The sequence below is a fragment of the Cannabis sativa genome, chromosome 6 (assembly GCF_029168945.1).
Source record: "Cannabis sativa cultivar Pink pepper isolate KNU-18-1 chromosome 6, ASM2916894v1, whole genome shotgun sequence".
Taxonomy (NCBI): Eukaryota; Viridiplantae; Streptophyta; class Magnoliopsida; order Rosales; family Cannabaceae; genus Cannabis; species Cannabis sativa.
The window spans coordinates 11,168,852-11,240,940 of NC_083606.1; the positions used below are offsets into that span (position 1 = coordinate 11,168,852).

Sequence of the window (72,089 nt, forward strand, 5' to 3'; positions counted from 1 at the left end):
CCAAGAATTCCAATCATCAAAATTCGGGGCCACCTATAGCCAGTCCATCTTTGCACCTGTTGGATCACCAACTGAGAAAAAGAGCATTTAAAAAAGAGATGCTCATGATCCTCCTCATCAATACCACAAACTCAGCAAAACAAGCTCTCGAAATCTATGCTAATCTGATCCAAGTGGTCTCTAGTAAGCAACTTAGTATTAATCACTTGCCAGAAAATGAATTTATGTTTGGGAATACTCATCTTATTCCAAACATAATGATGATACTTAACTTGTTTAAGAGGCAAAGAATTCCTATATAACAAACCCACTTTGAAATTACCTTTCACCATAGCTTGCTCAATATCATCTTTGGAGAAAGTATCTCTATGCCGACACAATTTTTGCCAATACCAACTAATATCTCCTTTCAATTGATAACTCCAAAAGTCTTAGCCTTTTAAATAAGTAGTATTTATCTATTTGACCCAAAAGGAGTCTTGCTTGAAACTTATTGCCCATAAGTACTTGGCAATCATGGCTTTGTTCCAAATAGTTTCTTCCCCAAAGCCTAAACCCACATAGACTTGGGTAAAAAATCCTAGCCCCAAGAAATCAGATGCAACTTGCTTCTCCCATTATCATGACCCCAAAGAAACGACATACACATCTTGTCCACCTCTTTAACAATATTGTTAGAGAGCATAAAAATACTCATCCAGTAATTCCAAAGACCAACTAAAATAGAGTTGATGAGTTGAGATCTACTTGCATAAGAGAGGCGTCGGCTTGTCCAAGTGTACAATCTCAGCTGAATCTTTTTTAGAATAATACTACAATCTTCTGCTCTCTATTTTGTTGGTCTCATTAGTATTCCAAGGTACTTAAGAGGGTAATGTCCTTCTTCAAATTGAAGGATTTGCAACAACTCTTCCTTTTCCTCCTGAGAAATACCTCCAAAATAAACGTGAGACTTGTTTTTATCAGCCCCGAGCCCTGTACTATTGTAAAACTTTTTAAACACTTCTTTTATACAATGGACCAACCCTTTGTGACATTATAAGATCATTCACAAAGCAAAGATTGACAATCTTTAGACTTCTACGCATTAGATGTAATCTAAAGTAGTGTTTGTCTTTAATTCTGAATTGAAGAAGCCGAGTGAAATACTCCATAACCATCACAAAGAGATGAGGGGATATAGGATCTCTCTGTCTTAATCCTTTTGCCCTTCAGAAATCACCTTGAAACCTACCATTCATCATCAAAGTGTAAGAAGTTCTATTGAGACAAACCATAATCCAATGAATAAAACAAGTTAGGGAATTTCAAAAAATTCAACAATCTCTCCAAAAAGTACAAATCAACAGTGTCATAAGCCTTGCTTCGATCAATCTTTATCGGACATCTCGGAGAGGTGTTCTTCCTGTTGTAATTCTTGATAAGGTCTTGAAAAATGAGAATGTTGTGAGCAAGAGACCTATTCTTCACAAACACGCCTTGATTCTGACTTATAAGCAATGGGAGGACCTCCGCAAGCTTGGTGCAAATTAGCTAAAAAATATATTTATACAACGTATTACTACAGGCAATAGGCCTATAATCAATAGCCTGAGAAGGCATATCAATTTTAAACACAAGAGTAACTGTGGTTTCATTGTAACCAATAGGTAGTTTTCCAGTTGCAAAGAATTGAAGAATTGCATCCGACTCTTCCGTACCAATTTCATGTGACATACTCTTGAGAAAATCTGAACCATAACCATTGGAGTCAGGGCTATAATTATTATTATTATAGACTAAGTTAATTTTCTCATTTTTGGGCTAGAAATAATAATAATAATAATAATAACTCTATCTTATAATATATTATTATTATGTATTACAGATTGAGTATAAATATTATTTAACGCAAAGATGTTAATAATATAACCCTCCAAATTTATTAACAATGTCAAATTCAATACAACCTAAGATATTATTTAAATGAATATTATACATAAGAAAATAAATGTGAAACTTCTTCACAAAGAACCTCCTACCTCCTTTTACAAGGAAGAGGTGGACATGTGTTGTGTAGTAGGTAGGCAAGTGTTAGTTGGAGAGCTCCATTAATAAATATCAAAATTTCAAAACTAAATAAACAGCAATGGTGTCATCATATATATACATACTAATGATTCCATCAATATTATTCTTAGCAAAGCATGGAACGAAATGAATCACGGCAAATGCAATGGTCTGAAATACGAGATTCCCCTTTGGGCGAGGGTTTTATGGAGTGCGAAGGGGACCACTGAAATCTCTTATTTTTTTTCTCTGAAATGGCTCTACTGTTGTTGTTGTTGACTCTGCTGAGTCGAGCCGCCTGAGCCCCTGACCTCACCAGCAGCAGCTGATTCATGTCAGGTGGGCTGGGCTGAGCTACTGGACTGGACTGGGCTGAGCTGGGCCCACACACTCCTGTCCATCTACGGAACCTGATTCCCTGATCATTTGGCGCGCCACTCGGGGAATGTGGTCCCATGAAATCTACGTACGCCACGTGTCTTATGTACGGCCTTCTCTATCCTTATTGTGCGGCGCTCCTCCTTCTCCTCACTCCTCACTCATTCTCTATTTTGGATTCTTCTTCTTGTTTTTACACATAAATGTTAAAACACTCCATAATGTTTAGTTTGTTGGATGTAATCATAACAATAATGTAACGAAATATAACAATAGTAATGCCAATTTTTATTTGATTTGTTATTGGAATAATAATAATAATAATAATGTAATGAATTAAGTGATAAATTTACTTTAATTTTTATATATTTATATTAATAAAAAGTATTTGAGTTATTTTAATCTTACTTTATTTAGTTATGTAATACTCTTTACCTAACTTTTCTTTAACTACATGAGCCTCTAGTTCAAGTGGCTATAAGAATGTGTGTTGGTATAGATCTTGAGTTCGAGTTCCAAATTATTTATTGTTATAATATATAAATGTTTAAATTAAAAAAAAAATAATTAAATTTTCTTATATAATGTAATCATTATTACAATATAATTATTACATCACTTTTACAAGAAAAATAAATATTATAATAGGTAATTAATTATTAAATCAAAATTAATATTATATAATATATTACACCTTTAATTATAAATATCTTATAACTAATTAAAATACAAAACTATCATTTTTATGCACTTTATTCCTAATTTTTTTCCGGCTCTATATAAGTCCACAAATACTAAGCACCATAAATAATACCTAATAGTAATCTTCTTTTATAAAAGATAAAAATAAATTCACAAAAGTATTATCTAACACTACCATAAAATGCATATTATTATAAATTATTAATTTAATTAAATATTAAATTTTGTGTATGTTAAGAAAAAAGAAAGTTAAGCAAAAAAATAAAAAAAATACCACTCAACTTTTATTTTGATTTACATTTTGTTTTCTTTCATTTATAATAGAGATGTGCAGCAATAATAGCAGGTAGGTATTATCTGATCATTACTTCACTTTTTAAACTTCTTTTTGTTAGATTTCTGTCAAAATCAATCCACATAGCTAATGCTTAAATTGACAAATTAATTGTTATTATTTTGTGTTGAGGTGAATTTGACTAAGCCTATGTTTTATTATAAAACACAAAAAACCTATTGTGACAAATTTATAGTTGGTGCAAAATTTGACATAAAGTATACCGACTATATTTTTTTAACACTAAATCATCTTTTGACTTTGTTGTCATTCTTACATATGATATTAAAATTTAGAATCCTTTGTGCCTTGCCAATCTCAGTAGACAAACTTAATTTTTTTTTTTTATATATATATATATATATAAATGTTCAACCAATTATATTTTTTTTTTAATTTATCAAATAAATAATAAAAAAATTGAACAAACATACTTTTCTTATTTTTTTTTTTTAAAATACATTTAGGCATAGTAAACATATAAGTTTAAAATTCTAAATTTGATGTGAAGTTCAGATTATTTGCTATTCTTTTTCTTTCTTTCCTATTTTAATAGGATGAGATTCATTGACAATATCCTTATCTTATTAATTATGACCGTGAAAATACATGAATATGGATGAATATAATGTTTATATTTATTACAATACAATAAAATTGGAGACAGATTAAGATTAGAGCTACCAAAAGTCTTACTTGGACTTACATTTAAGGCATGACAAGTCTCAATCTATTAGAAAAGGAAAAAACCCCACATACCCTTGATATTTATACAAAATCCCGATGAATAATATAGCATAGCATAGATACATTATTGTAAATGATTTCAAAAAAAAAAAAAAACATTATTGTAATTTATTTAATTTATGGTTTTTTTTTTAACTGTTTAAATTTATGGATTGAAACTTTATAGAATCCATATTTCTTTTATAATAATTAGTATTTTTTGCATAATAAATAAAGACTGCTAGGACTAGACTAGGAGTTTGCATACTATTATGTTTCAATTTTTTAAACTTGTTTGTTATTATTATTTGTTTATTAGTAAACTCAACGTTGTTTATTAGTAAACTCAACGACTAATTTTTGAGTTGTTTGCTAATATTTTTATTTTTTAATTTTTAATCATAAAAATAAAATTGGTATTATATTTTTTAAAAACAAAAATGCATTTTGTAATCATTTTTTTAATTTTAAAGACAGAAAATAAAAGTGTGTTTTGTAAAATTTATTTTTTAATATTTTTTTATTTTATTTAAGTCGGGTCTGAATCCGGAGCGGGTCCGGATTCGGGTTGGGTGCTTGGTTTTGCACCAGGGTCAAGGCCGAGTTTGAGTCTGGGTTCGAGTTTGGTCGGAGTTCAAAATATTGATTAAAAAAACTATTTGAAAAATAATGAAAGTGACTTTTGTTTATTTTTTTTTTAAAAAAAAATTTTGATTTTCAATTAAAACATTAAAAAGTCAAAACATGTTTATATAACACGTTTTTAAAAAACATTTTTATTTTTTTAATTTTAAAAACAAAAAGCTAATTAAAAAGTGTTACTAAACGACACATTTATTAATGAAGTATCAACTACCATCATATATTTGGCGATGCATCAACATTAAAAAAATTGTGAAATTTTAGTATATAATAGATTTTATATTATTTCAACTACAATACCTAAAATTATATTAGGGATTAGATTTTATTTATATGAAATAGAATATTAATTTCATCATATTATAACACATGTAATATATACACTAGTAGCAAAAAAAAAAAGTTTATGTTGTCAACAATACCCTTGTAGAACCACATCATTAATGATGATATATATATATATATATACTAGCAAAAAGTACGTGCGAGGCACGTATACTAAATTTTATGTTAGTTTTTTTTTTCTATATTATTTAAAAGTGATACAATTAAAAATTAAAGAAAAAATATTATTAGTTATTAGGTGAGATTATTATTACGTGTATCTAAATAATATACTTTATAATTTGGATATAGTGCGTGGAATCCGTAGTCCATTGGATGCTTGGCAACATCTTCAGGGTCGATTCTAGCAGTGTTCTGAATTTGTAAAATGAATATTAAGAGTATGAATAAATATACAACTCCTAAAGTCATAACCCCAAAGTATAACAGAAATGGTTCTGAGAGGTAAAACTGAATATTTTAAATGGAATGCCACCGGTAAGTACCTTTATTATAAAAACTAAGCTCGTTAAAAATGTGACCAGGAGAAAACAAAATATTCTCAATGGAAAAATGTTATAATTACCACTGTATGAGAAGGAAAATATGGTGCCTAAGTGTTTCTTCACACCAGTAGGACCACCTCCTCCATGTGAAATACAAAATGTTTTATGAATTGAAGATTGAGATGGCAAACATCAACTCCAATCCAAATCACTGAATGAATTTCAAAATCAAAAAATAAATTAGAAATATGATAAAATAATGAATGAATGAAAAATAAAGCCAAAAAAAAAACTATTTTAAATGATTCGTCTATCTTTTTTTAACTATTTCAAATGAATTTGTTCAATGTAATTCAACCATCTAATTATAATTTGGATGATTATCAAGGAGCATTGAAGCTTGTTTCTCATGTTTTGGTATCTTAGAACTCGATATCGATCTACTGGAGCTTGCAACCCCCTTTGATGCAATATCAATAGAAACGAAGATAATTCGCACTAAACATGTAGCAATAAATTATATATACACATAGAGTTTATAGATATTCCATTAAATTAATAAACATATATAGGGTGATATCTCAAATAAAACAAGTGTACCTTAACAAAAAAAAAAAAACAAATGGGTTGTACAAGTTGTATTGATACTTGAAAATCTGATTTGTTTGGGCTCGGCTTTGTTCCAATCAAAAAAGGTAAATGAACCACATAATTAATTTCTTTCGTTCCGATTAGTTCTCTGTTTTTGTTTCCATTGAGAAGAGATTAGAATTTGACGCCTAAATCTTGATCGGAGATTCGCCATACTCTGAGGAAATCGCTTGATGTGGCTCGGAGACGGGTTTTTGGCACTCCTTGTCTGGAATGAAGATTGTTTGGTCGAAGGGTATGGGTGTTAGAATGAGAGAGAGGCAGAACGGAGCAGATATCGCCATTGGAGTCGTATGTGTAGATCTCTGAACGTTTTTGCTACTTCAAAAGCTTAGTGAATAAATGATTTAACAAAAAGGAAAAGGAAGAAGAAATAGTTGGGATTTCACCAAGAACCAGGAAAAAATAGCTAAAAATAATTAAATAATAATAAAAAAAACAATACAAATAAAAACATATTCATACCAAAATATAAAAAATTTACAGATCAAGAATGCTTTAAAAAAAACGTTATAGATTCGACTAATGTCTAAGAATGAGCAATTCAGAGAAGAGAGTCCTGATCATCATCTTTAAAAAAAATCAGAAAATGTAATTCTACATAAAGCCCTAATCTTTCCACTAAACTAAATTAGATTTGTATGAAGAAAAGGGATTAGGGTTTGATTCCGTCTAAATAAAGCCCCATCTTTCTACTAAACTAAACTACATTTGAAAATCAGAAGTAGATATTGGGATTTTAGTTTATTTTTGGTAATAAATTGGTTTCAGTTTCGATTTCCACGGGAGATCATTTTGATTTCATAGTTTAATTTGTACTTTTATTTTTTGTTTATATTTATTTTAAGAAAAAATTAAAAACTTAAGAGACGTTACGTTAGCTTAGGCATTCAAAATTGTTAAATAGTAATTGGAATAAAGTCACCCAAAAACCAAGAATTCTGTTATATAGCTACATTTTATATAAAATATATATATATAAATTAAATCAGAAACAAATTACAAACATCAGTTCAAATATTAATGAGATTTGTTTTATTTTTATTTTATTATATATAAATAATATTTTATTATTTTATAAAATATAAATAAAAAGTCACCCGTGAATTTCTCATAAATCAAGAAATTTAGTTATATAGGCACACTTTATATAGAATAGATATAAATTAAATCAGAAACAAATTACAAATATCAGTTCAAATATTAATGAGATTTGTTTTATTTTTATTTTATTATATATAAATAATATTTTATTATTTTATTAAATATAAATAAAAAGTCAACCATGAATTTCTCATAAACCAAGAAATTTAGTTATATAGGCACACTTTATATAGAATAGATATTTGTTGTTCGGCTGAAGATAAATAATTTAGAATTAGTTTGGTGCTTTGTAATCCCATTGGAGCTGCTCCTCTAAATATAAGATTGATTAAGTGAATATACAACTTACAAAATGTTAACAATAGCATTGTTAGTTAGATGAGAAGTTAATTAAGCTGTAATAAGTGAGTTGTTAATTGTTATTTAGTCAAGTTCTAAGGTTAGTTACAATTAAATTAGTTAACTAATTATTAATATGTTTTAATCTCTTCGAATCAATAATACACTTTCAATTCTCTCTTTCATTCTAGAACTAAGATAGTATTAGAGCAAAGAAAATCTTGAGCTCCTCTCTCTATTCTTTTCTTCTTCTTTTTCTTTTTTAGCAATTGTGTTTGATCTTGGCTGCTATGGCAAAAGGAAGAGAAGTTCAGACTCGTAATGCTTCGAATCAAGATAATGATTTTGACAATACCAATGATTTTTCCGCACTTGATCAAAACACTCGTTTTGATAATTATTCAAAAAGTTTGTATTATCTTTTGCACGAGGATCATCCAAAAGCAATGCTAGTTGTAAAAATTCTCACAGGAAGTGAAAACTACAGATCTTGAAAGAGATCGATGATGGTCGTCCTTTGAAAGAGTAGCTTATCAATACAACTCCTATCTGGAACAATTTTAAACTGAACACAAAGAACTTTAAAAGCTCTGAAAAATCATGAGCTGAACCTTCCAATATATAGGCAAAGGATTACAAGAAAACACTCACATATCCTGTAACAAACTCTCTAAAAACAGAGACAAGTGGAAAGAAAAAAATAACAAACTAATCCTAACAGTAAAGATAACTAACTAAACTGAAAGGTGAAAGTTCTTTATTTATCATCCCCCCTCAAGCAAAAAAGAGAGGAACACACATTGAGCTTGGCTTTGAGATACAAAAATTGATCTTTGGTGAGAGCTTTTGTTAGAATGTCTGCGGTTTGATCGATAGATGGAATATATCTGACTTCAAACTCCTTGGCTAGAATTTGATCTCTCACAAAGTGGAGATCAATTTCAATGTGTTTCGATCTAGCATGGAACACAGGGTTGGCTGCTAGTGAGGCTGCTCCTTGGCTGTCAACCCATATAATAGGAAGAGCTAGAAGATGCACCTAAAGTTCATATAAAACAGAGTGCAGCCATTTTAATTCAGCAGTTGTATTTGCCAAGGCACGAAACTCACTCTCTGTGCTAGAACGTGCAACCACTTGTTGTTTCTTTGCTGACCAAAAAATGAGGTTTCCTCCCAAATATACAGCATAGCCCCCAGTTGATCTTCGATCATCTAGATAGCTTGCCCAATCAGCATCCGAGTATGGTTATAAACATAATCTTGGAGCAGGTCTGATTAAAAGTCCTTCATGAATGGTACCTTTGAGATATCAGAACAATCTCTTGCAAGCATCCCAATGAACTGTTGTAGGAGCATGAATAAATTGACTCAATTTATTCACAATGAAGGCAACATCTGGTCTCGTCAATTTCAAGTATTGTAAAGCCCCTAATGTACTTTTGTAAAGTGTATGATCAGCAAAAGGTTCTCCATTGGTAAGAGAAAGAACATGAGATGCAGTTGTTGGACTAGGACAAGGTTTGGTACCATCCATTTTGAGCTTTGTAAGAAAATCGACAATGTATTTTGATTGTGAGAGATATATACCAGATGTTGTTCTATGAACTTCAACTCCCAACAAGTAATGTAAAGACCCCAGATCCTTGACATCAAATTCATGATTAAGTGCAGTGATGATTGCATCAATAACAACCTGGTTTGGTCTTGTAATCAGTATATCGTCCACATATACCAAAAGCACAATTAGATTCTGACCAGATCCTTTGATGAACAATGAGTTGTCAAATTTGGACAACTGAAACCCCTTGTTGTACAGAGTATTTTTTAGCTTGTGGTTCCAAGTTCTTGGAGCTTGCTTTAGGCCATAAAAAGCCTTGTTCAACTTGCACACATAATTGGGGTATTTGGGGTCAATAAATCCTAGTGGTTTAGGCATGTAGACAGTCTCTTCAAGGGTTCCATTTAGAAAGCATTAGAGACATCTAGTTGAGTAATTTGCCAGTTGAAAGAGACTACAAGAGTGAGCAAAATTCGAACAGTGGCTGGTTTAACCACAGGACTAAATGTCTCTTTGAAATCAATACCAGGAGTTTGTGAATAGCCTTTTGCAACTAACATTGACTTGTATTTGTCCAGAGATCCATCAACCTTGAGCTTGATCCTATGAACCCATTTGTTGCCTACAAAAGTCATTGATGGGTGATAAGGCACAAGTTTTCATGTGTTGTTCTTAATAAGCAGGGCCGGCCCTGGGCATAGGCGGGCTAGGCCCGCGCCTAGGGCCCACTCATTTTAAGGGCCCAAATAAAAAAATTGCGTTTTAAAATATATATATATATTTTTAATAATTTTTAAAAATACTATTTATCTTTATAGTAAGAGCCAAAATTTTTATTTTTTGCCTATAGCCCATTTCAACTCAGGGCCGGCCCTGTTAATAAGATCCATATTTTCTCTTTAAAGCATACCACTTGGGATCAGCAAGGGCTTGTTTAAGGGATGTGGGTTCTTTTGACAAGAGAGATTCAGGTAGGGGGTAAGAGGTGGCATTGTAGGCCTTTGGTTTGGGTATACCAAATTTCGATCTGATTTGCATTGAGTCAGAGTTGATGGGGTGCTGAACAGAGGGGATTGGTGCTGGTATGTGCTAAGTAAAAATGGTTTCTGTGGGTAATGATATAGGTGGAGTTTGACCCTGCTCACTTGTGGATGGGGTTGAAATAGTGCCAGTACTGGGTTGAGAGGTAGTTGCAATATGCATAGGAGGAATAGTAGCAGCTTCTGTTAAGGAAGAGACTGCTGGAACCTCAGGTATATCATGGGCCGCAACACTATTTGTTGCTAGTGTAGTAGCAGCAGCATTATCAACAGCAACATGTGTTGGTAAATTTGGTACCTCAGCAAGTGGAGTGTTAGCATTAGTATGCATTATTGGTGTAGAGAATGTAGTAGTAGGAATAGGGAGATAAGAGTTAGAAGGTACCTGAGAAGTAGATTTAATGAGTGAGCCAGGAAAGTCAACTTCATTAAATTCCACATTTCTGGTAATATAGACCATTCCATCATTATTTTCACAAAGGTATCCTTTGTGATTAAGAGAGTATACAATGAAGATACATTTGTCAGATTTAAAGTTCAACTTGTGAGCATTATAGGGTTGGAGATATGGAAAGCATGCACAACCAAATGTCTTGAGAAACTCATAATCTGGTGCTTTGTGAAGTAAACATTCAAATGGAGATATATCTCCTATTGCAGAGGATGGCATCCTGTTAATAACATATGTGGTAGTGTGAAAAGTATACCACCAATAGGATAAGTCAAGGCCAGCTTGTGCCAATAGGGTCAGACCCGTTTCAGTAATACGGTGATGCTTCCTTTAAGCACGGCCATTTTGTTCATGATCATGTGGGCAAGGGTGCTGAAAATGTACCCCATGTTGCTGCAAGAGCTTTGCCAAAGACCTATACTCACCTCCCCAATCAGATTGAACACTTTTTATGGGTAAATTGAACTGTTTTTCAGCAAGAGTTTTGAACTAAAGGAATATTGGATAAGCTTGAGACTTTAGGGTGAGTGGAAAAATCCAAGTATATCTACTAAAATCATCTAAAAAATGTATGTAATACCGATACCCTTCCTTAGAAGGTATGTGAGAGGGGTCCCATAAATCAGTATGCACCAATTCTAGGGGTTGAGATGCTCTTGTTTCATATATAGAATAGGGTAACCTATGACTCTTCCCTTTTTTACAAGCTTTACAAAATTTTAGATCTTTCAAATTCGGTGATATGTGCAATTAAGTTAATATTTTAGCAAGTGTTCTTGAAGCAGGATGTCCCAATTTAGCATGCCAGTGATTAACATTAGTCTTATTTGCAATAAGAGCCATATTAGGGACAAGAAAAGTAGATTGAAAATCATTGGCTTTATTAACAGAAGAGTCATTACAAAGAGTTATAGTTGATGATTCAGCTATGTTATTACAAGGCATTTCTTAATCTGATCTAGTATCAGTAAGAGAAGAAATAGTAGAATTAGGAGTGGAAGTGACAACATGGCATTGAAGATGAACATATGGTGTGACAAAAGACCGATGAGACAGTGTGTATAGACCATTTTAACCCTCCCCTTGAGCAAGACAGTCCATATGGCCTTGTCCTTGACAAAACAACATGGCATATATGTTGTGCTTTAAAATATTTGTGCTCCAGTACTCCAGCTCATAGAAAATATTTTTTTTCCTCCAATTAAAATCTTCCGTAACTCTTCTACGTTTCACGCTCCTAAAATCTTGATGATATCCTGGAATTTACTGTTCGAAAGCATTGACTTGTTCTAATATCTCCTCACAAGTAAATTGTCTCAAAGGATGTCTTCTTTCAACATTTCCATCAAACTGAGTGTCCCTTCTCATTGCATGATTACTTGGCAAGAATCTACCATGACCAACATAAGAGGTTTTCCCGATTACTTGAATGGAAGTTGTGTCTTCATTATAAGTAGGAAAAGCTTTATAACCTTGACCACTTCATCCAGACAAGCTACTACGAGCAGGAAAACATTCACTGTCCACAAAAGTATAACACGTATTGTAAACACCGTGTTGGTCGAACTATCTCTGGTGGGTAGTCCATTATTCTACAACTCCTATAACTCATCCACCAAAGATCTTAAAAATATATCCATGTCTTTACCTAGAGATTCTATACCAGGAATAAGGACGATTGTCATAAAAAATTATCTTTCATACATAACCAAGGTGGTAGGTTATAGTTAGCCAACACCACCAGCGACATACTGTATGCAAGACTCATGTTTCTAAATGGATTAAATCCATCAGCAACTAACCCAAATCAAACATTTCTTGGATCACTTGCAAACTTATGATGTTTTGCATCGAAGTCTTCCTAAGCAAGACCATCAACCGGGTGTCGCATCACGCCATCATCTTTTGATTTACCAGTATGATGCCATATCATGATCATTGTTGTAATCCTCGAACTATATAATCTTTTGAGTTGAGGTGTCAATGGAAAGTATCGCATCACTTTGCAAGAAACTTTTTTCCCTTTACTGTTCTCAAAAGTAACCCAATGACTACTCGTGCAAACTGGACAAGCCTCCTTAGATGCATTCTCATTGTAAAATAAGCAACAACTGCATTGACAAACATGGATAGACTCGTAAGCCAATCCTAATTTCTTCAATCTCTTATTCACCTCATAGTACGTTGATGGAATTTTATTTTCCTTTAGAAATGCAAACTTTAACAACTTCAACAATTCATCAAATATGTTGTTGGGGATTTTCCCTCTCACTTTTAGATACAATAGCTTTGCTAAAAAGTTGAGAGACGAAATCCAATCATAACCAAGATACAATTCAACTTCAATTTCCTCAAATAAGTCATCAAAATGTTGGTTTGTGGTTGGTCCCACTTATACATCTTTGGTTGTCGGAGAAACGAAGTCTTGCTGAATAGGGATCATTTCATCCTCTTCATCATCAACAACATCCTTTGGCTCCCCGTGATAAGTCTACTTCTCATATCCTTTCATAAAATCTCGATCAAATACGTATGCTCTCCCATTATCTAATTTTTCAAACTTATTATTTATACATCTCACACAAGGGCATCAAATTCTTCCATCAGAATCTTTATATTTTGACACCATCACTAAACAAGCTTGTAGACTATTCCAAAATTTAGGGGAACCACAATTTCTGATTTTAATCCAAGACTTATTAATTGCTGCCATCTACAGTGAAGGCGACAAATTAATGTTAAAAGTTTTAATGATTTGTAATATTTTATGAATTTTTTTCAATTTCTTAGTTTTGATTACTTTGAGGTCCATAGTTCAAGGTAAATCCATAACTTTAGTATATTGCAAATAAAGTGTAGGACAACTTTGTTCTAGATTTTATTTTGTTTTGACTTTATTTACAAGTATACCAAAGCTATGATATATTTGTAAGTATACCAAAGTTATGAAATATTCTTTTTAACCATTTTTTGTTAACTATATTTGTAAGATAATATGAATACTTTATGAAAGATGATCATATTATTTAATGTTTTATGTAAGACAATAATTATAAAAATTAATTATTATTTGATGATATTTTATGTAAATTATTAAATAAATAGAAAAATTATTTATTATTAATTACATTTAATTTATATTTAATTTGAAAAAAATTATGTTATCTTTTATTATTATTAAGTAAATAAATTAATCTTACAAATTTAACTAATATTATTATTTTGAATAAGTTCAAAATAATGTAAACAAATTAATTTTTCATTACTAATGTATTTTTTTTTTCTAATAATAAAAATATTGTTAATTTTTTTTTAGAAAAATAGATAAAAATTAATCTTATTTATTATATAAATTTTATTTATTATTTTAATTTTTAATATGTAAGTTAATAATTTTAAATTTATTTAAAAATAACAATTACTAGTATTATTATTTAAAATGAAATAACATTTTTTTTTAAAAAAAAGTGTTATAATTAAAAAAAAATTAAATTACATATACAAATTTAAATTATTTTTTTTATTTAACTGATAAAATAATATTTATCTTTATAAAAAAATTATATTAAATCATACTATTTTTTAATTTATTTTTCATTATTCTAAATATTTTAAAATTTTATTATGAAAAGTTTACATTATTACTTAAATTTTAACAACAAAACATTTAATTTTTAACATACAAAAAAAATGTAAATCAAATACAATCTATAAATTTATAATACACTAATAAAAAATATTCACATATTCCATTTAACTTAACAAATAATAATATAAAACATACATTTCACAAAAAAAAAATTGTGAACACCTTCTCCAAGATGCTAAAAATCTAATTTAAATCTTTTGCCCAATTTGAAATATAACAAAAACTAATATAAAAATAATATATATATACACATATGAAATAAATAAATAAATCTATATATACACAAAAATAGAACTAAAAATATAAAAAGTAATAAAACAATACACACTTAATTAATATACACAAATCACCTATCTATACACAACAAATAATTTAGATATGCACATGTATATATACACAAAAATTAATATATATATATATACACATATATATAAAAATAAATATATAAACATAGAAATTAATTTATATATGCACATATATATACATATTAATTTATATATACATATGTATATATACACATTAAAATCCCTAAAATAGAAGGAAAATTTGAATTTCTATCAATATCTTATACCCAAATTAATTCTCTAAATATATACTTATAACTATTGAAAAAAGGGAAATTTGCGGCAAAAGTCCTCAAAAAATTTAGTGTATCACAGATAAGTCCCCAAGCTCGAAAAATAGCGGTGATAGTCCTCAAGGTCATGATTTTTATTTGTCCGTTAGTCCTAATTTTAACTGAACCGTTTATTTTTTAAAAATTGACACGTGTCGAAATTTTATTGGTCCAAATTATTATTTTAATTATAAAAAATAAAAATAAATAAATAAATAAATTATTTATTTAAAAATAATTTCTTTTTTCTTTATCTATTATTTTATTTTTCTTTCTTTTCTTCTTCTTCGTCTTCTTCGTCTTCTTCTTCTTCTCACTCTGCCAGAAAACCCACCAACGCCCAGCCCTTTCTCTTGGCGTGGAGAAACCCACCAACCCCCAACCCACATGCAGACCGATTCCATCGATCCTCTCTACCATGTCTGCTTCGGTGGAATGATCTTCTCCTACCTCGTCACTCTGCCCGTAGAGCACCGCCATCTCAAGCACCAGCAGCACGCCAAGTAACACGACCATTGATTCATTCCTCAGGTTTGGGCTTTCTCTTTTTTTATTACCAATTCATTATTTGTATGTCTGAATTGGGAAGATTCCATTTTGTTTTGTTTTTTGTTCGTTTTTAGGGTTTAAGTTTTACTTTATGTGATTTGGAATTTTTTTTTTGAACTGATGAGATATTCAACTGAGGAGATTTTTCTGGGTTCATTTCAAGCTTGAAGGACCAAGAATGGCCAATGTCTGGTTTGGGTGTGGCTGTTCGACGTGAGAGAGAGAGAGAGAGAGAGGGTGGGCTCACGAGATCGGACAGGAGGGAAAACTGGGTTTTGGGACCTGTTGCGAATGAGGTCCTGCTGTTTCTCCAGTGGCTGAAGTTAGAGAGAGAGAGAGAGAGAGAGAGAGAGAGAGAGAGAGAGCCTGAGGATGGTAGAATTTAGCAAGGCGAGGCTTGCCTTGGGTGTTTATCACCATAACCGATCGTATCATCTTCTCTCTTCTCCAATCAACTTTAGGAAATTTGATTCATTTGGTTACAGTAGGCTCTTCAAAATTTGATCATGATTAAAAAAAAATTGTTTTTTATTTGTAAAAACAGAAAATTGTTTCCTTGAAAAAACTGGTTTGTTTGGCCTTTTTTTTCAAAAATATTTTTCAAAAAATAAAATTATGAAAAATAGTTTTGTGGATTATGAAATTTTGGTCTGGTACAAGTTGGTGTTACAGGTTTGTTTTTGGTAGAAAGAAACCCCAAAATAGGTGGGTGACGGCTGGAAAGTTATGAGTTTTTTAGGTATGGGATTCAATCGATTCTGGCCATGGTGGTTGTGGAGGTGCGTAGAAGGAAGAAGACGAAGGGAAAAGAGAAGAGAAAGGGTCGGGGTAATTTATGGGGATTGAAAAGAAAAAAGGAAGAAGTTGACTAAAAAAAATAAAATAAAAAATAAATAAAATAAAATAAATTTATAATTTTAAAATATTTTTTAGTTTTTATTTTATTTTAATTATTTTTAATTAAAATTATTATTTGGACCAATAAGGCTTCAACACGTGGCACTCTTGAATGAATTAACGGAGCAGTTAAATTTAGGACTAACGGACTTACAAAGGGTGCGACCTTGAGGACTATTGCCGCTATTTATCGAGCTTGGGGATTAATCTGTAACAACGTGAACTATTTGGGGACTTTTGCCGCAAATATCCCTTGAAAAAATAGGATTTCTTTTTCCTAAACCCTAAAATACCCCTCTCATTATTCTCAACCATCTCTCTCTCTTCCTCATTTCTCTCTCAAATCAAACCCAAAAATCAATCCAAGCCGAGCCATTAAAACCCAAAAATCAATCCAAACCCTCACCATTCAAACCCAACACACCACCACCCCGTCACCCCCTCACAACCGTGTACGACCTGACCCAGGCCCCTCTCCACCGCGTACGACACAAGGACCCAGCCCCCCTCACCACATCGTACGACCCGACCCAATCCCGTCACCACCGCGTACGACACAAGGACCCACAGAACCACTCCGATCGAGACCCCCACGGTACCGGCCACACACGACGAGCACAAAGACCAATTTTTTTTGGTTTTAAGGTCAGGTCCGATGGGTCCATCGGACCCCATCGGACGGGGCATCGGGCCCATCGGACCCGACCTTAAAACCCAAAAAAATTAGTATCGGGCCCATCGAACGGGGCATCGGGCTTATCAGACTCGACTTCAAAACCCCAAAAAATACCCCATCGGATGGGCATCGGACGGGCATCAGGCCCCATCGGACCCGACCCCTTAAAAGCCCAGAAAAAAAAAATCAGAGAGAAAGGGTTTGAGTTTTTGAGAGGGGTATTTTTGGGGTTTTGGAAAAGTGGTCATATATTTTCAATGTAGAAAAGTATTAGTTTAGGGAAAAAAATTAGGTATATATAAGTATAAAAATTCAAATTTTCCAAATAAAATTTGAAATACAATACAAAAAACCAAAAAATAAAAAATTAATAAAATACACACTAATTTATATACACACATGTATATATACACAATAACTTCTTTAAAAATAATATTTACATATTTCTAAAATCCCTAAAATCAAATACGAAACACAAAATAAAAAATAAAAATCAAAAATCAAAATGCTACCTACAAACGGAAGCGAACGAGACGAGTGATGTTTAGTCGAAGAAGGGTGGTCCGTGGCTGGCCACGACTGGGCTCGGAGGAATAGAATAGAGAAGAGAAGGAGTTAGAGATTTTAGAAAGGGAGGGGGGGGGGGGGGGAGGAAAGTGAAGAAGAAGTGTTGGGGGTATATATAAACTATTATTAGCGGCGGGACTTGCCGCTAGTACCTCGCCACTAATACTGAAACTAATCATACATGAATTTTTATTAAACCAAGGGTCCTTTGATATTAGTTATTTTTCTACTGGGCTTTATAAACTCACCCCTTATTTTCTCTCATTCTAGGAACTCAGTTTGATGCTAGTGAATGAGGATGGTACCGTTAAGGAAGAAAGTCGTTATTAGTTTAATCTTATTCTACTTATCAAACTTTCTTATGAAACTAATTTTGTATTTAAGCTTGAATGGAAGACTCATATGACTTAAATTAACTATGTACTAGTTAGAAATGATAAATGATGGATGTTAGATATTATTTTTGTATATTATTGACTTATTAAATCTATCTATTCAGTGACTACATAACTGTGAAGATATTATTGTTTTTTTTTTTTTTTTATATTGATGAATAGTCTTAATTTTGTTACTAATATTTTCTTATTGATATAGAAATTAATTTATTATTTTTAAATAAATATTTTGTGATATAAATTAAAAGATTATTTATAAGTATTATCTTCCTACAAGAATCAAAGTATAATTTTTCACTGCTTAAATTATAAATATTACATAGTGTTTGACTTCATAGTAATTTTAGCTTCCTAAGATACATTTATTAGTTATCTTTTTTCAACACTTGTTCAGTTAATGGTAATTACATATGGTATTGGGATCCTAAATTTAATAATTGTGTGGCTCATTTGGTTGCAAACAATGTTCTTGTTTGTAAAACTTTTGTGTTTTGAGATTTGGTTGGTGAAAATATATATATTTTTTTTTATTGTAAAACTTCTAGTAGTGATAACACTCTATTTTGAAATACAAAATATGTTTAAATGGGAAATTTGATTTTCTATGCTTAAAAAATCCTAAAATTATATCCCTAAACTTAAATGTTATACCATAGGCAATATATGATTACTTTTGCTTTATCCCCATAATGCTCCTCACATTTGAACCACATGAGTTTTTTTTTTTTTTTTTTTTTTTTTTTTTTTTTTCAGTTTGAGAGAGACGAAGAAAGAGGGGTTGGGTCCGATAGTCGGACCATGGATCCGATTGGTCGGACCCCATGGTCCGACCATCGGACCACTAGAATTTTTTTTTTTTTTCAGTTTGACAGAGACAAAGAGAGACATTTGAGACCATATACATACACACACACTACTATATATATACATCCATGGTGGAATCCGGCGGTCGAAGAGCAAGCAATCATGAGAATTCACCTCTTACTGCCTCTTCCTCTTTCACCGGAACAATGGCCTTCGCCCAATTAATCGGCTCCGCATCTATAATAGGCTCGTTGGGGTTCTCTAGTTTCGCCACGACTTGATTTTTTCTTGAAGCCTCTTCCTCACACCATCGTTCTACAAGAGTCTTGCGCTTCACCGTTTCTTCTGCTGTTACTGCTTTAACACTGCGAATTTCATCGTTGGAACCTTTCTTGACTTCATTCACAGATACCACCTGTTTCTCAAACCCAACTTCAGCAGATTCTTTCATCTGGGTTTTGAGATACTCCTCAGTAGTCATAACCTGAGTATTGGTGGCTTTCAGAAAATCATCAAACGATATTCTAGGAGTCAGAGCCTTATTATTCACCTTTTCCAAATGATCATCCTTCAAATTCTTGAAATCTCCAGAATCTTCTTTGATATTCTGGGCCGAAATCCGAAACCCTGTACTACTAATCGTCAAACTGAAAAAAAAATGAAAAAGAAAAACTCCAGTGGTCCGATGGTCGGACCATGGGGTCCGATGGGTCCGACCCATCGGACCCCATGGTCCGACCATCGGACCCAACCCCTCTCTCTTTGTCTCTGTCAAACTGAAAAAAAAAAAAAAATTCCGGTGGTCCGACCATCGGACCCAACCCCTCTTTCTTCGTCTCTCTCAAACCGAAAAAAAAAAAAAAAAAAAAACTCAAGTGGTTCAAATGTGAGGGGTATTATGAGGATAAAGCAAAAGTAGTCATATATTGCCTATGATATAACATTTAGATTTAGGGATATAATTTTAGGATTTTTTAAGTATAGAAAATCAAATTTCCCGTTTAAATATAAGGTAGTAGTTACACATAAATATTTAACATCTTGTTTAATAAAATAGTTAGTAACACAATTTAATAGCATTAAATATCTAAAAGTGTAATTACACTTAATTCTAGATTTCTCAATTACATGATTATATTTGAACTAATAAATACTTCAAATTTTATAATTACTTTAAATTAAATTCAATTTTAATTACATAGTAGAGGTTTTACATGATTATTATAGTAATTAATTATGAATTCTTAATATTTTATTTGACAATATAATTAATAATTACACATAAAAATAATAACTTTTAGTACTTAATATTACAAATGATATATTTTTTAATAATTATACAATTTAATTGAAAAAATATAATTAAAATTTCTCAATTACTTCTACAATGATGAAACAAACATACAAAAATTATGTAATTACATCCCATTCTAATTCTTTGTTGACTTTACAAAGGCAAGTATTGTTTTTCAAATGAATTTTGGTAAAAGCTCATTATCTTCTCACCTCACACTTATTATTTTTCATTAACTTACTATTATTATATTTACGTATGAAACTCTGATTGGTAAGTAAGGCACCCAATAAAATAATAATAAAAAAATATTAATAATAACCGGACCACTTAAATAACATCGTGGACTAATTCTACCACGTGTCACCATCCAAACCGTCGATTAATTCCAATTATCCTCGACTCACTTATCACTAATATTTTTAAAAAATTAGAATAGCCTTTTGAAAATAAATAAATAAATAAAATAAAATAAAATTTGTAATTTTCAATTATATAAAGGGAAAATACAATCTTCTTCTTCTTCTTCTCCTTCTCTCTCCTCTGCCTTTCTAAAGCAGGACCACTTTCATACTCCTTGAACAAACTCCATTAGAAGACCTTGACCCTTTTCTCTAAACCCTCTTCCTAAATCTGGGTCGTATTTATTTTTCTCATATTTCGATCGATATTATTATGCACAGAAATCTCCATTAAAAAAAAAATGTCGTTTCACCACCACCAACACCATAACAGTAGCAGTACTAATCTTCCTCAAGAAATGGCTTTTCACCAGAACCCTTTTTCGGACCAGCCTTCACTATCCGCCGGAGAAGATGACGTTGCCGTTGGAGTTGGTGCTCCGACGTGGCTAAACAGCTCTGTGTTCAGACAACAGAACCTTCTCCACTTACTGTCTGAATCGGAGCCCCGAAACGAAGATGTCTTAGGGGCAGCGGAAGGAAGCAAGATGAGCGATTTCATTGGCGATCAAAGAAGGAACAGGAGAGAGGAAGAGGAAGATGAGGATGAAGATGTAGAGAGTGAGGGCGCGTGGTACAAAGCCGATATATTGCGGCACCCTCTTTACGAACAGTTGCTCTCGGCACACGTGTCGTGCCTGAGGATCGCGACTCCTGTTGACCAGCTACCCAGGATCGACGAGCAGCTTTCGCAGTCGCAGCGCGTGGTGTCCAAGTACTCCGAGCTCGGGATTAGCGGTAGTGGTGGTGTTAGAGTGGTGGATGAGAAAGAGCTTGATCAATTCATGGTTTGTTTCCCCAATTAAATGAAAGAAAACAAATATATTTCTAAAATTGTGATTGTTGGTTTGTGGGTTTATTAAATTTGGGGTTTTTGAACATAAATTTGAAAACTTTCCATAGTTTTCCAACTTGGTTTTCAATTTCAATCGTTTTTCATTGTCATTTTACTTTAACTTTTTTTGTGGTCTAAGTTTTGTCAAATGTGACATCCTGATTCTCTTTTCTTTCTTTTTCATATTGTCCAAAGATTTTTCTAATTGGATTTAAAATTTTTAATTTTCAACTTCCATTTATGCTTTGAACCCAAAAAAATAAAAATAAAATTAAGGAAGATATATATGTATATATATATTTATATATTTTGTAGAGTGGATAATGGTAGCTAACTTTTTGGTTGTGATGCTAATTAGAATATAATTATGTAGAACTGTCAGAGGGAACATGTTGTCAGTTACCTTGTTGGATTCTTTGCTTATGCTTTTAAGAATCTTTTATTTTTGTTGATGCTTCCATACTTTCCCACTTGTAGTCATTCATAGATACCTTTGTTCCCATCTTGTTAGTTGGTGGAATTTGTTCTAGCATGAAATAACAACACCAAGTATTTACAGAAGTTTTGATCTTAAAAGTGTTTTTTTTTTCAAATCTTGGGGTTCATCCTTATCTTTTAACTTCAAGTCATGCTGAAAAAAAAAAGTTTTGCATGGAAGTGCATGTAGAAAAAAGAGTTTACAGATATTACCTTATGTATGCTTTTCTGTTTGTATCATAGTGGGAGATTAATATGATGTTTCATTTCAATTTACTTTTCTTGCTCATGTTTTGTGTTTTCTTTCTCATGTAGACAAATTATGTTATATTGCTCTGTTCTCTTAAAGAGCAATTGCAACAACATGTTCGAGTTCATGCTATGGAAGCTGTGATGGCTTGTTGGGAGCTTGAACAATCTCTTCAAAGCTTAACAGGTAACATCAAATCATGTCAATCCCTATAAAAACATCTTTAGCTACCAAACAAAGCAAAGAATAGTAACAATTGTTCCTCTACATCTATCTAGAAAATTACTTTTGTTACTTCTTTTTGTCTTATTTGTCCTCTATCTTTCTTTCTCAACACTTCTCTTCAGTTCACTTTTAATATTTGATTATGATTTTGCCAGTGCTGTCAAGTTGGTTCCCTTTATGAATACTGACTCTTAATGCTTGTCACGTTTTCTTAAATTCATAGAGGTTGTGATCAAGTGTGAAGCTTTCTTTAGTATCCACTATAGATTAATTTGTTCCAACTCAGTTGTAAATAAGGATATTATCCCTGTTTTCTTGTTTCTTCTTTTCTGTTTTAGTAAGAAAGCAAGATTTTCTAAGTTGGTAAACAATGCATGAACAGGCGTCTCTACCGGTGAAGGCACAGGTGCAACAATGTCAGATGACAACGAGGACCAACTAGATAACGATATCAACTTGTATGATGGAAGCCTGGATGGTCCTGATAGCATGGGATTCGGTCCTCTTGTCCCTACCGAAACTGAGAGGTCGTTAATGGAGCGTGTGAGGGAAGAACTGAAGCAGGAACTAAAACAGGTAAAGTAATTATATAGACTTGAGTTGCTATTATTGTTTAACACATTTGTTGTTTTGGCTGTTGAGCTCTTTTTTTTTTTCTGTCTCAGGGTTACAAGGAAAAGATTGTGGATATTCGAGAGGAAATTCTTCGTAAACGAAAGGCTGGAAAACTACCTGGCGGAACCACCTCTCTCTTGAAATCTTGGTGGCAATCTCATTCCAAATGGCCATACCCAACTGTAAGACATAACTTAAATCCATTCATGGCTGAAAGATCATTAATAAGCCTAGCAATTAATTATCCTAGTTTGGTTTGGGAAATGATGTTTTAGGAGGAAGACAAAGCCAAGCTGGTACAGGAAACAGGATTGCAATTGAAGCAGATAAACAATTGGTTCATAAACCAAAGGAAGAGAAACTGGCATAATAATCTCTCGCCGTCACCTTCTTCAAAGAGCAAACGAAAAAGGTTGGCTCTGATTATATAACACTTGTTTTTGTGTTTCCATTGCAAATTTTGATAGTACTGTAGGTTATCTAATTGCATATAGCTTGGGAACTAATGCCAGGTGAAGCCCAACATCTTGTATCAACAATGACTGTTCATGTAAATGGCCAATCGAGTTACAGTCACTCCCTACTTCTTAAGCTATATATACTGCTCCTTAAGTCTCTACACTTTTCCAAGTTCATGGGAAGCTAGCTTCATATAGAGATAAAGGAAGAGGTAAAACCGGTCTGCGGGATAAGATTAGAAGACTGTTCAAGAGAAGATTATAATTCAGATATAGAGAAGAAAACTCGTACAGGTGAAAGGAAGAAGATGAGTACAGCTTTGTGTTGTTGTGTACTACTAAATTCATATGAATGATATATTTAAGGTCTACTATGTTTTGTTATTGTGCATGAGAATGGTTTTGAGCCTTTTATTTCTAGTAAAATGCATTAGGTGATAATTATATTTGATCCTGTAAAAGGGTTGTTACAAATATGAAATAATTTCAATCCTGTGTTGTTGGAACTTGGGATTTTAAAATGTTTTTGTTTTGAGATAGAAAAATTAATCATTCGAATTTTCAATTGGGGAATTTTTTAAAATATTTTTTTTGTTTACATTAAATAATTTTACGGCAAAATCCAAAAATAGTAGTCTTGTCTTTTGACATGGTAATGTTGTTCTCTCTCTAGTACTGTTCTTGTTTTGTCGTCTTTTGTTTATTGAGCCCATTGGTGTTGTATGTGTTATGGCTTCCACAAGTGCTTCGCTCAAAGATGTGGAAGAACAATATGCTAATATACTGATTGAAGGAGAAGATGATGGGAATGCTGTGTATGACATATTTGATGATTCAGACCAAAGTGGTGAAGATCGGTGGTGCATTGTAGGGAAGTTTTTAACTGAGAGGGCTATTGATTTTGATGCAATGAGACATATGATGGCATCTTTGTTTCAACCAGGACGTGGTATGTATGTCAAGGAGCTCGAGCCAAATAGGTATTTGTTTCAATTCTACCATGAGATTGATCTTGAAAGGGTTATTGAAGGAAGTCCTTGGACTTTCAACCGCACTCAATTCGTTTTCAAAATACTTCAACGGGGACAAGATCCTCGTTCTGTTATTATCTCCAAATTAGATATGTGGGTTCAAGTTCATGGCTTGCAACCCGGTTTCAAAACTGAGAGAACTCTTCGCGAGTTAGGAAACTATATTGGCACGTACGTAAAGACAGACCCAAAGAACTTCCAAGGCATCTGGCGTGATTATTTGCGAGTTTGTGTTACACTCGACATCAACGTCCCATTGAAGAGGAGAAAGAAGCTTCGTCGTACTGCGGCTGAGGAGGGATTCTGGGCTACTTTCAAATATGAATATGTCCCTACCTTTTGTTTTATTTGTGGCATATTGGGTCATTCGGATAGGTTCTGTCCTCAATTGTTTGTCGTGCCCGCTGAAAAAATTGTCAAACCTTATGGGGCTGGTATGCGTGCCCAGCCACGACAACGGAATCATTTGATCGGCTCGAAATGGCTCAGAACCGGCGATGAAGACGTTGACTCCTTCCATGGTGGTGCGACTGGTCCAGGTTCATTGCCCTCAATTAACGTTGAAGATCAATCTTCACATTTAGGAGGAGTTATGACCACCAATCAAGGGATATCAACAGGTAAGTTACCTGTTATTATTTCAAATAAACATGAAGGAGTGAATATTGGTAAGTCAAATATTCAAGGTATTAATGTTGTTGCTGATCCTATTCACGTGGAAACTATTATGGAAACAAATGAGGCTTCTCCTTTGCTTGTAATTGATACTAAAAGAAGAAGGAAAAATGAAATGTGTTCTAATGGGCCGGCTGGAGTGGGCTTGGAAAATAGTGACAATATGGACATCTTAGTTGGTGAAGACGATACTGAAGAGGGCTCAAAAAATGGGCTGTTGGTGGGTACTGGTTCCCAGGCCCACCGCTCATTATGAATATTCTAAGCTGGAATTGCCGGGAGCTTGGGAACCCACGGGCTTTTCAATTCATTTCGGATCTTGTTATCCAGAAGCGGCCCAATATTGTCTTTCTTTGTGAAACTTTATGTCGGAAGAATTTGGTGGAAAAGCTTAGAGTCACTATCGGGTTTGAGGGTATGATAGCTAGTGATGCTCGCGGTCATAGTGGTGGTGTTGCGGTGTTGTGGCGGTTTAGTGATGAAGTTGTTTTGTTGGGTTACTCTTTGAATTATATTGATTTAAAGATTACCACGGCTAGAGAAGCTCCTTGGAGGTTTACGGGGTTTTATGGTGAGCCTAATCGTTCGTTTCGTGCTAGAACTTGGGATCAAATTCGTGCTTTAAAGTCTGACTCTCATTTACCATGGTGCATCATCGGTGACTTGAATAATGTAACGTCCCAAGCGGATAAAAAAGGTGGGCAGCCGTATCCACAATGGTTACTTGATGGATTTTGTAAAGTGTTGGAGGACTGTAATCTTAATGACTTGGAGCTCTCGGGTTATCCATTCACTTGGGAAAGGGGTCGTGGGTCTAATAATTGGATTGAGGTTCGCCTTGATCGTGTTCTAGCTTCCCATGATTGGTCTCAACGTTTTATCTCAGCCCAACTTTTTAATCTTGAAGTGTCAATCTCGGACCACTGTCCTATTCTTCTCCGTACTGCTGCGATCAATCTCCACCATTCGAATGCTCAGTTTCGATTTGAAAATGCATGGCTCCGTGAGCCATTGTGTCGCCAAGTAATCCTAGACAGCTGGGAAGTTTGTGCGGGGCTGACTTTAATTGAAAAAAATAAAGTATTGTGGTGAGAAATTGATGGTTTGGGGTCAAGACTATACGGGCAACTTTAAGAAGAGGATTGCTAATTGTAAAAAGGAGATCCGAAGGCTCAAATGGTGCTCTGACGAGGACTCTGTTGCTCAATATAAACAGTCTGTTGCGGCTCTTGGTGAAGTGTATACTCAGCGTGAAGTCGTTTGGCGTCAGCGGTCTAAACAACTTTGGCTTCGCGAGGGTGATCAAAATAGCAAATTCTTCCATGCAAAGGCAACTGCTCGTAAGAAAAACAACTCCATTAGCTTTCTTTTAAATAATTCAGGCGTGTGGGTTGATTGGGAAGGGGGTCTTTCAGATGTTATTGTTGATTATTTCTCTGATATATTTACTTCCACTAGCTCTAATTTTAATCATGTGGTAAGTGGTATTCGGCCGACTATTACTAATGCTCAGAATGACTCTTTGTTACAACAAGTTACACCTGAGGAGATTAGAAAAGCTTTGTTCCAAATGCACCCTGATAAGTCGCCTGGACCCGATGGAATGACACCTGGGTTTTATCAAAAGTATTGGGATGTTGTTGGTGTGGATGTTATATCTCAAGTTGTTGACTTCTTTGAGACTTGTTCTTTTCCTGCCGACTTGAATCAAACCAACATTGTTCTCATTCCTAAGAAAAAACATGTTACCACTATGAGTGATTTAAGGCCTATCTCGTTGTGTAATGTGGCTTACAAAGTTGTGTCTAAAGTGCTCGTGAATCGGCTCAAGACTGTCTTGCCTTGTGTTATTTCTGAAAATCAATCTGCTTTCATAGCGGGGCGTCTTATCTTTGACAACATTATGATTGCTTTTGAGGTTATGCATTACCTTAAACGTAAGCGTAAAGAAAAAACGGGATTTATGGCACTAAAGTTGGATTTAAGCAAAGCTTATGATCGCATCGAATGGGGTTTTTTGAAAGCTATGATGCTTCGTATGGGTTTCCACCCTCGGTGGGTTGATCTTATGATGGCAACAGTGATGAATGTGGAGTATACGGTTGTCCATGGTGGTTGGAGTATGGGCCCTATTACTCCGAGTCGCGGTATTAGACAAGGTGACCCTTTGTCACCTTACCTATTCCTTCTTTGTGCTGAAGGTTTTTCTTCTTTGATCAAGCAATTCGAAAGAAATGGCGAATTGAAGGGCTGTAAAGTATCAAATGGAGCTCCAACTATCTCACATATGCTATTCGCTGACGATAGCTACATTTACTGTCGTGCTACTGATGAAGAGGCTCAAAATGTCCTTCGTTTGCTTAACCTGTTTGAAGCTGCTTCGGGTCAAAGGGTAAACTATGCGAAATCTTCTATCTTTTTTAGTGCTAATACTCCGATGGATTTGCGAGACAGATTGTGCAACCGGTTGGGAATGGTAGCTGCTGATGAAAATAGCTTCTATCTTAGTCTTCCTTGTATTATGGGTCGGAAGAAGACAGCTATTCTTGGCTTTCTAAAGGAAAAGATGGAAAAGAGAATTCTTAGTTGGGAAGGCAAGTTCCTCTCTAAAGCTGGTCGCGAAGTTTTGCTGAAGACGGTAGCCCAAGCACTCCCAAGTTACGCTATGTCAGTATTTCTTATTCCACTTGAAACATGTGGAGCACTTGAGAAGCTCATGGCTAAGTATTGGTGGGGTAATTCCAAAAAAGCTAGAGGTATAAGCTGGATGAGTTGGGATCGCTTAAGCAAACACAAAAGTTCAGGAGGGATTGGTTTTAGGAATTTACATGACTATAACTTATCTCTTTTGGGCAAACAAGCTTGGAGATTATTAACTAATGAGCAGTCCCTTGTTGGCCGAATTTATAAGAGTAGATATTTCCCTCATGGTTCTTTCCTTACTGCTGAGATTGGCAACAATCCTAGCTTCATGTGGAGGAGTATCTATGAAACACAATCGATTGTTGCAGTTGGAGCACGGATACGCATTGGCGCTGGTTTCACTGTGCCTATTTTGCATACTCCTTGGCTACCTGATCCGACTAATCCGTGTGTATTAAGCACACATCCTGGCCTTGTGGGGACTTCGGTCAATCAACTCATGACTATTGAGAGGGATCAATGGGATGTGGAAGTACTTGATGATCTATTTCAGCAACGAGATCGTGATCTTATTAAGAATATTCCTATCAATGTTAATGAAGTGGCTGATGTATGGTATTGGCAACACGAGAATTCTGGTTTTTACTCTGTTAAGAGTTGCTACCAATGGCTGGAAGTTTTGAAAGGAAGATGGTCCGCTGATATGGAATCGAATCTTTGGCGATCTTTATGGAAACTCAAAGTACCGCCTTAGGTTATTCATTTTGCTTGGAAAGCAATAACCGGTTGTCTTCCCACCCGAACTCAACTCTACACCAAACATGTACCTGTGCAATTGGATTGTGTCTGCTGCAACGTTGAGGAGGAATCGATTTATCATGTGTTGGTTTCCTGCTCTTTTGCTAGTTCAGTTTGGAATTTGTCTTGTGTGCCTACTGGTGCTATTGTGGCATCAGATTTTGGAACCTGGGTGGAGAAAATTTTGAACAATGGCCAGACCGTGGTGTTGGAAGAGGCTCTTATGGTGTCTTGGGCTGTTTGGAAAGCAAAGAATGAGTTGCTTTGGAATAAAAATGTTACTACAGCCGTGGAAGTGATAAATTCAGCAAGAACCGTGTTGAGCCAGTGGAAAGCAGCTGCTTCCAACAGGTTCTCTCCACTCCCTGCTGTCATAAACGACACCAGCAATCTCAGCACCAATTGGACATCACCTGCAGCTGGTTTTTTGAAGGTAAACATTGATGGTGCTCTATTTTCTGCATCTAATTCTTTCGGCTTAGGGGGTCTCGCCCGTGATGCTAATGGCCATCTCATTGAAGCTTTTTGTTTGCACAAACCGGGATGTGTTCAACCCAGTTTAGTGGAGGCATTTGGTGTCAAAGAAGCTTTGAGTTGGATAAAAACGAAAGGATGGGAACATGTTATTTTGGAAACCGATTCACTTGTGGTTGTTCAAGCTCTCCAAAGTAATGTGGTCATGCAATCTTTGTTTGGATCTACTATTACATATTGTCGTAATCTTTTAAAGTCTTTGCCTTTTGTTAATGTTTGTTTTGTCAAACGATCTGCTAACAACGCCGCTCATTGCCTTGCTCGTGGCGCTTGTTTCTGGTCAGATTGTAATTTTGTTGGTAGCAATGTTCCTGATGTTATCAACAATGCTGTAATGGCCGATTTGGCTATTCTTTCTTAATGAAGTTTTCTACTTTCATTCAAAAAAAAAAATAATTTTACGGCATAAAATTTTATTTGCAAAAATGTATAGGTAAAGTTTTAAAATTACACAAATACATTTTTTTAATAAAAAATAAGAAATTAATTAAAAAATTAACAAAAAATCAAACTAATGATAACTATAAATAAATTATAAAACAACTTGAACAATTATGAATAGTTAGATTATTATTTTTGCTGAAAATATATTTTTATAAATAGAAATTCAAAGCATAAAAATGAAAAAAAAAAAGAAAATCTATATTGATGTAGTTTTGCAATTATTTTTAAATTTTTGATCCATTGTCTAATTGTTTTTTTTTTTTTTAAATTTAGGAAACAATATATTGAAAAATACTTCTTTTATTTATCAATTAATTAAATTTACCTCTAATTTATATTTAAATAAAACGTACCTCCTTCTATATTACTACATAAATAATTATATGGAGAGTATATTCACAGACTTTGAAAAAGAAAATAAAAATAAAAAAGAACAATATAAAAAGAAAAAAGATATAAAGTCTAGATTCCTCTAAAATATTTTAGGAAAGAAACATTATTATTATTATTATTATTTTGAAAGGAGCCTTCTTTAACCTCATAAACAAACAAAAATAAAAATAATTTTTCTTCTAATTTTTTATTTTGTTTAATGAGTTTCACATGTTAACCTTCTTTTTTTTTTTTTTTGAGTGTACATGTTAACCTTCTTTTTAGTTTTTGTGAGGGGAAAATTTGAGTTTAATGCTACAAAATTCAAAATTCAAAAAGTCTACGAAAAAAAATGCTACAAAATTCAAAAAGTCCCACTTTATTATCTTATGTTAATTTTATGTTATTCTTTTTGTTTGTATCTAAAATTCTCCTCCCATTTTTAACATTTATTCTCTCTTCAATTTGAAATCGCCTTCCTACCTCCACATACCCCAATGCCATTGCTTGTCGCTGCCTTCACCCACCACGAGTCTTAACAATGCCACCCCACCCTTCTCTCTCAGTTTCAAACTCTCTCCCCTCTTTCTTTTCTTCTTAGTTTCTCTCATTTATCTTATTAATCTTGGTTGAAACAACAAAAAGAAAACGTTTATTATTGTTGAGAATCATTCGAGCTTGATCAAAGCTCACAGAAACCAATTCGAGAATAAACAACCATAAACAAGATAAAACAGAGAAAAAGAAAAGTATTTCTTGTATTGAATGTTGTCTAAAGCTATTCTAAACCTTTACAAGATTGCTTCTAGATAGTTATAGGCTTGAACTGGTACACATAGTTAGTTGACAGTTAACTGACACTAACAGCTAGACAGAAGGAGGTTCACTAACAGTCATAACTGAATGCTTAAAGAAAAAGAATTAAGAGTCACTCATTTCTAACAATTCTCTACCTTTAACCATAATCCTTGAGCCTCATAATTTTATGAGTCATGAGTACTTGAAGAGTAGTCATTAGTGTCCACTAAGAGAAGCTTGAGGCAATGAATAAACTTGGTTGATGGTAGGAACTTTGTAAGCATGTCAGGATTTTCTGTTGTTGAGACTTTCTCCAATTTTACCTTTCCATCTAATAACATCTCTTATAAAGTGTAGCCTAACATCAATCAATGTGTTTTGTTCCCTCATGGAATACTTAATTTTTGCTTAAATACAATGCACTTTGGCTATCAATAAACACTGTAATGGAACTCTGGTTTATACCAAGTTCTTTTAGCCAAAGAACTTCTTTGAAGGCTCCTATACAAGCCATATATTCAACCTCAGTGGTAGACAAGGCCACTATTAATTGAAGTTAGGGCCGACCCTGAGTTGAAATGGGCTATAGGCAAAAAAAAAAAAAAAAATTGGGCCCTTACTATTGCATGGTCGAAGAAATAAGAATATATGAGTGTATGGTAAGGTGCATGTATACTATTTACAAGAGATGCCATGGATTATGATGTAATTGTATTTATTAGTATCTTAACACATCTACAATTTGAAAACCATGAAATATATGGACGATCATGACTAAATACAATTGTACTAATATTCACATAATGTTATAGTTTTGTTTAAATGTATTTCTATTATTTGAGACCATTGTTTTAAAAAATAAAATACGATTGTTAGAGAATTAAATGTAGTTGCAAGACAATGTTAAAGCATTGTGCGATAGCTTTCCACCATGAAATACCATAGTTGATTAAACAGCTGATGTGACATGGTTTTTAGGGTTGTTCTTTCTCATTCTATTCAATTATTGTGTCAAAGTATATTCCATTATTTTTTGTGCATTCCCACCTTTTGGGTGAGGTGCCATTTATTCTAGAATGTACCTTTGTTGCCCTAGTGGCTATATAAAGTTAACAAAGTATTCATAGCTCTTTGAGTTGTTATTTTCCCAAAATCTATTCCCCTTATTTTTTTCAACTTGGTATCAGAGCAATCTCGGCAGCATGGCCACCGGAGGAGATAAAACACCAGCTCATGGGTATAGATCAGCAGCTCTATCACCAACTGGTAGGCTGGTAGCAATGTTGCTAACCAAAATTTCAGAAAAGATGCTTCATCCTCGAGTGTTGTTGTTCCACAGTTTGGGAGCACATTGAATCAACCTTTTGCCCTTAAACTAGATAAGAACACTTATTCCTTGTGGAGACAAATGGTTATGGCCATTGCAAGAGTTTGAGTAGTGGATTGTCCATGACCAACTCCTCATGGGTTGGTTTTATGGATCGATGACAGAAAGTATAACTACTGAGGTCATGGGATGTTCTTCTTCAGCTGAAGTCTGGGGCGCCTTAGAGGCCTTGTTTGGTGCTCATTCCAAAGCCAAAATGGATGAGTACATATTCAAGATCCAAACAGTGAGGAAAGGACCAATGACAATGCCTGACTATCTCAAACAAAAGAGACAGTGGGCAGATGTTTTAGCTCTTATAGGGGATCCCTACCCTAGATCATTGCTAGTGTCTAATGTGCTATCATGACTTCATATTGAGTACTTGCCAATAGTTTTGCAAATTGAAGCAAGAGAGAAAACCACTTGGAAATCTCTACAGGACATTATGCTTAGCTCTGACAGCAAATTGAAAGATTGAGCATTCTCTTTAGTAATAGTAAGTTGTCCAACAACTCCTCTCCTTCTACTAATGTTGCTAATAGACATGGTTCTGATGGTAGTCATGGTCCAGGGAACTATGGGAATCGAGGCAGAGGAGGTAATAACAATGGTCATCAAAATAATCATGACAGTGGTGGCAGAAGGAGAGGTGGTAGATCTAATGGTCCCAAGCCTACTTGCTAAGTTTGTGGAAGATATGACCATTTTGCTGCCTACTGCTACAACAGATATGATGAATCTTATATGGGTACTACTCCAACTAGAAACTCTGTGGATGGAACTAAACCAAATCCAAATAATGCAGCATTTGTTGCCACACCTGAGATGCTTAAAGATGAGACATGGTATGCTGACAGTGGAGCCAACAATCACATTACCTCTGACATAAACAATATGAATTAGAAGAGTAAATACAGTGGTAAGGAGACCTTAATTGTTGGTAATGGCAACAAACTCTCCATTCATCATGTTGGTATCATGTTGGTTCAGGTTATATTTTTGCTAATGACACTGATATGTTGATTTTAAAAGAAATGTTGCATGTTCCAGAGATTACTAAGAATCTCATCATTATAATTAAATTGACAAATGATAATAATGTGATTGTGTAATTCTCATCTGGCAATTGTTGTGTGAATGACAAGCTCACAAAGAGGAAGTTGCTCCATGAGACACTTAAAGAGGGACTCTATCAGTTTGAACCAATCTGTGTCAAGTCAGATCAACACAAATCTCTTCTTTGTTCTTCTACAAAGTCCAAGTCTAGTTATTTTTCCGCTTTATCTTCAATTTCCAATCAAAATGTAACTCAGTCTAGAACTGAGAATGTGTTAAATTCAGTGTCAATCAAGAAATATTGGCATAGGAGACTAGGCCATCCATCCAATCATGTATTGAACCTTGTGTTAAATCAATTAAATGTTAGAAATTACAAAAATGAAAAGTGTCACTTCTGTGAAGCATGTCAATATGGAAAATATCATTCACTTCCCTTCAAACATAATACTAATAAGGCAAAAGGCAATCTTTTCACTCGATCTCATCCATACTGATATCTGGGGTCCAGCCTCAATAATGTCCAATACCAATTTCAGATATTACATCTCTTTCATTGATGATTTCAGCAAATATACTTGGTTGTATCCTCTGAAAGTGAAATTTGATGCTCTCACTGCCTATCTTAAGTTTAAAAAATTAATTGAAAATCAGTTTGATAGAAAAATAAAAAGGCTGCAAACTGATTGGGAAGGTGAATACTAGGCTTTCTCAAATCTTGTTATGAACATGGCATTAAGTTCACACATTCATGTCCTCATAGCTTAACTCAAAATGGCAGAGCTGAGAGAAAACAGATGCAAGTGGTGGATATGGGGCTTACCCCTCTTGCTCAGGCAAGCATACCTTTAAAATTCTGGAGTGATGCCTTTTAGACATCTTTCTACTTAATTAACATACTGTTAACTCCTGTTATAAGCAATGTGTCTCATGTCGAAACAATTTTTTCTAGAAGACCATATTACAAATTCTTAAAAACGTTTGGAGTTGCTTGTTATCCCTGTCTTAGAGCTTACCAAACTCATAAATTTAGATATCACTCTACCAAGTGTGTTAATCTTGGCTATAGAGAATACTTCAAAGGTTATAAGTGCTTGAGCAACACTGGTCGAATTTACATTTCAATAAATGTAATCTTCAATGAAATAAAATTTCTCCTCATAACTGGTTTCCTAAACATTCACCAACTTGAGAAAGATGTCAATGTTCAAGTTCCTTTTTGGTTTGCCTTTTTTAATGTCCTTCATACTGTTTCAACACCTCAACTCAGTTCAAAATTAATACTCAAACTGATTGTGGTCATATCTCACCTGTTCATGGAGCACCAATACATTCTAATCCTGTAACTTGGTCAACAGGTCAAAACACCGATCAACATGTTTTTGACCAAGAAGATGCCAATGGTGGCCTAGGGGTGTTCGTGGTGCAAGTGGTGCGAGTTGTGACCTTTTTTTGAAACCAAACCGCATATGTGGTTTTTGTAATTTCTCAAACCACAATCGTACTACGAGATCTTAAAAACCGCAAAAATCACACCACAAAAATACGGTGCGGTGCGGTACGGTTTACACTATCACCATTATCGAATTATAATAAAAATTTAAAAATCAATTTATAAAATTCTAACAATACAAAATTTTTTTATTAAAATTTTAACATTATAACATATATACTAATCATTAAATCATTATATTGAATTGTCTCTAAAAAAATAATGTAATATATACATATATTACATAAATATTTGTTCTTATATGAAAAAAGAAAAAAAAATTATATTGTAAAAATTGGTAACTTTGTAATATATTGTGTCCAGTGAACACTCTGAAGTGCAGGATGTTGAATGTGATTAAGATGATGATAATGAAGTTCAATCTCAACTACATAGTGAAGAGAAAATTGCAGGTCATTTGGCTCCTAGTCACCCTATGATAACTCGAGCTAAGACTGATATCTTCAAGCCAAAACCCTATGTTGGGAAGACTCAACCCGTCTGCCAGTATAAGGAACCAAGTTCAGTGCAAGAAGCTCTCAATCATCCTGGCTGGAGAGGTGCAATGGATGATGAAAATAAACTCTTAGTGAAAAACAAAACCTGGATCTTGGTGCCTCGATTGCCTAACATGAATATAGTTGGTAATAGATGGGTGTTTAGAATCATATGGAATGCTAATGAAACCTTTCAATGATTCAAAGCAAGATTAGTTGCCAATGGATTCAACCAAAGACTTGGAATTAACTATAGTGAAACTTTTAGTCGTGTTGTTAAAGCAGGCCTCAAGGGCCTGGTTTGACAAGCTGAAACAAACTTTAATCGTCTAAAAGTTTGTTAATTCTAAAGTTGATTCTTCTTTCTTCTTTTACAAAACTGTTACGGATGTCATGTTTGTTCTTATCTATGTAGATGATATTGTTGTAGCAGGCAACAACTCATAAAAGCTAAGGCAATTCACAAAGAAACTGAATAAAGTTTTTTCTCTAAAAGACTTAGGATCACTTAACTATTTCAATTTATTTATCTCAAGCTAAATACATAATAGAACTGCTCCAAAAAAACAAGACGACACATTTGAAGCCTTGTCCTACACCCATGACAGTGGGAAAATGCTTTCTATATCAGATGGAACACTTCTTGAAAATCCTACTGAGTACAGAGGCTTGATTAGAGGGTTGCAATATCTGACACACACCAAACATGATCTCAGTTTTATTATTAACAAGCTGAGTCAATTTCTCAAAGCCCCAAGTGATGTTCATTGATCTGCAACTAAGAGAATTCTCAAGTACCTGAAAGGTACCATCAATCATGGACTACACATCAAGTACATTGACAGACTTGTCTTAACAGGATATTCAGATGTTGATTGGGCGTGTTGCCCTGATGATAGGAAGTCAATAGTTGGTTATTGTGTATACTTTGGTGATGCTCTTGTCTGTAGAGCCCTTGCTCAAGTCTCTGTTGAACTAACCTGAATACAATCTCTACTCAAAGAATTTTACTTTCCTCTTTAACAAATCCCAGTTACCTGGTGTGACAACATGGGGGCAAGTGCCCTTGCCTCAAATCCAATTTATCATGCTAGAACAAAGTATTTAAAATGGGATGTTCATTTTGTTAAAGACAAAGTGATTGTTGAATCTCTTGACATAAGATATGTACGATCTCATGATCAAGTAACATATTGCCTCACCAAAAGTCTATCAAATTCAAGGTTTAATTTTCTTGTTGGCAAACTAAGTGTGGTTTCAACCTCACTTAATTTGAGAGGAGGTGTTAGAAAATGAAAATGTTAATGCAAGACAATGTTGTAGCATTGGGCGATAGCATTCCACCATGAAAACCAGAGTTGATTAAATAGTCTATGTAGCATGGTTGTTAGGGTTGTTCTTTCTCTTTCTATTCAGTTATTGCGTCAAAGTATATTCTATTGTTTTTGTGCTATCCCACCTTTTGGGTAAGGAGACCTTTATTCTAGAATGTACTTTTGTTATTCTAGTGGCTATATAAAGTTAATGAAGTATTCGGAGCTCTTTGAGTTACTGTTTTCCCAAAATCTATTCTCCTTATTTTATTTTCAATTTGGACTATCTAACAATCCACAATTCTACATTTTGTGCATCAGAAAAGCTTATACAGTAATTAATATCAGGGCTAATTAGTAATTTTTCCCCATGAATTTTAACATGTACTAAATCGTGTCCTCCGAACTTTTTTTGCCGTTAAAAATTCCCCCCGAACTATTGAGATTATTAAATTTAAGGACTTTTGTTTTACTGTTTCAGTGATTGTTTATGTACTAAACCATGCTCCCCAAACTTTGATATCTACCAAATCATGCGCTCAAACTTTGATATGTACTAAATCATGCCCCTTGAACTTTCATTCATGTTAGAATTTTTTTTACTAAAATTAGACAAAAGTCCTTAAATCTAACAATCTCAATAATTTAGGAGAAATTTTTCATGGCTAAAAAAGTTCAGAAAACATGATTTGGTACATGTCAAAGTTCGGGGAAAAAATTATTAATTAGCCTGACATCAATTTCTTTCACTAAAAGAAATAATTAAAATGATTTTGCTACTCTTATTCATAATTTTAAATAAAATGCAAAATCAATACATATGACAATGTGCTGATGCTTAATTTGAAATGAATGAATGCTTCCATTGTTTGCTTCTTCTTCTTTTTTTTTAACATGATGTTATCTATTTCAATCCATTCTACTACTATGGTAACACAACTAATTTTTGTATTTTAAGATATATTTGTCTACTATATATCCAAAAATAAATAAAAATAAAAATTATTAAAAACAAACAAACAAACAGATTTTTCACTCTTATATACACAAAATAAAATCTAATTTCAGTGACTATCAATCAATAAAATAAATTTCAACAAATTTTTCATTCAATTATTATTATTAACATTCACCTATGAGAGAAATCCAGAAGACGATCACCCTCTCCATTAGTTTCTTCTTCATCTTCTTCATCATCAAAGCGCGCGCCGCCATTGTCGAAATTGAGAGCATAGCTCTGAGCATCATACTGGAACCGATTCATATTCTTTTGTTTCTTATTATTACCATTACAGTAACCTCCGATCTTTCTGATAAAGTTCTTCCACTTAGGTCCAGCAACCACTTCCGAAAACTCCTTCACTTTCTTCACCTTCTTCACCAGCCATGTCTTAATCCTCGCCTCTCGCTCGTAATCTCCATCGGAACGACGTCGTCTTCTAACGAACACACCGAAACAACTGCACGCGTTTCCTTCCGATTCAAACTCTTCTTCTTCTTCCTCTCCTCTTCTTGCGCGTTGTTCGTAATTCTCGTTTGGGGGCATATTCGTAAATATCGGTTTGTCGGCCATGGGAGAGGAGTGAGAGAGCGAGAGAGAGAGTATGGAATTGGAGATTGAAATCGAAGAATTTGGATTATATATATGGAGAAGATGAAGAGATGGAAGGAAGAGTCGAAGAAAGAGAGGGTTTTGGTGTTTTGGGGATTTTGAATTGGAAATGTATTTTGAAAGAAATTTCTCACACTCTTTGTTTTGTTTTACGAGTGAGAAAAAAGTCAAATTTTTCTTGGACACGTGGCTTTGTTTGGTTGGATCAAAATTTTCTTTCAAATTATAGAAAAAAGAGTTATTGTTCAATTTGAATAAGAAATGGAGAAATTATTCTCAAAAAAAACTAAGAAAAAATAGAGAGTTCATGTATATCATTACTCTAAAAATTATAAATGTAATATTTTTTTTTTTTGGAAATCTAAAATGTATTTAAATTTAGTTTTTAAGATCCTTATAAAAATAAAATTGTGTGTAATGTTTTTTTTCAACTGGATCACATTTTGAGTATAGAATGGCCGGGTTCAAGAAAATCATAATTACATTACAATAGAAATATATGGATAAATAAATACTACAAACATATGCCATTTCAGAAAAAAAAAAAAAACAAACTACAAACATATATGTCTAACACTACATTTTACATTATTTTCATTGCTCCAAACAAAAAAACATTTTAAATTATTTATCACATGTTTACTATACAGTATTCAAAATTAAAATAAATTAATAGATAAATATAAAAAATAATCAAAATTAATATTTGTAATATATTGTTTACTAAATTTTTTAAAAATAAAATAATAGTGATTTACTATGTTTATTAAAAAAATATAATCAGAATGCTTAAATATAATCATATATATGGTAATAATTCTTATTCTTTTTTTTTTTTTTTTGATGAAATATCAACTTCATTAAATTAACATTCTGAGTACAAAACATCCAGAATAGCAACTGGAGCATTAGACACAGAAATATTACGACCAGATAAGTACCGTGACATTCTAGCAACAACATGTGCTAGACGGTTTGCTGATCGTTTAACAAAACAAATTTTTATTAAAGGCATAGAAAGCAAAAGGGAATGACAGTCTTGAGCTAGATTTCCAAAGATGGAACAAAGAGGCAGAGAGCTACGAATAGCTTGAATAGAGACTAGACTGTCTGATTCCAGAACCACTTGTTGCCAACCATTGCGTTTGATCCAACTTAGGGCCTCTTTGATACCCATGATCTCAACAACTTCAGGAGAAAAGGCACCATTAGCGCAGTGAGCTGTAGCGTCAATAAGAGACCCTGAGTTGTTTCTGGCAACCATTCCATAACCATATTGGTTTTCACTAGCAAATATCGCAGCATCAACATTGACCTTGATTGTATTAGTTTCTGGTTTAGACCATAGCTCAGCTCCATCATCAGAACTACCAAAATAGATATGAGAGAGAGAGGTGTTATCCTGAGCTTTACGCCAGTGATCAAGAGCAATGCGGGCTGAAGACAATACATTTGCAACAGTAAGAACCTTGTCTTTCCACACAATTGAGTTTCTTGCCTTCCATAAGGACCACGCAACCATAACCAACGAGCAGACCCGATCAGAATCAAGAGACTGAAAGAGGCTATCTAGCCAGCTGGCAAAGGAGAGATCAAGAGAGACTCCGGCAGGTAGGCCTATATGGTGCCAACAAGAAGAAGCAAAAATGCAAGAAAGCAGGATATGAGAGGTTGTTTCGGGAGCAGCTTGGCAGACAGGGCAAACAGGTGGAACATCAACATGCTTGGTTCTAAGATTTACACAGGTCGGCAAGCTCCCTGAAGCAGCACGCCAAAGGAAATTACGAACCTTCGGTGGGATTTTTAGTTGCCAAAGGTTTTTCCAAAACCCTGAATTGTTGCTACCAGTTCTGGGATCTTTAGAAGCTTGGAGGATGCGATAAGCACTTTTGACAGAGAAATGACCAGAGCTTTCATTAGACCAGGACCAGAAGTCAGAAGAAGCAGAGAAGCTTAAAGGGATGCTTAAAATTAAATTCGCATCCCTTTCATTAAACATGTCTCGAACCAAATCGGTATCCCATCTTCTTTCATCAATTGAAAACAATGAGCTAACAGTATGACCAATAAGACCAATATGAGAAGAAGTGATGTAGGGATTACCAGAGTCAGGGAGCCACGGGTGATGCAGGATACTAGTAGAAGAGCCAGTACCGATGGTTCTAGTAACCCCTTTGCGAAGAAGATCCATAGAACTCCAGATGCTTCGCCAGACGAAGCTAGGATTACGCCCCAACCCCGCAGAGAGATAGTCATCATGAGGAAAATAGCGGGCTTTATAGAGTCTGGAGACAAGGGAATCCGGGTAGCACAACAATCTCCAACCTTGTTTAGCTAACATAGCCAAGTTAAAATCATGGAGAAGACGAAAGCCTAAGCCACCTTCATCTTTTGGACGAGAAAGACGGTCCCAATTCATCCAAATGATTCCATTGCCCTGACTACTAGTTGTTTTCCACCAGAAACGAGCCATTAGCTTCTCAATTTCGTCACAAGTACCAAGTGGGATGAGAAAGACACTCATAGCATAAGTAGGGAGAGCTTGAACCACAGTCTTTAAAAGAATTTCCTTGCCTGCACTTGACAACAACTTCCCAGACCAGCTATTGATTCTGTTCAAAACCTTGTTCTTAAGGAAACCAAGAATAGCTTTCTTGTTTCTCCCTATAATGTTGGGGAGTCCCAAGTAAAAGCTATTTTCAAGAGCCTCAGGAATATGAAGAATGGAACAGATACTATCTCGAAGCTGAGCTTGAACATTGGGGCTGAAGAAAACAGAAGATTTAGCCAAATTAATTTGTTGACCCGATGCATTTTCGAATTGCCGAAGCAGAGACAAAACACTGCCGGCCGAACCATTATGAGCTTGGCAAAAGACATAGCTGTCATCAGCAAACAGCATGTGAGAGACCATTGGCGCCCCTTGAGCAACACGGCAACCTTGAAGTAAACGCTCCCTCTCAAACTTAGAAATAAGAGCTGAGAAGCCTTCAGCACAGATAATAAATAAATAGGTAGAGAGCGGATCACCTTGGCGAATACCACGAGATGGAGTAATAGGTCCCATGACATGACCGTCATGAAAAATAGAATACCGAACACTAGTAACGCAGGCCATAATCAAAGTGACCCATCTGTGATCGAAGCCCATTTGAAGCATAATAGCTTGTAAGTAACCCCATTCGACGCGATCATAGGCTTTGCTCATGTCAAGCTTTAGAGCCATGTAGCCTTTCTTCCCATGAACTTTTCTCTTGAGATAGTGCATTACTTCAAAAGCAATCATGATGTTGTCAGAGATCAAACGACCCGGAATGAACGCACTCTGAGTGGGGGAGATAATGTGGTCAATAAGAAGCTTCATACGGTTTGCTAGAACTTTCGCAATCACCTTGTAAGAGACATTGCATAAAGCTATAGGACGGAGATCACTCATAGAGCTTGGAGACTTCTTCTTAGGGACCAACACAAGATTTGTATCATTCAAGTGGTTTGGAAAAGTGGCCGAAGCAAAAAAATCACAAGTGGCATTGATCAAATCTTCCCCAACGATATGCCAATGTTTTTGAAAAAAACCAGGTCCCATTCCGTCGGGTCCCGGGGCCTTGTCGGGATGCATTTGGAAAAGAGCCAGCCGAACTTCCTCACTAGTGACCGGCTTCAACAGCTCAAGATTCTGGGCAGTGGTAACCTTGCAATGAACCCCATTTACAACCGGGTTCCAATCAACAATCCCAGCAGAATAAATATTGGTGAAGTAATCAACCATTACCTCTTCAAGGCCATTGTTCCAAGTAGTCCATACACCAGAACTATTTTTAAGATATTGTATCTTATTGCTGCGTTTCCGATTACTAGCCATAGCATGAAAAAATTTTGAGTTTTTATCCCCACTATTTAGCCAAAATTGCTTTGATCTTTGCTTCCAATAAAGTTCTTGTTGGGCTAAAATCTCAAAATAATTATTTTGTTCATATCCGAAATCAACAATGGAAGAAGGATCGGTATTACCTTTTAAGGAAGCAAGTTTTGCTTTGCTTTGCCTGATTCTTTTCTTGAAATTGCAGGTTAAGTTTCTGCCCCAAACAGCGAGCTCCTTGCTGCAGAGAGAGATTTTTTCATGAAGAGGCAGTGAGGCGTTTTTATCCCAGCAAGCTTGTACGATTTGAACACAAAACGGCTCTCTTGTCCAGGCATTCTCGAAGCGGAACTGATGCACCATATCAGCAAGAACAGCAGGAGAAGGTTCAAGATAAATGGGCGTGTGATCTGAGGAGGAGACATCACCGTTTGATAACACAGCAGAAGGAAAAAGATCGTGCCAGAGGGAAGTAACTAGAGCCTTGTCGAGACGAATTTCTACCCAATTGTTCGTGCCTTTGCCTCGTTCCCATGTATACGGATGGCCGTGGAGTTCCATATCAGTCAAATTACAATTGCATAGCACTTCTTGGAAACCAGTGATCAAAGAAGAAGGATAAAGTCTGCCCCCTTTTTTCTCACTTTGGTTGCCTATGTTGTTGATATCGCCAATGATGCACCATGGGAGTTGAGACTCACCATAAAGAGAGGTGATTAGTTGCCAAGTTTTGAACCGCAAGCTACGATTTGGTTCCCCATATAAACCGGTCAAACGCCAAGTAGGAAGGTTAGGAGTAGAGATTTCGATGTCGATGTGGCTGTGCGAAAAACCCAACAACCGCACTTCATCACTGTACTTCCATAAAAGTGCAATCCCACCCTTATGACCATTAGCATCAACACTGTAAGCACCCTCAAAGCCCAATTTAATTCTCATTCTTTCAATATTATCACTTTTACACAAAGTTTCACATAAAAAGATAAACTTGGGTTTCTTTTGAACAACAATGTTCTCAAGGAATTGTCTGGCCCGTGGGTTCCCAAGCCCACGGCAATTCCAACTCAAGATACTCATAACAATTGGTGGGCCTGGATACCAGAACCCACCGAATTCAAGTTTTTTGAAACGATCTCAGCCTGGCCCGAAGCATCAGTAGGCCCATTACTCTTCTCTGCAGCAAAACGTTTCCTTTTTAATTCTGCTTGAGTCAATTCCTCATCAGCATGTTGACTATCATAAAGCATAATCCCTTTATTTTTGGTTTTAGATTGAGAGATATCAGGGGAAGATATTCCCATGAATTTCGGATTAGCTGGCTGCCCGAAATCTGCTCCAGCCGAATTGGCGTTCACACCAGGAGTGGAAAATGCAGAAGCTTTCCCTGACCGAAGGAATGGTGATGTAGCAAAGTTTTGGTGTCGACGAGGGAGAGCCTTTAAGCCTATACCGTAAGGCTTCACAATCAGATGGGGAGGTGTATCGAACCTACGAGAACATGACCTCTCGGAGTGTCCCATGAGACCGCAAATGAAGCAAAAAGTAGGGACGTTTTCATAGCGAAAAGTAGCATGAAAGAAGTTACCGTCTTTTTTACGGAACTTCATACGTCGTTTAAGTGGAAGATCAAGAGAAAGAGTCACTCTAACCCGAAGGTATTCCCTCCACACCCCAGTGAAGTTATTCGGATCCGATTCAATGAAATTACCTACATAATTCCCAGCATCCTTAGCCACCTTCATGTTCATAAAACCGGACTGCAAATCGTGAATTTGTAGCCATAAATCAAGAGAATTAAGGCTCAGTGTGCGGGGGTTATCACCGTCTTTGAGTCGGATTAAGACCAGCGGTTTGCGATCGTAAGTCCAGGGACTGCCTTCTATAACACGCTGAATATCTAACTCGTGGTAGAACTGAAACAAGAACCTGTTCTGATCTAGTTGCTTCGCATACATACCCTTACCGGGTCTCCATAAGTCAGCCATCATATTCTGAAAAATTCGAAAGTCTGAGACCTTTCCTATTAGCAGTCGCCCAACAAGACACCATCTGGTGTCAATAGCCTGATCGTCTTCCTCTTCAGTTTCTTCATAAAAAACCTCCTCTGCATCTTCTTCTTCAAGTTGGACGTTTCTCCAACGTTCATCAATATCATCCATGTTGAGGCTGCTGGAAGCCATATGGGACAAAGCCACGAACCACACAAACAAAATACGTACACAGCCAAAGACAGAAAAGAACAAATAACAATCAATAGAAAATCACAATGCATACACTCAAAAAGAGAGACAGAACAATACTCTCAAAACAGAGAGACCCTTACGGTTGAATTTTGTTGCATGCACAAATTTGATAATAATTCTTATTCTTATTCTTATTCCTACTGTCTGATATTTTTTTTCTTCAATTGTTAAGAAATGTCATTAAGAGTAGGGTAAATACTATTTTGGACCCTGTAATTTGTAAAAGTTACTAATTGAACCATTTTTTCTAAAATTGTATAAATAGGATCCTGAACTGGTTTTTTGTCAAAATAAAATTTAATAATAATCTAATCTAGAGATTTTATGATAAAACTGGTTACATTTTTTTATATCTATTTGTGTTAGAAATTGTCTTAAAAATTGATTATATTAAAAAATAAAATTGTTAAAAATTAAGTGTGGTTTTATTTTTACTATTTTAGAAAATATATGGTCTATTTGGTCATTTAACGAAATAAAAGATCTAATTAGTAATTTTTATAAAATATAGGATTTAAAATAGTATTTACTGTTAAGAGTACTGTTATTTATTGTGTCACATTTTCCTGATTTATTCATATTCTAATTATTTAATATACTTTTTACTCCAATTTGGAAAGAGGGAGAAAAATGGATAATGATGAATTAATGAAGGCATTAATAAACAGTAAGAGAAGACTCGTAGATAGATACGCCGGCTGAGGTGGGACGCGGTGGAGTATGTGAACTGGTCAGACTCGGCACACTACAACTACAACTACACGCTTTTATTCCATTTTTAATTAAATCCTAAAACAGTGACCACCAAACTAAACTCCCTAATAATTTCTTATATTATCCCTATCTTCTTTAAATTACTCTATTTTTTTAATTATTATTTTAATTGTCACTATCATAAGGGTCAAGCCAAAGTGGACTAAGATAGAACATTCTCAAACCAATTACTGTAGCATTTGAAAGAAAATGAGAGCTATAAGAAATATAGATCACAGCCGAGTTTGAAGTCTTACACATAAACTCAAATCAGCAACTCATTAAGAGAGGCTTCTCTACAATGAGCATAAATAATCTTCAGCATCAACAATATGGTCAATTATAAAATATTAGTTTGGTTATTCAACCTCAAAAATTAAAATTATTCTTAAATGATGATGGAAGAGAAGAGATAACAAAAATGTAATTTTTTATGAGCAATGATTTAAAACTCTTCCAAAGGTATTGGCAAAGTTGTAAGTGATATTCCCCAACATCATCAAAATACTATCACTTATAATTAGAGCACCATTACTAGTCTAGTTCAATTATAGGTATCGAAAGCCCTCACTATTATGTATTCTTAAAAATGGGTTAAGGATCACCATTACTAGAGCAAAAGCACCATTTCAAATGATACTACTACTACTGAAAAAAAAAAACCTTCAATGTTCATTAAATCTAGATATAGGGCCCGTTTGGCACAGTTTTTGAAAAAATTAAAAGCTATTTTTTAAAAAAGCTATAATAAAAATATGTTTAGTAAACAGTCAAAAAACAGCTTTTTGAAGAATTTTTGGAGAAGCTACAGCTAAAAGCTGAAGCTGCTCCAACCCAAACTTTTAGAAAAAGTTATTTTGATTAAAAGACTAATAATTTTTTTGTACTAAAATCATATTTACTTATTTATTATATATTAAGAAAATAAAAAAAAAATTAAAATAAACTAATTATAATAAAATAAATAATTATTAAATTTTTTATTTTTTTTTTAAAAAATAATTATATTTTATTTTAATATTAACAAACAACATTAACCTAGAATTTTTCTTATATACTTGAGTTTCTAATTTTTTTTTTTTTTTACATTTGATAAAACATAATAAACAAATACTATAAATTAAATTATTTTTATCAAATTCATATAAATTTATATTTGAAAAAAAAAAATTAAAAATACATAAAAAATAAAATATTATAAAATAAGTTTTTACATATTTGTGATTATAATAAACTAGATTATAACATTATCATTATCATTATAATATATTTTAACAGCTCAGAGTACTTTAAATTTTATAATTTACCAAACACTCACTTTTTTTCTACGGTTTGCTACAATCGCTTTTTTTCACAAGATACAGTACATGTTTTTTCCCACAAAGACAAAAGCAAACTGACTTGTACTAATAAATTACCCTGAAATCCATCAACCACGGCACAAGTATTTTTCAGTGTTGCTAGTCTCTCACAATTTAGAAAATACAACTTACCAAAAACATTATCTCTAAATGTAACTTCACTATTTTCAATTTTTTTTTTTTTTTGTAAAAAAAAAAAGTCTGCCATTTCAAATGTTACTAACCCTCAAAAGGAAGAAAAAAAGTTGGAGAAACGAACAATTTTATTAGAGAGAGCCAAGGAAGAATTATTATTTTTTTCCATTATTTTTTTTAATTTTTTTTTTTTTTTTTTTGTAAGAAGTATAAAGCTGAAAAAATAACTTTCAAAATAGTGAATCAGTATAAAAGTTGTTTTTCTTTTCATGTCACAATATTTTTGTAATTCAAAAATTTGTAAAGTTTTTTTCCTTTTTTTGAAGTAAACAAGTTCTGTAATCGAAAAGAGAACAAGAGGAACCAGGTTACAAATATGGGTAAAATCAGTCGGTTATGGTCGATTTTTACAATTTTATAACTGACCGGTCGGTTACGGTTTTTATTTTACGAAAATTGTAACTGACAGTTTAGAAATTATAACCGTATAAAACCGACCGTACGGTTTTTGGCGGTTTATCAGTTTGGCAGTTTTGGACGGTTTTTGGCAGTTTTGGGCAGTTTATTGCGGTTTTTGACGGTTTTGGTAGTTTTTTAATTTAACCATTTTTTTATTTCAAAAACCGAAACCGACTGCCATGTCAAAAAAACCAAAACCGAAACTAATCGCCAAATTCGATGATGACGTGGAACCAAAAATTCGGTTACGGTCTGGTCGGTTCGATGGTCGGTTTCGATTTATCGATTTTTATGAACACCCCTAGTTACAAAGATCTAAAAAGGTTGGAATGCTCATTTTTCTAAACAAACTCTTTGCCAGTTCCTAAAGCAGCTTGGGCCAAGTTATGCGCCAGGATGTTATTAGCTCTTACGGCAAATCTAACTGAAGCACCAACAAAAGAGGAGAAAGAGGAGACTATTTCCATGATCAAACCAGAAAGAGTTGAACGATCTTTATGCTGCTTTTGGATTCTTGAGACAAGGTTTTGGCTGTCTAAAATCATAGGATGAATGGGAAAACAAACTGTTTTACACCAAGTTAATGCTCGACGAAGGGCCTCTGCTTTTGCAAAAATAGAAGGGAGACCTGAGTAGGCTGAAGAGTAGAAGCCAACAATAACTTTGTCTTCAAAGTCTTGAACTACGGCACCATAGCCGTGCCTGTTGGTCTGGTTCCTTACTGCTGCACTAACACTAACTTTATACCTCCCAGGAGAAGGCTGCACAGGTTGGCAAAGGTGTGATCATGCTGAGTACTTGGAGGAGAAGTGATCTTAGTTTGAGCATTTTTGTACTCCTGGAAGTAAGTAATTATAAAAGGTTCCACTTCCAAACCAGAACACTTGTTATCTACAAAGAGTAGTTTATTACGCTAGTTCCAAATAGCCCATAAAATACCAAAAAAACACAGTTAAATCATCTTTGTTCAACACACCATAACCTCTTAACAAAACTTCTTTAATGTCACAAGATTTATTATTGTGGGAAAAAGTGAAGAAGCTCGAATGTTTCCAATACTTACCTGCCTTGGAATAGTGTAAAAAGGAGTAAGTGTTAGAGTTAGTTTGGTTTAAACAGATGAAGCAATATGAATTATCAATGATTTTCCTCGAGAAAAGATTAAGTTTAGAGGGAAGAAGATGATGAAAAGCTTTCCAAATGAAGTGTTTAATTTTTTAGGGGAATATTAGAAGACCAAACTGACTTCCACCAAGCCTTCAAAGCTTCAGGATTAGAAGAACCAGAATATGTGTTATTAGAGTTTGCAAGGTGATTAGCGGAGCTGACTGTGAGAATGCCCGAAGGATCGTGTCTCCAAATGAGGCAGTCCTTATTAATAGGATTAATGGGAACTTGAAGGACAGAGCTAACAATGGCCTTATCAAAGAAAATGTTGAGCTTGTCAACATTCCACAGGCCATCCTCCCTAATAAAATAAAACCCAGTATTCTCAAGTGGATAAGAACCATTGTGAAAAGAGATACTCTTGGAACAGGCAACTAATTTGAACTAGTGATTTCAACCGACTTACCATCTCTAATTTTCCAAACAAGACCCTTAGAAAGAAGATCTCTTCCCCAAAGGAAACTTCTCTAGCAAAAAGATGGATAATGTCCAATAGGTGCATGGAAAAAGTCATTGTGCTTGAAGTATTTAGCTTTTAAGAGAGAAGCAACAAGGGATTCAGGGTTGGCATAATGCGCCAAGCTTGTTTGGTCAGCATAGCCTGATTATGATGAATTATATCACGAAAACCCAAATCTCCATAAAATTTGGAATTACAAAGTTGGGTCCAATTTTTCCAATGAACCTTACTATGATTATTGCCCGAAGATCCCCACCAGAAGTTGGCCATAAGCCTGCCAAAATGCTTATAGATAGAGACAGGAAGCCTATAACAAGACATAACATAGGAGGGAATAGCTTGGATCACATACTTAAGCAAAATCTCTTTGCCAGCTTTAGAGAAGAGTTTTTGGTTCTAGACAGATAACTTACTGCTGGCTTTTTGGAGAAGGAAAAGAAAAGATCTCTTAGAACGAGAAAAGCATTGGGGGACACCAAGGTATTTGTCGATAAACGGTTTATCCTCCATATTAAAGTAGTTAAGAAAAAAAGACCTATCTAAAGGGTTAGTATTAGGGGAAAAAAGAATGGAGGATTTAGTTAAATTAACAGTCTGGCCGGTGGCCTTATTAGGGAGATGAAGGATGTCCTTATTGGCTTCACAATTTTGAGCATTAACCTGAGTAAAACCAAACTGTTGTCTACAAATAGGAGATGGGAAATAGAAGGAGTAGAACGATAGATAAATATACCCTTAAATTGGTTGTTGAGAGTTTTATGACTGATAATTGCAGAAAGGCCTTCAGCAACAAGAAGGAAAAGGTAGAGTGAGAGAGGATCCCCTTGTCTAATTTCACAAGAAAGTTGAATGGTGGAAGAGAGATTATTATTTATGCAAAGTTTGAAAGAAACAAAGGAAATGCAACTGTATATAAGAGAAATCAAGTGAGTGGGGAAGCCAAAATAATTAAGAATTTGACGAACAAACTCCTATCTAACTTTATCAAAAGCTTTTTCCATATCTAGCTTTAGAGCATCCCAACCCAATTTGCCTTGCCAAATATTTTGTTAGTAATAGCAAGAATGACTTCATTGGCAATAATAATATTATGAAAGATGATGCGATTGTGAAAAAAAACACTATGGGAAATAAGGTCATTAAGGATATGTTTAAGCCTATTAGCACTAGTCTTAGTAACACGACTATAAATGGTGGAACAAAGACTAATAAGGCTAAAATTTATAAATGGTGGTACAGAGACTAAGCCTAAAATGGGATGAGAACAAGGACCATCTCATTGATGAGAGCTATGTTGGCACCAGAATTAAGAATATATAGCATTGACCTAAAATACAGTTTATACTTTATACAATCACCCATTACTGTTGAAAAGAATTCCAAAATCCCAACACAAAAATTGTAAGCAAAATTTAATCACCATTTTACAATCATATTATGTAACTCTAAATAAATATCTTCCATAAAAAAGCCTAACACCCACTCTTCTGTAATTTTTTCTGTGGAGAACAGTGTAAGCAATCTTCCCTATCTATGCTATTTTTTTCTATCTAAAAAGGAAAATGATCATAATTATAATAATAAATAATAAAAAAATATAAGCTATATCTTTTATACAAGGAGGGGCTACTGCTGCTGCTGTTGCGGGCTTTGTCCTTTGGAAGGAAGCTTTCCTGCCATTGCCCGCAATAAGTTTGCAATTTCGGTGAAGCTCGGTCTCTCAGATGGCTCCGCCGACCAGGATCTCTCCATCAACGACTTCCATTCAGGGTCACATGATTCGGGCACCAGTGGCCTCAAGGTGTTGCTGACAATACCTCCTGCAATATGTTTAGAAACTGATTAAAAGCATTTCCAATTTCAAATCTCTCATTAGGTTAGGCAGCTGAGCAAGCAAGCGGTAAAGGGTGATACAAATACTGAAGTTGAAGTGAAAGATGAAGATTACCAATGATGGCCCCATAGTGCAAATCTGCATATGGTTCTTCTCCAGTGAGGAGCTCCCATAACACAATGCCAAATGAAAACACATCAACCTGGCATAGATAAACATATACCCATCATCAGAGGTCATACAGTGAATAATGAAGACGAGAGTAGTTTCATTGGCAGTCTCCAAACACAAACCTTCTCAGAAACCAAACAATTGCTACCATTCAGAAGCTCTGGTGCCATCCAAGGAAGTGTTCCTCGAACGCTACCGGAGATTAGTGTCTGACATTTCACTTTGGATAGTCCCAAATCACCAACCTGAGAAGCATATATTCAATATTGTAAGGAATCAAATCATACACATGCTTAAATCAAATTGGCAAAAGGCTTTTACTAGATAATTAAAATGAAAACAAGTTTGTGAGAAAGGGAAAATAAAATGAAGAGCGATGGAACATTAGGCAAGTGACATCATGTATAACAACATCAGCAGAGAATCTTCAAAAGTTTTAGTTTTTTACTTTAGTATGAAAAGATAGAAGCCGTCAACACCAGTCCAGATTGTTATTTATTTTTATTTTTTTTAAAGTAGGCTCTATGCTTAATCTTATAATGTTTGGAGACCAGAAAATTATAGGAATTAGCAAGTCCCATGTAAATGTTGAGGAAGGACTCGTACACAGATTGACAAATGATCAAGAAAATTTTAATGCTCATGTACATTTCTAGTTATAAGCTTTACTCTTGTAGCAGTGTACATTTCTTGGACAACTCAACTATGCAGTTTTGAATTTTAATAGATAATGAATATACTTAATCTGAAGAAATTCCCCCTCAGAGACTTTTGTACTATACAATAGTCTTACTAATGATAATACTAGTTTGGTTGGTGATAATGAAATGAAATAGAAAAAATCAACTTTTTGTTTATTTATTTATTTTTTATTTTAAAGTATCGAAATGTCATTCTGATTGAATAACTTTTCTAACATTTTAATAGAATGACTATTCCATTTTAAAATAAAAGAAAAAATTATTTCAATGCAAGATTAAAATAATAATAATAATAATTTATCTTACACATTTTCATTCCACCCAACCAAACATTCTCTAAGGTTGTGTTTGGTTAGAAATAATGAAATAGAATAGAATAAATAGAAAAATATCAATTTTCATTCAATTCCTTTGTCTTCCTATTTCTTTATTTCCATTCCACCCAACAAAACATTTTCTAAGGTTGTGTTTGGTTAGAAATAATGAAATAGAATAGAATAAAATAGAAAAATATCAATTTTCATTCAATTCCTTTGTTTAGTTCCATTGTAAAGTATTAACATCTCATTTCATTTGAATGACTTTTCCATTGTTTTTTATGTAGCTTTATTAACTTTTTTTTTTTTTTATGCATTTTAAATTATCTAAGTTATACCAAAAGTCGGACTTAAGTTTACAACAAAAGTACCTGAGATCAACTTTTAGTTACATTATCAGAGGCTGATATGATAAAATAGTTTAAATAATAATTGTGGCGAAAGTACCTAATTTGTGCTAAAAGTTGCACTTAAGCACCTAAGTATAGTTAGATGCTGAAGAAATATAAGTACTTTAGTGCAATTTTTAGCACAACTTAGATATTTTTGCTGCAAAAACGATTTTAACCCAATCTACCACATCAACATCTAATAACAAAGTTAATAGATACTTACGGTGCAACTAAAAGTTGATCTTAGATACATTTACTTGGGTATTCAGTGCAACTTCCAATATAACTTAAATAATTTCGCCACAAATATCTCTGTATTATTTCTTACAATGAACTCATTTATTTAATTAATGTATAGGTTATTAGCTATATCTCATTAGTTTAAGTTTAAAAGACATTCCAAATGACCTAACATAAGAAACATTATAGGATATTGTGGTCACTTTTATATTCATTTATTTAGTTTGTTCTTTTCATATATTTTTCTACCCTACAAGAAAATCAAGAATAAATAGCAGTACTCTCACATAATGCTTAAATTTACTAAATTCCTTTTATAGAGCATAGATGAGAAGTTTTAAGGTTCATTGTCCGGCCAAATGAAGGCGAGATTTACATTCTTGAATGAGGGATAACTGAACATGGTGAAGACACTTGAAAAGGTTTGTTGCCAGCACAAGAACTGAGTAAAAGAAAATGGAGATGCTGGACATAGAAGTTAGACCAGAATTGTGAAAGCACTAACCTTGCATATTGGACGGTGAGGATCTCGAAGATTAACAAGTAAGTTGTCACTTTTTAAATCAAAGTGTACAATATTCTTCTCATGCAGGTACTCCATTCCAAATGCCACATCCATAGCAATTAATAGACGCTTGCGCTTGTCAAGAATCCTGAAACAAATACTTCTCTGTTAATTATTATCATTTTGCAGACTCTAGAATTAAATTTTTTCAAGTATGCTGTGCGAGAATAGAAAATTACTTCTCGTTCTTCTGCAAAGCATTTCTTAGAGAGCCATTCACCATGTACTCTGTCACTGTTGCTACAGCACCTCCGGGACCATCAAGCACAACACCATAGAAAGCCAAAACATTTGGATGGTGCAAGTCAGCCAGCTTAATGGCCTCATTCCAGAAATCATCTCTCTGATACCATATAGAGACATAATTAGCATGCCACTAACAAAACAGTTTCTTTCTTTTGATAATTTAAATTTTTTCAAGGAAAAGACAGACCATCCGCTCCTGTTCTGAAGGTTTCCCAGAAAAACACCTATCGTTGATCCGTTTAATTGCAACATCAGTACCCCTCCATTTCCCATGATAGACAGTGCCAAAGGTGCCAGACCCTAATTCTTTCAGCTCTTCAAGGTCAGAGTTCTTTATGATCTACAAGATAATATAACTGAGGTTAATAAATTAACTTCAGAGAAGAGCAGAAGAAAATGAACTCAAATTGAGAAACTAAGAAATCGTTAACCTGCAAGCGTCCAATCCCATCAGACACGGGAAAACCAGAATTTGCTGTCTCAGAGACTTTGTTTTTAACATCCTGATGAGAAAAGAAAACAGAACATATAAATGTATGTACAAATAGATAACTATATGCATATATTAAAAGCAGATGTGTAATGATCACCTCAGCTTTAGTCTTACACTCAGAGGTACTCTTTTTAACATCTGCATGAATGGAATCATTGCATGATCCAGAATTTGATGCAGTAGATGGCTGGAAAACAGAAGCAGCTACACCCTCAGCAACAGCTTGAAGTTCATTCTTGATCTGTTCCTCTGCTGACCCTTTTACAGTTATGATAAACAAAATCAACATCATGACACTTACTAGCAATTACAATATTAAAAATAATTACAATAATAGGCATGCTGACCATTTTCCAGCTGAGACTGCTCTGAACCTAGGTCTTTGTTCAAGATGCCGAACGATGGTTGAACTCCATCTTCCACTAAGCTTTGTTCTGTGTAATTAAATGAGCGGTTCTCACCAATAGAATCATTACTGGCATAAGATCCTCTTATTGATGAACTTTTACTTGGTCTAGGAGGGGGAAAATGAGTATCATGGCGCAAATTCCAAGGATCCTGATTGCTGAAAAGTGAGTTTGAGAAATCTTGAACGTCTCCAGTTGTACTAGGAGGAAGTGTATATGGTGGGTCAATGCCACGAAATGCAGGGTTTCCATAATGAACTTCATCAGAATCCAAGAGATGTGCTCCAACTTTTGGTTGTGTATGATATCCAGGATTGCCCCACATAGGTGGTTGTGTTACCTCACATGTTTCAACCAACCGCGAAGTAGGGTTGTACTGAATTTCTGTAGAGTAACTAGGCAGCGGTTCAGCTGGTATACAGTAACTGGTCTCAAATTTATCAACAGGTGGTTTACTGTGCTCATATGGGGTTCTGTGATCATAGCCATCATCAATTCTTAGTTTATCAACTGGTGGTGGCTTACTGCGGTCACTGAGGATAGATGTTTCAGGGGGGAAATTTCTACCAGACTCCACTCTCCCTTCGATTGGTCTCAAATGGTCATATGAAATGGAAGTGTCTGCAGCACCCTCATTCATTACTATGCCAGGAAAGTTGTTAGCTTTTGGCGATTCACGATTTGACCGCTCTGAAGCTAGGACTGGAGCTGCTCCTCCAACAGGTGTTATACCTTGGATGACAGGTTTGACCAAGGGATCCTGTTTAACCAGGTATTGGGCAGCAACAGATTGTTGCTGAACAGGATCATCTCGACCATACTGCAGTACTGCAGTCATGAATGCACTATTAGGCGGTTGTACTTCAATAGCTCTTCCAGCCACAGCCTGAGGAATGGGAATCCTAGGATGCTCAACGATATCTACTTGTTGAGAATTAATTCTCTCCTTTTCATACATTGAATCAGGATTCTGCATGAGACCACTTGTCTCGAGTTGAAAATTGCCAATTTGTGGATCAACATGAGCATGGACCCTGCGTCGAGCTTCAACTCCTTGATCAAGAGCCCGTTCCCCTAGGGCACCAGTTACCATAACCTTAGCCATTGGTTGAGTTCTTATACGATCGTCCAAACGAAGACTATGAAGTGTTGAGCTTAAATCAGACAAAGCACTTGCACCACTGTCTCTCTGACCCTGTACCATAGTATCGGAATGTGCATGAGGCAATCGTTTTTGACACATGTAACAGTCCTGAATCCTAGGGATTTTATCAGAAAACATTACCTGTTGGCAAGGTACAACACCCTCAGAGATGAGGGCATGGTCCTGCCTTGGAACCTGATGGTGATAACCATAATTACCACCCACCACTGCAGAAGGGACCGGAACCTGATATGAATTATAGCTTTGTTCAACAGGAACAGGCTGAACCACCCTTGGAACAAAAGTTCTTTCATCCACGTAATTTTCTATTCGAGGTTGAATCATTGGCTGAAGCACACTTTGTCTTACACCAACATACGAAGGCGGAGGATTCACTGTTGCACACACTGCAGGAGGAAAATACTGACTTGGGACAACCCCAGCCCCATTACCATGGAGATGTGGTTGTGTGTACACGGGGCTAGGAGGTCGCAATAGTTGAGAATTTGGAAATCCCAAATGGGGAGGAAACTGTAGATAATCTGCCTGGTTTGGTATTTCCTGACGAGGATCAACGTATGCTGGCACAAAGGCAGAAGTTGGAATTTCCATTCCAGGTTGTTGCAATCCCAAATGTTGCGGAATTACTGATACAGGAACAGACCTTTCTAGATCGACTTCTAGTGGACCAGACTTAGCCAAAGGCATGCGCAATGGAACTACAGTAGGTTCAGTATAGCCTACAGTGCTGGGATCCACATACACCAATCTAGGAGAAAAGTCATCTGAGTTAGCTGAATTTTGCTTGCGCAATAACATACCAGATGGTAAGGCTCCAGTAACCTCCCCTTGACCAGTAAGAAAGCCATCAACAGCGTCATTCGCACTGAAATCAGAAGCTTGTGTTGAAGTGGCACTTGTTACACTCTCCTTCCTTGTAATACCACCACCACCACCTCCAATCCCATTCACTGCGTCAACATATCTCTGCCCACTATCATGTAAATCCACAAACGGTAACATACCAGATGATTCAAGCTCAGATGCTGAAAACAGAAACATCCTCAACTTAGCTGATCCATCTGAAGACCTCTCAATCATCTTTTCATACTCCTCCATCAAATTTTCAAGATCATCAGGGCATGAAACTGAAACCAGTGCATCAAGATCCTCATCGGGAAGCTGATATTTGATAACTACAGGTTGCCCATAAGTATCCATCATCTTCTGCACCAGCTCATTATAGCTCACATCGCTTCTGACACTAATAATCCTTGTATGTCCACCAACATATCTCAACACCCCATCACTTGGTCTAGGTAAAATCTTTCCCCCAAAACTACAGAGAAACTTTACTTTTCTTCCTGATGCAGAATCATCTCCACCCTCATCACTCGCTTGATCGGCCGCATTACCACCAACCCGATTGCCTATATTGGGATTATAGCCACATCCAGCCGCTGAATCATTCACTAGCTGATCAGCAGCATTACCAGAACCCCTTTTACTCAAATTAGGAGCATACCCCATCCTGTTAGCCATATCATGACTAGCAAGATCAACACCGTAAGCACCAGCAGCCGGATTGCCCAAATTGGGGCTGCCACCAGATGCTGTTGACATGGCACAGTTGTTGCTCACAAGTTCGCCGGATCCACCAGCACCCCGATTGGCCAAATTAGAATTGTAACCGTACCCAACAGCTGGACACACACTCTGATACGCCACTGGTAAGGTTTGGACAGCCACACGAGGGCCCCAGGCAGCCACATTAGGAATCGCATTTCCATATCCTAGGCCTACAAACCCAGCTTCAGAAACAGGCGATGGGTAGTAAACGGGTACGGAATCAGGGCTCCCAATCTCACGAACAGGGTTAGCATAATACCCATCTGGACTTCTACCCGCTGAAGTAACAGACGTAATGCGGGGCTCATCAGACAAATTTCTAACTATATTTAACGGTCTTAAATCTTTAGGAATCGAATTTTGATCAAACGCCATATCTGCAATCAATCAATTCCAACTTATAAGGTTCCATACAACCAATCTTAAAACAACACACATAGTTATTAGCCACTAGGGTTTTTGCTTTTTGGATATTCAATAATTTTCCCTCGTTTTTCATAGTTTTAAATTAACCAAACAATACTTTTCAAAAAACAGAAATCAATCTATCAGGTTATTTTCCAAAACAAAGTACATATTCAAAGAGTTCAAACCAAAGAAAAAAAAAACAGAGCAAAACAAATATAAGACAAATACACGCGCAGATATATATATACATATATATATGTATGTGTGTAAGTACCAGATATGAGAAGCTGAGTCGGTGTCTTGCAAAGAGAGGAAGAAGTATAATTATGATGAAACTTCTTCTTCTTCTCCAGTTTGAGTTTCTAGATTGAGAAGGTGTGACCGAATCTCTCCGTTTATTCTGGATGGGTAATAATAAAGATATGCCATTGCCATTTCCCTTTTTCTCTTTTCCTTTTCTGGGTTAGATTTTTAATATTTTCTCGAGAAAATCATAGCGAAAAGCTTTGGTCTTTTCTTTGTGTTTGGGTTTCGATTGAGAGAGAAACATGGCATCAAAGGATTTTGTTTAATATTTTAAGGAATTTTCGGATGAGATACAGACGGCACGTGGATCCTTCCATGCAAATATTATTTTTTTTCTTTTTTAAAAAGTGTTTATTATTATTATTATTAATATAAAAAAATAAAAGTGTTATGTGTTATCAATTTTGAATGTTTTTTTTTTCTTCTATGATTAATATTATTATAAGATAGTGACATGGAGGGAAAAATAACCGAAACTTGGTACGTAACTTAATTGGACCCATTTTATCTACATTTTTTATTCATTTTATGAAAAATAAAATAAAGTAATAAATAATTTAAAAGAAAATAAGGAAGAAAATTTGTTTGAGAGGTTGGTAAATTTCTCCTTGTCTAGATTATAGGGTGAATGTCTGAATGAATATGACATATTGGAAAATTTAGAGATATTTGAAAAGAAAATGAATTTTTTAGTGGATAAAAAGAAAAATAGAATTTTTTTAATAAAGAAATGAAAATTATCTTTTGACCTTTTTTTTTACAATTGAACTATTTCTTCCCACTATTTGGGGGGTTCAACAGAAAATGACCATCATTAGAAATTTAGAGTGTATGTAAACATACTATATTTTTTTATTAATTTTTTTTTTTTTGAATGCATATTTGTTATTTCATAATTGTTCTTTTATTGCCTATTTTGGTTTAACAACATTATTTTCTACCTCCATTCCCAAAAAAAAAAACATTACTTTCTATCTTTGTTATCAATTTTATTTATTAATTAATTAATATTATATTTACATATGTATCTATACAAAATCCCAATCAATAGTTATCTAGTTTCAGCTAAAAAAATTCAATAGTCATCTACACAAAAAGATATTATACAAGATTTTGCAGTAAGTTTTATTATAATACTCCCATACAGATTACAGTACCCTTTCCAAGATTTGTTTTTTGGCAACAATTTAGATTAGATATGCCTTTCCCAAGATTTGTAATTTTGTTTTCTTGCTTCAAATAGATTTATCCTTACTTTACTAAAAAAAAAAAAAAAAAAATTATCCTTGTTCTCAATAATTAATTTTTTTGATACCATATAGGATTTAGGACACCTCTACCACTAGAGAAGTTATAAAATTTATATATATATATATAGGAAATTTCTCAAATTATACTCGGGTGTTTGAATGTTTTGATAAATTTTTATATGTTTCAGTATATAAAAAAGTTTTTTAGTTTAATTATGCTACTTATTAGGATAGTATGTAAATTTACAAAAACTATAAATAATTTATCATATTAAAAATAAAATTTAAATATAGTTTCTTACTTATAAAAAAAAATATCGTGCGTGCAATATATATTTAAACTATTTAAAATTTTCTGAAAATTTACAAGTGATCATGTATTGTTACAACATACGTGATTATAAAAAAAAAAGTATAAAAAACTCTCTTGAATGCATAAGAAATCTACCAAAACAACTTTTTAGATGGTGTACTATAAACTTACCCATATATTTTTTAGGATAATTTATATGAAAAATACAAAATGATATTTTATTTACAAAAATATCTCTATAAGGTGTGGACAACATTTTTACCTTTAATATACTTTTAATTATCAAAATACTTCTTACACTATATCTTACACACACTATCACTTACACACGCTATATGTATGTCACCTCACTTACACATCTTTTTCATTTTCTTCTTTTTCTTATCATTTTTATTTTTATTTTCAATTTCTGAGTTAGTGATTAGTGTTTAGTTTTTCTTTTTATTTTTTTTTAGTTATTCATTCAAAAAATCACATTCTTCCCCCACGATTAACATACGATCAAAACCCATTCAGCCATATCCATCTTCAACTTCTTCATCTAACTACCACCATTTTCATTCAGTTTTTTTTTTTTTTTTATATATCTTTCATTTCGTGTATATAATGGTCATTACCCGTTCCTCTACTTCTCCATCTCCATTGCCAAAAAAACTTCGAAATGGGTCATAAATCAGTTGCTAACAAGGCTAAAGGGAAACACCCAGTCATCGACGATGATGACTCTAATTTTGCTCCCCTCGTGGCTAAAGGTGGTCGTCGTCCAGTGAAGAAGAAATCGAAGGTGTCTTTGCCTAAAAAAATTCAACTTCAATAGCCAGAAAGGAAAGAAGAAGTCAACTTTAAGACAATTGTGATGAAACTGTAAACAATTATATCTGTTGCGAGTCATCTAACATAAAACTACAAAAGAACTAATAATTTCACATATTTAATACAAACGAATATTACAGTCAGATCGCGTATTTGACAATTCTAAGCCTTGTTTTTATAACACTATGATATTATAGTAGCAAAACCATTATTCAACTAATGTGCAACTTAATTTCAACTAAAAATGTTAAATGTAAATGTGTATCTATAAGAAACTAGTTGTCAGTATTTTTTTGTTACTGATCGATAATTAGTTGTATCTTAATAGTAATATGTGGAGAAATAACTCTTAGCAAAATGTTTATGCAACTGTAATGCAACTGTTATGAAACATTAAAAATCAGAGCAGTGTTTCCACGTACGTAACTCTGTCTACATATTTATTCATGATTTAATATGAACAAATTCACCATTAAAAATTTTAAAAATAACAAAATTGCACTGGGATAATAATTTAACTATAGTATTGATGTAATTTTTTTTTTTTTTTTGGATTATACTTGAGCTGGATTGTTTGAGAACTCCAGTTCAACTTTTTGAGACCTACATTTCATGTATCTAAAGATTGAAGTTAGGACATTAGTTTTATGCGAATTAAACCAGATTTCTAGTTGAATTTTAGTTTCGTAGTAGTTTTTTTACACTTTTTTTCATGAATTCGAAACAACCCATCTTTTGATTGATTTCGGTCAATTTCTCACGTGAAATCACCGGAATTAATGGTGATTCTCTTTCTGGTTGGGTTTCGTTTCGGATGTATTGAGTTGTTGGGTTGGTCGATCGAATATTATGTGTGTGAGGTTATTTGTTTTGTTCCGTGCGACTGAAGTAGTAGAAGAAGTGGTATTTTGGTAATATTTAGTATTAATATTTGTAGGGCCGACATTTATTATTTTTGTAATATAATTGTCATTTTTGTATATATATATAAAAAAAAAAACCCTATTTTTTAATATAAAGATATATTTTACTATTACTTAATAATATATATACATATATATTTACTATTACTTAATTTGAACATATTTTGAAATAAAAAATATATTTTTATCGTTACAAGTATCTACCAACTAGATTATTGTTGACTGTGAATTTAGTCAACTGACGCGGAGCTGACTAGGATCTAATTTTATTTATGACTGTCACATGCAGAATGATAATAAATATATAGACACAAGAATTTATGAAGGTTCGATCCCTTTGATCAGGTAATGACCTACTCCCCTTTTGTTGTATTTACTTTTGAGATAATTCCATGCAGATTACAGGTTGAAATCTTATACTTTCTAGCTATGACTCTCTTTCAGTATTACAATGAGAAGAATAGTTATGAGAAGACTTCTGAAGTGGTGAGGAAAAAAAAGAGAGCTTAATGCCTTAGTGCTTTTGAGCTCTTAAGTGCATGTGCAGAATGAAAGAAAATTAAGTTGAGGTCCCCTTAACGTAGGGTTAAAGCCCTTTTATATAGTGTTAGGATTTTACAAGTTGTTATTCAAGATACATAACAGATGGAAAATATTCCTAGAAATAGGGCAGTTACATTCTGACGAAGCTTTCCTACTTTGTGGGCAGCTCAAGTCGTTTCTGAAGTTGTAAGAGTGGTTGTAGATGATTTGGGATCTTTCGGAAGGCTTATGGGAAAAACACAATTGTTAGAGTGTAATATGTGTGCTTGGTCAGCCAACCATATTTGGAGGTTGTCTGGTACATGGGCTTTCTTCCCTAGCCGGCTAGCTAGTGGTACGGCCATGATCTTGCAATGCTTTGTGTATCTCTGTTTTCACTAGTGATTCTGATACCAGGATGAACTTGCTTTAGGACCTTGAAAATGTGGATCTTGTAAGTCTCCATGCTCTTCTTGTCTGAATCCACCTTGGAACCCTGGGATCTTGAGGGACAGAGGGTTGCACGGCACTAGCCTGATTGGTTAGAGCTGACCTATCTCTCATGTGTCTTCTGCTTTTGGTCACGTGGAGGTGCAACGTAAGGTGGGCAAAAATTGGGATAATATTTTCCCCCAAGTCCATGTCTAAACATCTGTCGAGATAGGGACTTTACACTATGCCTGGTATTGTGATGCCCTTTACCGTGCAGGTATGCCTGGCAAAATATTGGTCTTTTTGGGTGACGTGATTTTATGAGAGTTACCAACTTTATGTTGATGTGTGGGAAATCGTGTGACGGTTGTCCACTTTCCCATGTTTAAACTCTTGGCCTTCTCTTTCCCATGCATGCCTACTCTGTGGCATTAACTTCCCATTAAATTTTTTGGGGGAAAAATAATTTTCCAGAACCTATATAAGTGCCTCATTTTCTCTTTTTCATTTCTCACTTTTCAAGATTTCTCTCTGAACAAAAAAAAATTCTCTCAAAAACTTCTTAGGAGCCGAAGCTTTGTGAGCCCAAGGTTCTTTGTGGAGTTTGACTTTCTTAAAGCCTACACTCGTCGTGCAGACCATGACGATCTTATCCGTATCTTCTCAATGGGTAAGTTCAGAGCTTCTACCACTGTTGAGTTTCAAGCTATTGAAGCTCTTGATTTTCACGCTTTAAAGTAGTCTTTATACATTGTGATCTGTTCAATAGCTTTATGATGTAGAATGCATGACTCTTTGATGAAAAAGATTGAATTTTACGCTTTGTTTTGAGATTTTAAACTTTGGGGTTTGAAGAACACGAACAACTAGAATTTGAATGTGTATATAGGACTTGTTTGATTCGATTAAGGACCCTACCTGGTACTTTGGGTCTATTAGAGACCATGTGCAGTCATTTAGATCCATTTATAAAACCTGCCTAGTTCTTGGTGAACCAGTCTTTAGGCTGGCCAGTTCTTGGGGAACCAATTTTAAGCTGGCTGGCTCTTGGCCTTTCAAATCAAGGCTGCTCAGTTAATACTCATAGATTCTGGTCGGTTAACCTATATTTTTATCCATGTCTATTTTATAATCTCCGGTTGTTCACCTCATTCTACCTTTCTGCACAGATGAACCTGTGTGCCTATTGGGGAGGTGACAACCAGATCGATGAGGATTTACTTAGTCTTCTGTACGAAGACTATTGCTTAGCCAGTGCCTCCTTTGAGAGCTCATCGAGCAGCTCTTTGAGTGATTTTGAAGTGAGCAGTGGTTCTTCAGAACCTGAGATCCAGCATCACCATTATTCTAAGTGAATATATGGTGAAATCTATGAAAGATTCATTCGGGAATCGACCCAAGGGTGGAGGTAGTTCCTTCCCAAGTCTTGGACTTACATCGTTCAGCAAGGTGTGTCCGACACATTTCTTGTTGGATCGGCATCTTTTGTGTTTAGAGATCTTCCTGTAGTAGAGGCTGTTACAACTGTTGCCAAGTACTTCGAGCAACATCAAGCATTGGCTAGGACTAAGCAGGCATATCGCCAAGCTGCCCTTACTTGTCCTCATATTATCGAACTCATGGCAAGAGGAAGAGTCTGCCAAGTTGAGCAGGTTGAACAACCTAAGGCTGACCAGGCTAAGGAGCCTATGGCCAGTCAAGAAGAGGAGCTAGAAGTTGATTAGGCTGAACCTAAGCGTAGCCTAGGGTTGGCTGGAGGCATCCTAGCGAGTGACGCAGTTTAGGGTAACCCTTGGGCTCTTACAACAAGGTTGAAGAGCCTCTAACTAGCAGGGGTCAACCCTTAAAGGTCGGGGTTGACCATATTGAGGACGAGGTTGTTGGGCCTTAGATTATACAACTTGGAGAGGGAGATAGATGTATATCTCCTCATTCTACATTTCCTGCTGCCAAGCTTGACAACATTATTGATAGTGGACTTGTTGGTCAGGTCTGATGCATTGGGCCCGCTCCAAGCCAAGTGGCTTACCATCCCCAACCAAACTAGATGGCATGGTCTGGTCCCCATCCTGAGTAAGGGGCAGTACTTCTTTTGCATCCATATTTTAGAGACATAGCTAACTTCTTCAAGTAGTGTCCAACCTAGATCACATCGAAAGGCGTAAAGTATCTATCAACGATCTTCGTCCTGTACGCTGAACTAGGTTGGTTGCAGCCTTCGCCTTTCAAGGTGAACTATTACTTTGAGCTAAAATCTAGTCCTTGTCAAAACATGACTGGATACTTCTATTTTAGCTAGCAGGGATACCAGTGGTCGGGCAGCACCAATGATACAACCATATCAAAGATCAAGGGTTACGCCAAAAGTTACTTCATGGCTTATGGCATAAAAGGTGTCTATCAGTTCTTTCATTGAGTCCCTAGTTACAGCCAACCGATCCCCACACTAAAGATAAGGGATAGGGCTAACCACATCTTGTCTCTTCTTGCTACTCGACATAACATCTATAAGCTGGCCTATGAAGAGAACTATAGGATGTACGACATGTACCCTCCTAGTAAGGGTGTTAAGGCTTCGGACAATCCTCCTAAGGATCTAGGAAATGCTCTTGTTGAGAAAGAGAAAACCAAGGAAAAGAGGCCTACAAATGAGAAGGAGAAGAGTAAATTTGATGACGAGATCTTTTTGCCTGAGATTACTCGAACAAAGACTAAGAGGACTGAGCTCCTCAGTGGCGTCTGGCACGTGGGAGCACTGCTGGTGATTCCCCAATTCTAATTAGGCCTAAAGGACAAGGGTTAGTGAGACCTGCTTGGCCTGCGCCAACTAGATAAAGGCAAAGGCAAGGCTACTGTGATTGAGGACAACCCTAGTGAGTCTTCTTCTGAAGATGAAGGGCCTTTAGATGGTTTTCCTGGGGTAGAATATCCCGAGGAAACTGATGGTAGTAATTCTTTTACTCTTACTTGCTTTTTGTGTTTATTATTTGTATTCTGACCTTGTTGATTTTCTCTTGTAGACATGACTTCCAAGATGAGGAATCTATTGAAGCAACTATCGAGCAGCCCATCTGACGGGTAGACCAATCCAAAACTACCTGGATAGGGGTTGCCTCGGATGCGACCCAGACCACTCTGCCTTTTCCTCCTTTTGGTCCACCTTTGGTCAACCAGCTTGTGATTGCTGATCCTTCTTTGAGGTCTACCTTTCCTCCAAAGTTACCCAGTAAAAGCCACCAAAGACAAGGTCAAGCAGCTTCTTCCAGCATGTAAGACAGGGCTAAGGAGGTTGCCCAGAGTTATCTTGAAAGATGTCTTCCTACTGTTGGTTATTAGCTTCGTGATTTGGACAACGATTCCTTGGACTATCTAACGTCTAGTGCAGTGAAAGATGTTGCCTCGATGAGTTTTTCTGTATTTGCCCAACTTATGTTTTTTGTGCAACCCTTTCCATACAGCTTGGTCGTACAACTTTTCTGTGCAGCTTTTATTAACTTATCTTCTCTCATTATCTCAACCTTTTCTAAAACTTGGTCAAGCCCATGCCTGAGCCAAATACACAACTATGTCTTTCAAAAAGAAAATGAAAGAGAAGGATGCCAAGCTTGCTGAGAAGGACGCCGAGCTTGATGAGGTTAATACACATCTAGGGGAGACAGATAAGAAGTTGAGGGAGTTGCATGACCAGTATGATGGTGTGGGTCAGCTCCTTGGTGTTCGTAATCAGGAGGTGACTGATCTAATTGCAGAGTTACCAAGCTGAGGAAGGAGTTAAATGCAGCAGAGAACACATACAAGTTAAAATAAGAAGATTTGGATGTTGCCTTAAAGGATCAGGAGGACCTTACAATTGAGTATCGGGATATGTCCGTAAAGATGTTGTATGAGTGTTACATTTGTTGGGTTTTATGCCCTAAATAAAACTCATTTCAATATAATCAGATTTACTTATTTAGATCAGAAATAACATTTAATATTGCATGGTTCACATGATTTATTTCATGATTATATGTACATAATGTATAGATTCATCTGAAACCCTTTTCACATACTTAATCCTGTTTATTGTGCCGTCAACACATTGGAAAGTAAACATGACTATGTGAATAAAGTTTCCTAGATTTATTAGACACAGGGTTTTACTGATATGATAATCTACAACAAGAGTTTACTTGTATTTGGAGAAATACTATGTTCTTTCTAGAACATTGGTTAAAGTAAAGCTCAGGTTGGATGCATGGAGTATGCATCGGAAGGGACCGATATTGAACTTTGACTTAGATTTATTAAACTTACCGTAATATCTATTCAAGTCAATATCGCCTAGTTGATCCTAGATCAAATGATCTTAATCCTGTTATGATTAGGCTCAATCTTGAAAGGCTATTCGTGTTCTTTGATTTGTTAGTTAAGCCTACTTTTAGGTCAGGGTGATACGTACATTTTGGGAACACGGTAGTGCAATTGAGTGGGAGCGCTAGCATAAACATGGAATCTATAGCTTCTATCTGGCGAATAGTAAGCAAAGGATGATCTCCTTCGAGCTTGACCAAACGAAAATAAATGGTGGAGATCTCATTTTACATAAGCTGAAATATCATTTATACGGGGTCAAGTGTTTTAAGGATAAAATACATAGTAGGGTGTTACGGTAATCTAATCCCTTTACAGTGTAGATCATTCATATAGAGGATAATTGATCAAATTAGGATTATAACAATGGATAACTAATGATGTGTCTATATGGTGGAACATATAGAGCATTCTATATACTGAGAGTGCAATTCTAAGTTCTATGCGTGGATTCAACGAAGAATTAATAAGTTAGTGAATTTTAGTGCTAAATTCTTGATCTACTTATTGGAAGCTCGGTTATATAGACCCATGGTCCCCCCACTAGTTGAGATAATATTGCTTGTAAGACTCATGTAATTGGTTTTGATTAATCAATTATAATTCTCAAATTAGACTATGTCTATTTGTGAATTTTTCACTAAGTAAGGGCGAAATTGTAAAGAAAGAGTTAATAGGGGCATATTTGTTAATTATGATACTTTGTATGGTTCAATTAATAAATATGATAAATGACAATATTATTTAATAATTATTTATAGTTATTAAATAGTTAGAATTGACATTTAAATGGTTGAATTAGGAAATTGGCATTTTTGAGAAAATCAGATACAAAATGTGTTAAAATTGCAAAATTGCAAAAAGCAAGGCCCAATCCACTAAGTGTAGGGCCAGCCACTTTTGTAGGAAATTTAAACTGATTTTTTCATTATTTTAATGCCAAATAATTCAAACCTAACCCTAGTGGAATGCTATAAATAGATAGTGAAGGCTTCAGGAAATTTACACTTAAATTTCTACTTCTTCTGATTCAGAAAACCTGAGCCTTCTCCCTCCCTATCTTTGGCTGACCTTTCTCTTTCTACTTCCCTCTTCAATTTCGAAAATCTTAGTGTGAGAGTAGTGCCCACACACATCAAGTGATACCTCAATCATAGTGAGGAAGATCGTGAAGAAAGACATTCAGCAAAAGGAGTTTCAGCATCAAAGATTCAGAGAAAGAGATCCAGGTTCAGATATTGATAATGCTCTGCTACAGAAAGGAATCAAGGGCTAGATATCTGAATGGAAGGAGTCATATTATTCCGCTGCACCCAATGTAAGGTTTCTTAAACTTTATATGTGTTTAATTTATCGTTTTAAAAAGTTCTTATTTAGGATGTTAATAAACATACTTGTGAGTAGATCTAAGATCCTGGTAAAATAATTTCCAACAACTGGCCTCAGAGCCATGGTAATTGATTTACTTGCAAGAAATTTGGACTTTAAAACGATTGTTTGTATGTTCTTTGGATCGTATCATGTTGTATTGAGTGTTATTTGATGAATGATTGATGTTTGTAAATTTTCGTGAAAAATAATTGTGATTTTGTTTCTGGAATTATTTTTATTGGATAGTATGGGAAAAATTAAGCAAGTTAGCCTTTTACAGAACTCAATTTCGATTTTATTTGAATTAGTTATGAATTTTTGAAGATTTGAAAAAATCGGGGCTGTGCTGAAATTTTCCTGCGATCGCAAATCTGTCCGTACAGTTCACAATTTTTTCGTTTTTCTTCGATTTTTCATGCTTTTTCATGGAATTAACTTCCGATTTTTGGTATAGTTTTGTATTTATACTATTACTATTCCTAATTCAATTCTAATTATCATTTTGAATTAATTTAATATTTTTTAAATTTAATTCAAGATATTAGTGTAATTTGAATTTGAATAGAATTAGTATCTATCTTCTTGCTTAAATATCTATCTTATTTTAAAATTTGATTATATCTTATCTTATTTTAAATTTAAAAATAAGATATTTATAATCATGTAATTTTTAAATATAAGATATTTTGCTAATTTTTTAAATTTTGTTATTTTATTTATTTAAATTACATTTAAAATTTGGAAAAGATATTTATTTATCTTTTCTAATTTTTTATTTAATTTTTATTTATAAAATAACATTTAAAATTTAAAATAGTTAGCAAATTTTTGAAATGATATTTAGGTTGGTTGAAACCTAATTTTTCAAAAATTGTAGGTTTAATTTTAAATTTAATTTTTTTTTAAATTTCGAATTTTTCAAATTTTTTTAAATTTTCGAAATTTTTTTTAATTAATTATTTCGAAATTAAATATTTAATTTAAAATTAAATAAATCCTACATCCAACTATCCAACTAACCTTGTTGCAGGAGTATATGTTTTAACTTGTTTGTAAGTTTTCAAAACCTATTATTACTTGATTGCAAATAGCCATGGTTACCTTTTGCGAGATCTAATGATCTGATGGCTCCCTTGGTCAAGATAATAATTTGTAACAGGTATAATTTACAATCTTCTTTCATCTGTGTATGACCTAGCAACATGATAGGACCCATCCAAAGTGTGCCTGTGTGAGCCTATGTGTTTAATTTTATTATAGATGCATATAGGTTAATGTTGCTAAAATAAATTATCATAGTTCTTGATAGAATTTATTTAGGCCCATTTAGTTTTTGGGCCTATTCAATTAATAACAGTTGTTCTTATTAAGGTTAAATTCCTCTCTTTTGGGCCTTGTGTGAGAGTTGGGAGCCATAGAAGTGGGTACGACATACTGAATCCAGCACCCCCTCACATGAACCACCCCAATTGTGAAGGCCCATTTGCCTGATTTGAACAACTGTACTAGGTTAATTAAACTAGTTTAACCTAATAAAATTGATTAGCAACATAATTAATTTCATTTATTTTGAAATTAATTTAAGAAAATTATAGTTTAAAGAATTTTTTTATTCTAAGCTAAACTATATGTATTTTCTTGTATTTAATTAAATATAGAATTATAACCATCTAGATTCTTTTTGGAGCTTAATTTAAATTTTTCATTAAATATTCCTATTTAAGTTGAAATTTAGTTATCTACAACTAACCAACTTAAATCTGAATATCTTTTGAATTTCAAATTTCAAAATTAAGTTGAAGAATTTTAGGCATTGGTTATTAAGATTCTTTAGATATTTTTTTTTTAAGTTAATATCTTTTCGAATATTAACTTAAAATGGAATATTTTCAAATTAAGTGGTTACAACTTGATTTTTGATATTTAATTAAATTTAAATTTGAAAATATTTAAGTTCTAGATTTTTTCTAATACAACTTAAATTAGATATTTTTTCAAATTTTGTGGAAAAGATACTTAGTCAAATAAAATATTTTCTAGATAGTTATTTCTAGACTACTTATTATTTCTAATATTAAATAGGAAAATATTATAAATTGTGAAATTAATTATTTAAATAATTAATTTTGGTACAATTTATTTTAAGTATATTTTTCCTAGTATTAAACTAGAGATTAATAATTAAGCCTTCTCTACACTTAATTATTTATTTCTTGAATTTAATACATTTAATTAATTTGAAAATTGAATATCTAAGTTGATTTTGATCATCATACTTAAATATTTCTTTTTCATGACATTTAATTAAATAGAAAATTATTTTTAGTTGATTTTTTTTTTCAACTAAATTTAAATAATTTTCAAAATATATTTTTTCTTTATTTTATTAATCAATTTTCGAAATTGCATTTCTTAAATGCTAGAATTTCGAATTTTATCTTAAAAAATAGATTAAGTTGTAAATTAATTATTTATTTTAATTAATTCTTGGATCAACTTAAATCAATGATTTTTTCATTTATTGATTAATTTAAAATAAATTGAATTAAAGTATATTATTAGAAATTGAATTAATTAGTCAAAGGAAAATCTAGATAGATGATATTTTTGCTTGAAGTATTTTTCTAGTGTATTTAATTAAATAGAAAATTAATATTTAAGTTGATTTTCATCATCATACTTAAATATTTGAAATTTTTCTTATATATTTAATTAAATAGGAAAATTATATTTTTTGTTGTAAATTAATTTTGGGCCAACATTAAATTAGAATAATTTTTCCAGGATTAATTTTTTATTTTAACATGCATTTTCGAAAATTGTATTCTTAAATACTTTAATTTTTCGAAATGCAATATATATTTATAGAAAATTAAATTTGAGTTGTAAATTAATTTATATTAATTTTGTAACAACTTAAATTGAATATTTTTCTAAATATTTATTGGAAATTATTACTAAGATGGAAATAATTCATGTTATTTTTATATCCATCTAAGTAAAATTTATAAATATTAAATTAAAATTTATATTTAGAATTTTTCATTCTAAATTGGAAATTTTAAATAAATATATATTTAAAATAAATAAATTAAATAAAGAGAATCAAAGAAAATACAACTCACTTTAAATAATGAGCTTGATTATTATTAAGATATTCGATCTCCATTGTTGGTCTTACAAAAGTTAAATGTTTTCAATATAACCTCGAGACGCTAGACTTCGTGCCCCTATGGATGGTTATTCGTTGAACGCATTTAACACCGTAAGATTTCATTTGATAAGTGTTTTGTGAGTTTTCGTCTCTATTTAGACTCTCCCCTACGGTGACTACTTAGAGATAAACTCATAAAACATGAAACAATGGTGGAAGCTCATAAAATGAGAATAACCTTGACTCTCGCCTACCGGGACAACGTTGGATTCTTATTTTGATCGAATAAAAGGTTGCTAGAATGGTTTCTATTTTAGATGAGCTGACAACTCTATTCAATAAATGATGCTTTGACTCTCGCCTACGGGACCTTTGTATCAGTTTGTTGAAAACCTTGGAAATTATTTAGGATTGTATGTTTTAGTATTTTCACTAGTCATTCCTACTTGCTATATGTTTATAATTTCTGAATTGTGTATGAATTTATATTGAACCATGTTATTTTCTGTTATTAAGTTGTAGTTTAATTTTGAATCTTCATTGTTGGTCTAACATGTTTGTTTTTCTAATGAGATAAATCCCTAATGGATTTTCACCATTAGACATACATAATAGTGTAAGATCTCGAAAGATAAATATTGTATATGCAACATCTAGCTGTTCATCAATTGATGACACCTTAGACTAGTATTTTTACAATATGAAACAAGAAGATTACATAAATAAGATTACTTTGTCTTTCGCTAATCGAAGCATCGTTGGATTCTTATTTATAAACGAAATTATCCTAATTCCTCTTAGCTTATTCATTTTGAATTAGCTTTAAAAACATATCATTGGATGAATGGTCTATAAATCATTTCATGTCATTATATTTTCTCTTAAGAAATTAAATGACACATATGATTATAATCCCGAAATTCTATTCCCAATTGATATAAATCCTCACTCTTAGAAATCTCCTACTTGTATGGGCAAATCTGACTTAGAGTTTGTATTAGTAGTGGTGGTCCAAGAAAGAATTACTCATTATATTTGGTTGAATTTAAGTCTTTGACTTTAATTTTAGAATCCAAACAGAAATTTTTCTTATATTTCTAATTCCAGATACAATACAGTTACACTTTCTCAAGTGTTTAATATCCATCTTTTATTAATGGATTCAAACTGTATGGAATATGAGTTAGGTATTCTGTGACCAGGATCCACTTGCACTATTCTAAGAATTCTTTTATAAACCTATGTCATCAAAAGACACTGCCACATTTTTTTAATCTATGTCATTTGTATCTTGTTCATAATGGATTTGACAAGATCAATCTCTGCAAAGAGTTAATATGCCTATATCCACTGAAAGTAGTTCATCTCATTCGCAGATGGATGTACATTCAGGGGTGGATATGAGTTTTTCGTTGTACTCTTAAAACGATAACTCTAGATTATACCTTTTAGCAAAGAAATT

At 34.1% G+C, this 72,089-nt stretch overlaps 4 protein-coding genes across 6 annotated transcripts; 2 read left to right on the forward strand and 2 right to left on the reverse strand.

Annotated features, from left to right (window-relative positions):
* The first annotated feature begins 20,702 nt into the window (after positions 1-20,702).
* LOC115724945 (homeobox protein knotted-1-like 2) lies at positions 20,703-24,137 on the forward strand. 2 transcript variants are annotated; one of them, XM_030654325.2, is made up of 6 exons: positions 20,703-21,500; positions 22,340-22,460; positions 22,882-23,075; positions 23,165-23,296; positions 23,390-23,526; positions 23,627-24,137. In XM_030654325.2, the coding sequence occupies exons 1-6, from the start codon at positions 20,955-20,957 to the stop codon at positions 23,628-23,630; spliced, it is 1,134 nt and encodes a 377-aa protein (XP_030510185.1). In that variant the 5' UTR covers positions 20,703-20,954; the 3' UTR covers positions 23,631-24,137. The 2 variants fall into 2 exon arrangements, with proteins under 2 accessions (XP_030510185.1, XP_030510184.1); XM_030654324.2 differs by having other exon boundaries at positions 20,750-21,500; positions 23,609-24,137.
* A 1,393-nt stretch (positions 24,138-25,530) lies between these two features.
* Positions 25,531-29,614, forward strand: LOC115694977 (uncharacterized). Its single transcript, XM_030622080.2, has 3 exons — positions 25,531-26,281; positions 26,394-28,614; positions 28,828-29,614. Exons 1-3 carry the CDS (start codon positions 25,531-25,533, stop codon positions 29,612-29,614), a joined length of 3,759 nt encoding a protein of 1,252 aa, XP_030477940.2.
* Positions 29,615-37,570: 7,956 nt separating this feature from the next.
* LOC115695744 (uncharacterized) lies at positions 37,571-38,319 on the reverse strand. Its single transcript, XM_030622820.2, has one exon. It carries the CDS (start codon positions 38,165-38,167, stop codon positions 37,724-37,726), a length of 444 nt encoding a protein of 147 aa, XP_030478680.1. The 5' UTR covers positions 38,168-38,319; the 3' UTR covers positions 37,571-37,723.
* An 11,657-nt stretch (positions 38,320-49,976) lies between these two features.
* LOC115725182 (uncharacterized) lies at positions 49,977-57,763 on the reverse strand. 2 transcript variants are annotated; one of them, XM_030654615.2, is made up of 11 exons: positions 57,465-57,762; positions 55,295-57,159; positions 53,950-55,204; positions 53,700-53,860; positions 53,541-53,612; positions 53,297-53,449; positions 53,043-53,206; positions 52,804-52,951; positions 50,771-50,893; positions 50,592-50,679; positions 49,977-50,463 (listed from the first exon to the last, which is right to left on the reverse strand). In XM_030654615.2, the coding sequence occupies exons 2-11, from the start codon at positions 57,155-57,157 to the stop codon at positions 50,270-50,272; spliced, it is 4,221 nt and encodes a 1,406-aa protein (XP_030510475.1). In that variant the 5' UTR covers positions 57,158-57,159; positions 57,465-57,762; the 3' UTR covers positions 49,977-50,269. The 2 variants fall into 2 exon arrangements, with proteins under 2 accessions (XP_030510475.1, XP_030510474.1); XM_030654614.2 differs by having other exon boundaries at positions 53,950-57,159; positions 57,465-57,763.
* Positions 57,764-72,089: the final 14,326 nt, after the last annotated feature.

Coding starts and splice junctions, on each gene's coding strand:
- LOC115694977 (XM_030622080.2), top strand. CDS start 25,531: ATGAATATTCTAAGCTGGAATTGCCGGGAGCTTGGGAACCCACGGGCT. Junction 26,282..26,393: donor ATTTGAAAATGCATGGCTCC/GTGAGCCATTGT, acceptor TTTGGGGTCAAG/ACTATACGGGCAACTTTAAG. Junction 28,615..28,827: donor GAAGTTTTGAAAGGAAGATG/GTCCGCTGATAT, acceptor CTCTTTTGCTAG/TTCAGTTTGGAATTTGTCTT.
- LOC115695744 (XM_030622820.2), bottom strand. CDS start 38,167: ATGGCCGACAAACCGATATTTACGAATATGCCCCCAAACGAGAATTAC.
- LOC115725182 (XM_030654614.2), bottom strand. CDS start 57,157: ATGGCGTTTGATCAAAATTCGATTCCTAAAGATTTAAGACCGTTAAAT. Junction 53,207..53,296: donor CTTCAGAACAGGAGCGGATG/GTCTGTCTTTTC, acceptor ATATGGTATCAG/AGAGATGATTTCTGGAATGA. Junction 50,464..50,591: donor GCACTATGGGGCCATCATTG/GTAATCTTCATC, acceptor AACATATTGCAG/GAGGTATTGTCAGCAACACC.
- LOC115724945 (XM_030654324.2), top strand. CDS start 20,955: ATGTCGTTTCACCACCACCAACACCATAACAGTAGCAGTACTAATCTT. Junction 21,501..22,339: donor AAGAGCTTGATCAATTCATG/GTTTGTTTCCCC, acceptor TTTCTCATGTAG/ACAAATTATGTTATATTGCT. Junction 23,076..23,164: donor TGAAGCAGGAACTAAAACAG/GTAAAGTAATTA, acceptor TTTCTGTCTCAG/GGTTACAAGGAAAAGATTGT.